The sequence below is a fragment of the Miscanthus floridulus genome, chromosome 18 (assembly GCF_019320115.1).
Source record: "Miscanthus floridulus cultivar M001 chromosome 18, ASM1932011v1, whole genome shotgun sequence".
Classification (NCBI taxonomy): Eukaryota; Viridiplantae; Streptophyta; class Magnoliopsida; order Poales; family Poaceae; genus Miscanthus; species Miscanthus floridulus.
The window spans coordinates 61077996-61150084 of NC_089597.1; the positions used below are offsets into that span (position 1 = coordinate 61077996).

The 72089-nt window shown below is 45.7% G+C and overlaps 1 protein-coding gene across 19 annotated transcripts; it reads right to left on the reverse strand.

The window, feature by feature from the left end:
* Positions 1–11410: 11410 nt before the first annotated feature.
* LOC136520728 (uncharacterized) lies at positions 11411–16961 on the reverse strand. Of its 19 annotated transcripts, none has more exons than XR_010775345.1 (9): positions 16828–16961; positions 16288–16395; positions 15593–15640; positions 15367–15490; positions 14682–15041; positions 14112–14183; positions 13660–13984; positions 12417–12838; positions 11411–11954 (listed from the first exon to the last, which is right to left on the reverse strand). XR_010775345.1 is itself a non-coding variant. In XM_066514374.1 (9 exons), exons 5-9 carry the CDS (start codon positions 14695–14697, stop codon positions 13220–13222), a joined length of 318 nt encoding a protein of 105 aa, XP_066370471.1. In that variant the 5' UTR covers positions 14698–15041; positions 15367–15490; positions 15593–15640; positions 16288–16395; positions 16828–16961; the 3' UTR covers positions 12845–13219. The 19 variants fall into 19 exon arrangements, 1 of the variants encoding a protein (XP_066370471.1); XR_010775351.1 differs by lacking the exon at positions 11411–11954 and having other exon boundaries at positions 12408–12838; positions 14682–14822; positions 14925–15041; XR_010775352.1 differs by lacking the exon at positions 11411–11954 and having other exon boundaries at positions 12408–12838; positions 14682–14839; positions 14925–15041.
* Positions 16962–72089: the final 55128 nt, after the last annotated feature.

Below are 72089 nucleotides of genomic sequence, written 5' to 3' on the forward strand. Positions count from 1 at the left end.
TGTACATTACATCAATATGCATCCGTCTTGACTAGTGGAAAAGTTTTATGAAGTTTGGAATCAAGAAGTCACATGAAATGATAAGTTATAATCTTTCTTGGATTGATTTATTAAGTAAATGGGAATATGAGATGTCGACCAAACCTTGCTACCTTGCCCAAATAACTCTAATTGAACTCTACAACAAAAGTCATGAAGGGTTTGTGTTGAGTAAAGGTCAAGAAAATGCCTCAATCGGTCAAAAACTCTAATTTAAGCCTTACCGTGATGCTACTTTGACTTGGTTTGAACTGTGGCTTAGAGTGTTAGCATGGTAGTGGAACTTAATTAAAATTTAAGTTTGAGTGGAGTATAACAAACTTTGTTTTTGGACCAAGAGCTAGATCAGCTTGTAAGCAAGTCAAACCGAGGCTCAAACTTTGAATCACCAGCTGTTTTCAGTACTTAAAATTTTGCTTAGTCTAGAATTCATCATCGTCGATATTGGCATCTCGTGTTCTTGTGATTTTGTTAAGCAACGTGATTGGGTCCCAAAATAAAAGTGGGAGTATATAATGGGGCAAAGAGCATTTAAAAAGATGGCACTCATTTGACTTCGTTTGGACCATCAATTTGGATTTTTGTTTGTCGTGGTCAATATGTTGACACTATCACTTTGGAGCTAAATTACCTACTCATCCATAGCTCTAATGGTCTTGCTCCCTTAATCAAGTTTATAGAGAATTAGAAGAGGAACAACTTTGCTTAAAGGCCCATAGCCCAGTTCAGAGCAAAGCCGGCCCAAAAACAGACTCCAAGTCGGGCATAGCGACGCACGCCACGTGCTCGATAGATTGCCTATGTGGCCGCCGTGCATGGAAGCTGTGCGCCCCTGCCGCTGTCGCATGCCCTGCCTCCCTGTTGCGCCCCTGCTCCTTCAACCGAGCGCCCGAGTTGCCCCATCCCTCACTCGCCTCTCCACTCTCCCTCCCTAGCTCTTTGGTATTGTGTGTGCACTCTGGGACGCGGCCGCCATGGATGCTGCAGCGAGCTTGAGCTTGGCCGCCATCGTTTTTCCACCTCTAAGCCTTCTCCGACCCAATCGAGTGTCGCTACGCCTCCACCGCCTCATGCCACCCCTCCTGCGCACCTTTTCCGGTCACCGTGGCCGCCGTAGTGCCGCCGCCACCGGACATGCGCCTCTACACGCCATGCATGTGCATGGTCGGGCCACTGCAGGCCACCGCGGGCCATGTTGAAGCCATGCACCAGTGCGCATGGGACCACTCCTCGTCATCATCGGGCCGCCGGCCGGCCCTCCCCGTCGTCCTCCCCTACTCTGTGTGTGTGGAAGAAAGAGGAAGGACCTCGTGCTTGATTTCAAGAAAAGAGAAGTGTCTAAGTGCGAATGCGTGACTCAGTTGAATAGTGCCAGAAAGGACATTTGTGTTCTAGGTTAATTTATGAAACCTGCAGGGTCCCTGATGCAAGATTTACAACCCTTTTTCTTTGGTTTTTGCATATTTAGATGATCAACTTTTGCAAATTCATAGTAATTAGTAGAAAAATCATAAAATAGAAAATGAGGACTTTTTGGAATCGTTGTGAAATTATCTATGTTGTAGATCTATAATATGGCATGTTTTAGTTTAAATATTTTGCTATAAAAATAGATTCATGCAGTTAGGTTTTTAATGCTAGTTGTGTCTTGTCTTTTTTATAACTGTAGTTGTTGTGCTCAAATAAATGTGAAATGTTTATGGAGTGCTACTCAGGCGATGGTTGATGTCTGGTAAAAATTTAGGATTTTAGGCTTGATAGGTTAAGATCTATAAAAATAACAAATGCCCTATGATTGCTTTGCTCCTATTCTAAATAGGCCTGCATGTTTGAACTAATTGGCTTAGTTAAGTTATGAATCATGCCTTGATGACAATATAGGAGTTGTAGTACTTTTCTTAAGCTTTCCAAAAATCTAAAGAGAATAATTTTTAGTTAAGTACATTTTTAGTTGTAGTTGCCTACATTTCTGTGCTTGTTTCTGCCCAAACCCAAATAGGGTTGCCTTGTTGGTACTATGGGCCTTTTTAATAGTAGAATTAGCTCTAGTTGTTTAGAATTTGCTAGGCTTTCTAAAAAGTCTAGAACCACATTTATTGTACATGTATAACTCTAGTTATAGCTATTTACAATGGCATGTCAGATTCTGTCCATGTTTTGGACAGAGATGCATTCATTGGATTAATTGACCTTGTTAGCTGTAGAATCATCTTAAGATGAGAATAATAAAGGTGTAGGTAACATTCATAATATTTTCAAAAAGTTATGATCCATGTTTGTTGGAGGTCTAGAACTCTAGTTATGCTTCTCTGAAAATTTCTATTAGTTTTCTGTACCACTGCTGTGTGGACTGCATGTGCAGTTTTACTTGTACAATTATTTTCGTGGTGGAAATGATGTTTCTGTGGTTGTAGTGAATACCAAAGATTGTAGAAAATTTCATAATCTAGCTTGTGTTAAATTTTCATGACCATACGCCTGATAATTTAGGAGCTATAGATTTTATAATTTCCCTGTCAGGTTTTGCATGCTCTCTGTACAGGTCTGAATGATTGTGTTGTTTGACTTAGCTATGCTTTGAATCATGTCTTGGAGATACCATAAGAAGTGTAGTGATTTTCATGAGCTTTCTAAATTGTTAAATATCACTCCTTTTGGTGGTCTAAATCTCCAGTTATAAGCTTGTGAAGTTGCATGGCAGAATCTGTCCAAGTCTGAACAGAGGTGCTCAATTGTACTTGATTGACTTTGTTAATGGTGGAATCACCTTGTAATGATAATAAACATGCTTTAGATAATTTAATAATATTTCTAGAAAGTTAAGGTTCATGCTTGTTTGATGTCCATAACTCTAGTTATGCATTGTTGAAATTATTACTACTTTTCTGTCCTAGTTCTATGCAGGTCTGAAACATTGGCATGTTTGACCTAGTTAGCTTTGGAATAAGCTTTAGGTGATAATAACAATGTTGTAGGAAATTTCATTAGTTTTCCAGAAAGTCTAGGATCACCTTCTTTGGATGTCTGGATCTCCAGTTATGCATAAAACAAGTGACTACTGTGCTGTTGTCTAGATTTCTATACATGTGCTAGGTGATTGCTTTAGCTTGCTCTTGTTTGGCTAAACATGCTGATTAATTCTTGATTGATGCATGTGGGCAATATCTGAACTTAAGTTCACTTGTGTGCCATGCCTAATATGCTTGTTATCCCTCTATAATAGGTTGTGTGATGTTTAGTTAAGTAACTCTAGGTGCCTATGTCTTGCATGATCTTATGTTTGCCTTGAATGCTATTATGTGATGAATCTCATATTACCATTATTCATATTAGTGCACTTGCATCTTGCATCTCATCTAGGTATGCTAGATGAACCACTGTGAAGGACGTGATGTTGGAACCGAACCCGAAGACGGTGTATGGTAGACCTATCCCGAAGATGGAAGGACCCCTGGAATACATGCCTGGACAGGAGATGCTCGCCAAGCGAGTGTCATCTAACAAACACTGACCTAGTGTTGGATCACTAGGCAAGCCCTAGAGTATTATAAGCCTCCTATGTTTTTACAAATATCACTTGAGTCCTTTATGATTGATGCATTAGGTTATAAGAGTTGACTGGAAATACTTGATGCATGGAACTACCTTGTCTAGATATATACACATTTAACCCTATGTAGGTCTAGGATCGAATATATGCTTAGCCATGCTTAGACCGGTAGAAGTTGAGTGATTTCCTATCACCTGCGAGATATAGGTGGATACCGAAGCACGGTTGGCTATATTTGCTATCGTGGAAAAGAACCATGGGGTAATGTAAATGGAGGCCAGGGCAGAGTCTTTGTGTATGTTGACTCATGTGATTCTGTCTATGTCGATTAAGGACTGATACCATTGTTGGACCTTTTCACAAGACTGAACGCAGTGCCTATCACTTAGCTAGGCCTGGATAACTCGTTCCAACCACGAAGCCCAGTACCTCAACTCAGGCCGGGCCCCGCTCTATAAGAGTGCGCACTCTGAATGGTAGTAAGGATATGCGGGGAGCTAGACATGAGCCCAAGCACAGGGTAGTCCTGATCGTCCTAGCAGCTGGTTGTCCCTGATTGTGCGGCGCTGGGCGAACCCACGAAATGTGTACTTGAGTTGTACCAAAGGTGACCTAAGACTATCCTTGACGCAGGTATGTCTGGGATTTGTGTTAGGAATAAATTCCCTAGCTAGTTGAAATCGATTTGAATTGCCGTCTCTCCCGGATAGTGAGAAACTTGGCTAGCTTCCAACATTGTAGTAATTGTATTATGAAATGCGATGGTTCGGATAAACATGGAATTACTACACTGGCTATGGTTACTATTGTATGCTCTTAAATGATATATGACATGTTTGGCATAAGATAGTTGCTAATCTAGAGATGACTAGCTATAATTAACTTGATGATAGGATTATGAAAATGTATAGCTGAATTAGTGGCTTTTTTATGCAAAATGTTGTCAAGCTAGCTCCACTTATAAAGCCTTGCATAATCCTTAGTGTCACTTTATTTCTGGTTTATGACGGGTAAGTCTAGCTGAGTACATTCGAGTACTCAAGGTTTATCCCACCATGTTGCAGGTGAAGTTCTTGGCCTGCTAAAGATAGTGGCTAACCACCGATGAGCTCGGTGACTCTATATTTATTTCACATCTATATGCTTTTATCAGAGGATGTCACTCATGCTAGCAATGTATTTGGAACTTATTAATGTAATCTTTTGAAGGCTATGTTGCTTTCACTAATCGGTTTTGAAACCCAAACTTATACTATTATTTATGAACCCATTTGTAATATTATTTCTGCTGCAACTCTTCGTATGTGATGTGTATTTGCTTAATCACGCGATCTTGGTTGTGATATTGATTTATCGAGGTCCTTCGTGACACTCAGCGGACTACCAGGTTTATATAAGTGAAAGTATGTGCTTGTCAACATGTTAGCGAAGACAGTCGGACTTGATCTTATATAAATTGGGTGGTTCTGTCACATTCCACCACATATTCAATCACGTGAAAGTGCGATGAGGCTGTCGGATCGAACCCCAATCGAGCCTCACCAACAAAATAGATGCTAGGTGGCAGTACCTTCAACTCCTTAGTTGCCAGATTGCAGATGACATAGCGGTATGATCCATCATCCCTAAGGCACCAGCATAAGATGAGGTCGTTGCAGCAATCTGAGACAGCTACATTGTCCGAGGTGAAAGGCAAGAAGGACATGGAGGGGCGTTCACCGGTGACGCTGGTGAAGTGTTGATTGTTGTTCTCACTATCATAGTAGAAGTCGGCCAGAGTCTGGGGCAGCACCTTTATGGATGTTGGGATCTGAGATGAGGCGTTTCCAGGAGCGATAGACACATTTGTAGCAGAACAAGGGGCAGGCAGGGGAGGCATCAGAGGATCTCGATAATGACATCCTCCGTGAGGCTGGGCAGTGCGTTCCTCTTGTTGGTAGCCTCCTCTATTTCGTCAGTGTGCAGTAGGATGAGAGCTTGCTTAGTAATGATATCACTAAAGAGGAAAACAATAAAGATTCATCAGTGAAGTCCACAACTTATACCAAAGTGCAACTTTAACAAACATTAACAATTTTCATGGTACGACCACATCTAAATTTAGAGTAGCACCACATAGATATATATAACTCAAACTAGAGTAGCATCTAATGGAGGTGTAACCAATACAATTTTTTAGCTAAATCAAGTCTAACCATCACACTTACAATCAGTACACAAGCTCGGTTTATTCCATAGGAGACGGACAAAGATTAAGAGGACGACAATTATAACAGTTTAGAAGTAGAAAGAGGGTGGAGCAGCTGTTGGTTTTTTAAGATAGAAGTCATCATCATGAGCTAAGGGTGGATTTGAGTTGGTTCTTGAGTTGAAGGCAGCAATTCCATCACACTTACAATTAGTACACAAGTAGAATGTCAATGAACAAGTGGTAGTGATCATCATTGGCATTAGTAGCAACATGTGCAGCTTAAACATTAGTGGCCTCAGTCATGTGATGATGGACACAGAGCATTGATTTGCTTTTGATGCCTTTCTCTTGTTTGGAACCAAATGGATAACTATAACTTGGTTGTCAATGAGGAGAAGACACAAAAAGCAAACATATAAGTTGCATCCTAATACATCCAACAGCCATGTAGACATCATTGGCATAGAAATGTGGCCTTAGATATGTTACAAGTTCAAAATACCATAAGGACTCACTAGTGGCACTGGAGCATATGGAATAGAAATGTAGAATCAAGTAAGCACTGGATAGAAAAAATAGTTTAACGTAGAAGCGAAGGGACTTGTTTGTTTGCCTAGATAGATTGGTATAATCAAGCAAGCACTTGACAATTAACATGCCTAGTTGCACACAGGCATTTACAGTAAGAACACTGAACATATACAGAAAACCAAGACATTAGCATAAAACCAACCAGTGCCACCTCTTAGTTCTTTTCATCATCATTGGCCTAACCAGATCTCCAAAGCTAGAATATTTCTTATATACCTCATGTTCAAGTAAGGACCAAAATAGTGAAGGAAACAAGAAAAGGCGAGAAAGAAGACCTACGGATTGGATCTGTCGCCTCTGCCGTGGCACACAATGGACACGGATGCCAATGCCGCTGCGCTCCACTGGGAAGCCCCACCGCCTAGCCTCCAAAAGGATGCCTGATCCACCACAGCACACCGGGGATCCTACGCTGCTACCACCGCCGTCACCACAAATCCAATGACAATAGATTTGTTTCCAGTTGTAGGGGATATATCCAATATATAGGGCATCCACACAGAGAATGTATACTACTATAATGACTCCAAAGACATGCCAACACAACCAAACGCCTAGCGCAATGGTAAAAACAGTCCATTCCTTGCTTAGGGTCCTGGGTTCGAGTCCCAGGTATTATGGTTTTTTTGAATTTATTAAACCTCAGCGGCACACAAGGTATAGGTGACACGCAAGTCATCGGGTCCCACAGGTCGGATGTAGATGGAGAAAGGTCCCACAGGTACACGTGATACACAAGTTGTCATAGGTACACGACATCGGGTCCCACAAGTCGGATGGAGATGGAGAAAGGTCCCACAGGTACTCGTGACACGCAAGCCATCGAATCCCACAGGTCAAATAAAAAAGGGTCTCAAAGGTACACGTTGGATGAAGAAAGGACTGAGCGGAGACTTTTTATGATGAATTGCAAGCATCACGGATGAGTAACTGTAGGTCCCACAGGTACACGTCGGATGGAGAAGGGTCCCATAGGTACATGTCGGATCGAGAAAGGACCAAGCAGAGACTTTATGACGAACTGCAAGCGTCACGGATGAGTAACTGCAGGTCCCACAGGTACATGTCGGATGGATAAAGGAGGGTGTGGTGATTTATGACGAAGTGTCATTCATTACAAATTGAAAACTATTCGTCACATATGTGTAATTAGTTCAATGATGGAGCCCTTGTCATCACAGTTCTAAAGAAGATCGTCACAGATGAGCAGAAACAGTCGCGCGAGTGATCTATGACGAAACCCGGTGTGTTCTATGACATTTTTGTGACGATATCTGACTTCATCATAGATAGGGAGGGTTAGAGGATCGTCACCAACGATCTATGACAAAACATAAATATTCGTCATAGAAAGCGATCTTCTACGACAGTTTCGGATTTGTCATTACGATTTTCGTCATAGAAGTGGATATATCTAGTAGCGTATGTTCATCCAATTTTCAAATGAGTATTTAGGATTCTAAACAAATTCAATTGAGAAAGTTGTATAACTTTTATAAATCTACAACTTTGGTTTTGGTTGTTTCTCCATTTGAGAGGTCGTTTAAAAGAATTGAATTTCAAATGTGAAAAATTCAAATATAACTTTTATTAGATAGATGATTTCAAATGAAAAGGTTATCAACTACAAAGTTGTGTAACTCTTAGAGATCTACAACTTTGGTTTTAGTCATTTCTTCATCTGAGCTCATTTAAAAAATCAAATTTTACTATTTAGCTTCTATGAATATAGCAGCCGCCTCTATGACTATATTTCTAAAGACAGTTTGGTTTGGACGCCACTATAGAGGCAGCTGTATAGATTGATCTATCTCTACACAAAACAACGACTCCTGTTGGTGAAAATCAATTATGTAGTAGCGAAATATTATGTAGCATCTGCGATATCCTCGTTTCGATTAGTTTCTAGTAGAGAGTGAATTTAGCAAGTTGCATTTTTATGTGCTATGAAAACAATTATGCTCATACTTAACTTCAAAATTTGTGAGGTCGAGTTTGGAGACCAAGGGCGCATTTTGTTTCTTCTCTTGGCACTATGCTGCCTTGCCCAGCGAGATTTCTGATCGAGCCTAGCCATTTGGTTCTCTTGCTAGCCTGTCTCGAAGTTTGTGCAAGCGAGGTGCGGGGGAATAACCCTAGGTATCCACAGCAAGGGACATGGGCCGCACCATCAGGGATGGTCCAGCCCACGACATCAAGACTTGCACCATCAGGGACGGTCCAGCCCACGACATCAAGACTTGCGGTGCACGACACTGGCCGGCGTACACTGCAAGGCTTCCAGAAGATAGAGATAGGTATGTTTGGACTCTTATAGATATTTAATCCAATAAGGAGGGGCAAGGGTCCCCTAGTCGCCATGAACATCGGGATCCAGATACAAATCCTAGGTTTAACCTAGAGTTCTCTCATCAATACAAACTAACAGAGCACAGGACGTATGATTTTACGTCATCTCGATGGCCTGAACCTATATAAATCTTATGTCTTGTGTCTCTGTTATCATCTAGTTCCTGATCACGCGCACCTCTACCAATCAATCTACCATTATGAGCATAGCCCTCGATGGACTGTCGACGATATTCTGTCGACAGTTGACGCGCCAGATAGGGGTGTGCGTGCTGATCCCATAGCGAACTAGATGGATTTCAACCTCGACACAACGTTCTTGGCGAAATCAACCTTCATCTTTGGTTTTTGCACGAGAATTTTCTTAACCCAAACGCACATCGAAGCTTGGCAGATCGCGGCGTCGTTCTTTAATCATCTACGAGCGTCGGCGCATCCCACTACGCCACTACGACGTGATCCCAGAGTAGAATCGGCAAAGAGCTAGCCAACTTCATAGCACGACACGGCTCTACATCCGTGCAGCAACCAACAGCACCGCGGCGCCCGATACCCTTCCCGACACGATCCAATCGGCCAAGGAGGAACACGCAAGAAAAAAGAGATCGACATGCACGAATGTACGGCCACGTGCACAATGCATTGGTCTCCGGTAGCGCCATGCAAGCTAAATAAAGTATAGCCTGTTTAGTTAGCTGGTTCGTATTGTTACTGGTTTGTTTATGTGAGAGAAAAGTACTGCTGGCTGGTTCATTAGAACAGTGTCCATGTGAGGGGGCTGACCAGCCCAGCCAGCCCGCCCCAGCCGAACACGGCGCTAGATCGGATCCGCTCCGTTCGGCTCGATGGGGGCTGGTTTCTTGGCCTCGACGGCTACCCCGAACGCGGGGCCGGCGCGGGAATCTTCTCCCGCAAGCTTGGCTTCGGGTGCTGCTGACTACCGACTACGACACCAGGCAACCTCGAGAAGCAGCAGTTGATGCACAGGAACAGGCACGGCCGTGTCTACACGGCGTCCTCCAGCTCCGGCTTCTCCGGCGAGAGAACCATTCCGTGTTCTCGTCGTCCCATGGTGGCAACTCACCGCGGCTCTCATCGGCCCACGTCGACAACTAGCTGCCACGGCTCTCGTCGACAATTCACCGCAGTGGCTCTCGTCATCCCGTGACGGCCCCGGCTCGATATCCACAGCGATCGCAGATCTCAGCATCCGGCACGGGGCAGTACGCATCATCACGTGGTGATACGCCACCAACCGACAATTCCAGAGTCATCCATCCAATAAACAAAAGAGCATTCAAGATCTGAAAAGGCCTACAGGCTAATTCCGGCTTGCATGCATGGATTCATGATGATCTACGTCACCATGCAATCAAGATACGCAGCTTGCAAGGACTTGCGTATGTACATCTACATGGAAGGAATCCAACTTCAGATGAGATTGACTTGCATGTATCCATCCATCGTGCATGAAGCCAAATACAACACATACGAGCGAGCCGCTAAGCAAGCCGCCCCAGCCATCAAGCGAGCCGCGAAGAACGGTGCTACGACGACCGCGACCGCTGCCGTGACGACAGGCCAGAAAGCTCGAGGGCCGGGCAATTTTATCGACGGTGACAAGATAACGTCATACGCTACCGACCAGACGTTATGACTATAGATAAGTATATCCTTCCTATATCAGCATTTAATACAATTTTCTACTCGGTCTACCTCCAATTATTTTTTCTCCATTCATTCTCCGTGCGTAATATCTTTAAGATACTAGTAATAGGGCGCACACCATTACACGCGTAGACGGGCACCGAAATGATTTCTGATATGAAGAATATACAGGCTGCAATATAAGTAAATAATGTAGGTAGGTAGATATACACGGAGGATGCCCATAGGTTTATATTGCATAGCTGCCGGGTGATAAGAACCCACAACGGAGGTAATCTCAGTGTTACTTAAATACAAAGGGACGTGCTTACATATATGGTACAAAACAAACACAGTGTCTAAGCATTCGTATTTACGTATGTTAACAACATAATCTACGAAGAGACAGTAGTGTCTAAAAGGTTTTAAACAGGCTTATATGTTTTCTTCGAGACTGGTCAAGTAGCCGTTGCTGGGTGTTTATCATCAGCACTGAGCCGTCTTCCAAGAGTGTTTTGTTTGTAGAATAAAGAACTAAGCACCTACAAGGCTGCTCATCCAGAAAATACCTAAGGTTGAACCCCCAGTGTGCTCGAGTTTATAGAAGTGTACAAAAAAATGATATGAAAAAGAGTTCTGAAAATGATACCAATGACCAACCTTCGAAAATTTGACAAGATACAAAATTCATGGTCAATGAGGATGTCAAATTTGACAAGAACATTTGACCACTTGGCCAAAGGGCCTCTAGTCCAGTTGGTCAGAGTACCCCGACGGCACTCCTCAGACCCTGGGTTCGACTCGCCATGGAAGCGAATTTCAGGCTGAAGTTAAAAAAAAATCCCCTCGTCCATCCCATATCCAAATCACTGGGGGGGAGGGGGGGGGGGGGGCACCGGCTCAATTCTCACTTGGGCGATGGAAAGTCACCATGTAAGGGTGGGGCAGAGGTTCGGAAGGTTTCTCGCCCTAGTAAGAAGATCTTCTTCTTATTTAGAATGATGTGAGGGACAGTCTTAACCCCTTCAGGGTCGAGTTTTTTTTAAAAAAAAAATTGACCAATTGTGCCACCATTCAAAGTAACAAAAAGCTAGGGATGCTACAAAAGCATTAGGTCCGCGCAAATTAACATCAGCAACCAGTAGCAAACGACAGTTACAACTCTATTGGGGCTTATCAGTTAGTTATAAGCCAATGAGGAATAATGCAAGTAATAATATAAATATACAAATGAGACTGACCTTTCCATCCACAGCAATATGTACTTACATAAGTAACAATGATGCCTAGATAGAGAAAAAATATCCAAATTTGAGCAGAAGGCAACTCCAGTGAAATATTTGGAAATTCACTTTTGGTCAGTAAACAGATTTCCCTCTTTTGAATTTTGCACAAAAAATAGAGAACCAGTCATAAAAATTCAGGTGTCCAGGATTTGTCCAAATAAAAAGTGCAGAACTTCCGCTTGTATCAGGAACCCCAGTATGAGGAACAAGAATCATATCAGCAGAGGATCTGTCAAGTTCGAGGTGTCCGTGACATGCATCTCATTGATTCTAATCCAGCGGTTGATTGCAGGCTAAGAACCTGCAACAGAATGAACTATTTTGTCATTGATGGAGGTGAGTATCTGCAGTGTAAGATTTGGGAAATAATTGAAAACCATCATGTTCTTCTCTGTTCAGGGAAGTGATTCTGATAGGTATGTATACATTATTTGGCTGCTGAGATCTGAACTAAAAAAATATCTTCAGAATTGTTTGGATCTACAGGATGGGTTCTGCCTGAGGAAACAATTCTTTTACTTGCAGGAAACTCCCATGGTTGATCATGTTTCTTGCAATCCCATATTGGCTACATCGCTATGTTAAGCTAGTATATTGTCTCTACACTAAACACGTCACAGCCAGGCGACCATGATTTGAGCTAATGGAGCTACGAATTCACTGTACCAAATTTGTAAAGCAGCAAAAATAGTTCAATGTTAACCTAAGATGGCAGTCAAAAGAAAAAGGAATTGTAGCAATGAGAAAGAAAAAATAGGGAAACCGTGAAAACTTCTTCAGATCTCATATCATCACCCGTAATAAACAAAAAGAGGCCCTCCTTTTTTAGAATGTATGTGTTGCCGACCCAGCAGACCAGTGCAAGACAATAACAGATTAGGTGTAGCATAACATTAGATGAAACATCACTTTGCTTGTCTTGTCCGGAGGATTTTGTAGTCGTATCCCACATAAGTATGTGTCCTGTTATAGCTCACAGCAACAGTTGAACCCTCTCTTCAAGCCCAACAAAGAGAGCAAAGTTCTCTTTCTTCTTCATTGTCATCGATGGTAGTATTTAGTTGATCTTTATCAGCATCCCCCTGAGCACCACTGATCTGACCCTTCATGTGTAGACCCCCATAGCCTCTGACAGAAATTGCAGCAGGATAACACGTGGCAATGATTTTTTTGTATGACATGGATCTACACAATATAACAAGAAATCAATGGCTGGGAACTGCAGTGTCCAAAAAAAATAATGAGGGAGCGAAGTCTAGCATCTTTGAAGAAAATAGAGAGGAAAAGGAAACTGAAAAATTACTGGGCTCTGTTTATTCCTCTAGCCCTTGGTGGCAGCAATACAACCCAAAATCTGTTATTTTTTGTCTGGCATGGATCGAGTCATCATAAAAATTCAGGGTGTTTTTTATTCCATCAAACAAAATCTGGATGGCATAAATGCATGAACTAAATTTTGCAAGTAGAACACCAAAAACAAAAATAAATAAAGGGTGACAACAGGAATGTTTCAGATACACAAAAGTACGGGGTCCAATGTTACGTAGAATCTATAAGACAATCCAATTACAGAAGATTCTGTAGAAGCTGTGGAGGCCTAAAGCTAATAGAAATAAAAGAATAGTGGGCAGTAGAACAACTCCATTTTTTGCCCTGGACAGAAGAAACTATTGCTACTCTCCTCAGTATGATGCAGTTCTTGTTCCTGACATTGGTACAAAAAACACACTTGTAAACCTCATTATTTTTACTGCTTGCCTGTATGGAAGTATATATTTGTAAATAGGATTCCTAATGCTTGTATATTTTTGGAAGTCCTACGTCGATTTAGCATCACATGCAAATGGCACTGCAGACCAGGCCATGCAGTAAAGTAATGATGAATCTGGCAAAATACTAAAGTAATTGCTAATCTAGTTGAAGATGGGGAACTCCAACGAAGTAGTAGTGGCAGAGAGAGAGAGAGAGAGAGAGAGAGAGAGAGAGAGGGAGGTAGGGGGTCTCACATCATCTGTTGCCTGAGAAGTAGTGGACCATTCGACCATTGATTACAAAATTTTACCATTCCTGTGTCAAGTTCAGGATGACATAACAATGAACCGATCATTTAAATTCTGAGTAATCACGTTGGCAGAAAGTTCATTGTGTTATCTCCTAGCTTGCAGAATCCAAACAAAAGCAAATAGGTGACATTAGCAGTTACGTAATCTCTACAGAAGCAAAGGAAGGTTAACTCTAGTTCAACCTAGTTGAAATCCTCGTCACCTTTTGCTGTCGTGTTGCTTGCCATCCATGTGTGCCTACAAATATTTGTTTTGAAACGCTGAGCACCTACATTGGCAAACCAGCAAGGCAATTTATGAATGGTAACAAAAATAAAGTTGCATTCCAGGAATACAAGCTGCCAACCAAGAATTCTAAGTAGGAATCAAATCAAAGTGGTTGTAATCCTCATCACCTGTTTTTTGTTGTGTTGGTTGCCAGTCATGTGTGCCTACAAATATTTGTCTTAAAACGCTAAGAACCTACACTGGTAAACGAGGTAGGCAATTTGTGAATACAAAGAACAGAAAATTTGGGTGCAATCCAGGAATGCAGGCTGCCAAGCTAGCACTCATAGTAAACAACTAACTAATAAGATCAGGGTAGACTACTAATGTGTAGAGCAGATCTTTTGGGAATTCACCAACAAACTGACTAAACTATCTGACACAAGGCAAACTGATCTTGCCAATTTCGATCTGGCAACACAGCAACCTATGGGGAACACTGAGTGCTTTGCCAAATCGAAATTGGCCAAAAGAAGGAAGAGCTGAACATATAATACCTCCATCAAGCTATGAGCTCACAAACTGATTTTATTATTGGAGTAAAAGGCAAGAGACCAAGAAGTTCTAACAAATCATTACCCGCCTAAGAGCATCTTAAATTCGTATCTACCTAAATAAAATGTAAAGTTTGCCGTCAAAAAAAATAAAATGTAAAGTCATGAAATATTCCATCAACATTAGACTAAACTAACGCTTACATGCAATTGTGGACATCAAGGAAAGTCCAAGGGCTCCAAATGAGTAGCTTGATACAATGAGCTCTGTTGCTGTCAACGGAAGAGTTGCGAAGGCGGCATCACGGCATGGCAGGCTGCTCCTAAATTCCTAAAATCCTATAGCTACAAACACTAAGACACTAAGGACAGTTGTATTACTAATATATATTTGAAAAATAGGTAAAGGCAAAGCAACAGGAGATGCAAGAAAGGAATGGTGCCAACTTTAAGGTGTTGGTTAGGAGACCATGCTGGTGTAGAGGGCAGTTCCCAGTGAGGAGCGATGGGCCGTGGCAAGCCATGTTTGCGGTCACAGTCCACTCACTGTAGACATCCGCTGAGCTGCAAAACACAAAAATATTTAGACAAGATCCAGGAAACGCTAGAATCCCTGCACCCAGCCCACAAGCCAGTGAAAGTGGGACACATTTTTACGCACCCAAATTAGAAACCACATCTAATTCATGGTAAGAACAGGAAAACTGGAACAGAACAGAATATCATAACTGAATCATAAAATCTCCAAATTGGTCACAACAACAACAACAACAAAGCCTTTAAGTCCCAAACAAGTTGGGGTAGGCTAGAGTTGAAACCCAAATTGGTCACATAAGTTTTTTAAAAGGTTGTGCTAATGCTAAGTAAGGAAACACTGCACCTGACATACCTTTCACAGTGGCAACACCTTATCCAAGATAAGGCACTGGCTGTTTGACCAATCCTAAGCACCTGAGAGACCACCTTCTAGCTGCCGAAGCCTGAAGATGTTGGGGCTGCATCATGCATCATTTCTGAAAAACAATTGTGTCAATGATTTTAACAGCAACAGGGAGCGCCTTATGAAATGGTAAAAGCCTAAGCATATCATGATGGAAAATGTACATGGAACTTACCTATGTGTCAGTAAAAGTACAAGAAACACTTGAGTGACCACCTTGTACCTGCCAAAGTCCAAAGATGTTAGGGCTACATCATGCATCATTTTTGGAAAACAGTTGTGTCAATGATTTTAGCAGCAACAGTGAGCATCTTATGAAATTTTAAAGTTGGAGCTACATACTGTAAGCCAGAAGCAAGCATGATGGATGTGGAGATAGAACAAATAGGCATTGAATTAACAGATATAGGTTCTTTGGACCAAAAAAAGTAAAAAGAATTCCATATAACTTTGTCCTGAACTGTTAGACATGATTGTATATAATTTTGAACTCAACATGTAAGTGCATTTCTCAAAGGCAATTCGTACGCATCACTCAAATTTCACAAATCAATCAACATGCAGTACCAATGCTTGCAATCAAAATCATGGTTGTGCCGGTGTAGTAGTAAATTTTGTATAAAGCTCAAGAACGTCTGAGCCAATGAAACCCATTTTTTTTCAAAAACTCAAATCAATACACTAAAGATGTGAATAACGCCCGCACTTACGATCAGCCAACCAAACCTATAAATTATGGGGAAGAGCTAGTTGCTTAGCGGGTATTTGTTCACATGAAAGTATCAATCATCAAAGAACTCGATATATTTGTTTCACAAGAACTCACCTTTTTTTTATTCTGGAACTCATCCACACCTGCAGTAAAGAAACGTGTAATTGAAAACTGCTCTCGTAGGCTTGAACCAACCAGGTATCCCCCAGGCATCGCACGTCTGAGTACCACTCCGGTCCCCTTGCGATTCCCGCCTGGGAGGAGCACTGAAATGAAGAGATGAGATGACAGGGACGGAGGAGAAGAGGGTGAGGCACTGCCAGATCCAGCCGCGGGCACTGCAGGCGAGGGAGAGGCCAGCTGCATCCGTATCGGCCGTGCTGCGCCGTCCGCGGCTCGCGACGCAGCTGGGTTCGTCGAGCAGAGGCAGCTAGGGTTTTGTAGAGCACAGGAACACACACGAATCGGCGGAAGGAGGCAGCTGCGGGGGCTCCCGCGCCGCCGGCCACCGGAGGGGGTCGTGGTCGTGGCGCGTGGCGCGTGGGGGGCGTGGAGGAGGAAAAGGACGGCCGCCGCCGTGCCGAGGGCCGGCCACCGCACCGCCGCGTGGAGGAGGAAAAGGTCGTGGCGCGTGGGGGGCGTGGAGAGATGGGGAGAGAGAGAGAGGGAGGGGAAGAGTAGAGACTGTCGGGACTCACCAGCCCAGGGAACGGAGGGGGAGGGGACTGCCGGTGCGCCGCCTGCGGGGGCGCCGTCGGACCCCGCCGCGTTAATTCACCGTGAGGCCGCAGATGTCCTTTACCTGCAAAAAACATGTATAGAGTGATTATCAACCATTTGTGTAAGTGCCGAAAACATTGATGTTCATTAGAAATATGACATGCTATGCTCAATATCAGAGATAAAGGTGTTTATCATTATAACCAAAGTGTTCATAGTCCATCATTCATACTAACATGTAACATGGGTATAAAAAAGAAAGAACAACCGTATAGTTCCATCCCAAGGGACTCTAGGCTTTACTCTGTAGAGGTGTACAACTGTATCCACACAGAAATACGGGATTAACCACCATACTCTGGACCTTGAATAAGGGTTGTCTCACGATTTCCAACATTTCTCTAATCCGGCTAGAATATCCGACGAAATATTCGAGCGGTTGCCCGGTCAATGTCCACATTCCTGACGTCACGGGCAATGTCCCGGACATTCCCGACCGACGCCAACCCCTTTTCCAGTTTCACAGATAAACCGGTTGTAATTAGTTACTTGGCTTGTCGACCCCATCCGTGACATGTGGTCTGTACGGGTGGTTACTCAGACTTACGTATCCCAATACACAGTCATTACTGCTCCACGAGCTATGTCGTCTTAGATCCCACACTCACGGTGACCTACCCCTCGCATGAGCAAGATATCCAAGTTATCACCAGGATTACCATATTAGGAACATTAATTCTTAGCCAGATTAGTTAAGTAAGTCAAGTTGTATCCTCATTGGTTTAGTGGCTAATTAACCAGGTGTAGCATTCTACACGCGCGAGTATAAGTTCTCTTCTCATGCTTGACTTCTACCATTGCCCAAGCAACTAAACAATAAGCATTAAGTGTCCCATTCCTGTTGTTTAGGTGAGAGGCTTCTATAGATGTTTAGACTACTCTAGGTGTAGTATAAGAGTGACCCTTATCCAAGACTACATGTAATGCATAACTCATAATGTGACTTGATAAGTATCCAAAGTAGGGTTCATAATAGTGGGGTGCCTGCCTGTTGGATGAGCAAGGATCCCATAGCTTGGAACATCGCTGGACGTCTCTCCGATATCACGTACCTATATATGTTCATGTATGAGATACTTATGTATGCATGACATTATATTAAACATGCAAGAGGGAGTGTTCAGGTATACATTGAAGGACTATCGATTTGTGCTATCGGATAGTCCGGCATGAATGTCGGACAGTTCGGTGATTCTGGGACTTAGTGGGAAAAGGACATACTGGGAACATCAGACCCTCTGAACTAAGATCGGACTCTCCGGTATGGAGTCTATGCTCTTGGGTAACTCTCTGTCTGTGATTTATAATTCATAGGACACTCCGGTGCGTGTGGCAGAGCCTCCGATGAATTATAAGGGCTTAGCCTCTTCCGGTGGTCAAAAATAAGATATGCCCTTTGGTGCCAAAGTTATGTCTAGCTGATAGAGGATATTCTATGGAACACAATGAAACTCGTTTCATCATTTTTGGAGGTCAAATGCACCTTCTATGAATTTTACAAGTGTAGGCTGTGCGCACATGCAGAGATTATAGGACACTCCAAACTAAGATCAAAACGTCCGATAAACACAGGCTGCCCTCGGGTTTTGGCTATAATTCAACGAACACTCCGCCAATATGATGGACCATCCGATAAACGACGAACAACAGCTTTGCAAACATGTTGGGATCGATTCTCAGGACATCCGGACTCCGAATCGAGTGCAGTTTGTTTCTATGGCTTTCTAGTGATGTAGGGAAACTTCTACAAATGATGGATGTGACATCCATGGGCTGTGGTGAGCTCGACCACATCCATGGTGGAGGTGGCCATGGACGAAGGTGAAGCTCAAGGGTATGGCCATGGGTGGTTTGGGGAGATGATTAGGGACTTAGGGGATGTGCTCACCATGTCTTGGGTGACCTCTATGTGTAGCAGCTTGGCTTGGTCTTGCTCGAGTTAGGAGATCGGCTTGAGGCTTGCTCCGTAGCTTGAGGTTGAAGAAGATGAAGCTTGGGGCTGTCTCCTCTAACTTCAGTGAGGTGGTGGCGCGGTGGAGGTGCAGCATCTCGCTAGCGACGCTCTCCAGCATCTGGTGGACGCCACCCTCCTCTCCTCCTTCTTCTCCCTTCTTCTCTTCCTCCTTCTCTCTTTCTCTTTTCTCCTCCCTTTCTCTTCTTTGCTCTTCCAGTTGGCCAGCGTGAAATGAGATGGGGAGTGAGGGAGAGGGCTGATGTGTTGGTTTTTTGAGATGGTGTGCTGACATGTGGATCCGAGTGTGTGTGTGTGTGACACCGCAACATCTACATCTTACAAATGTCCGTCGAATTTGACGAACAGTCCGCCAGAGGTGTCGAACGATCCGCTAGTGCCTGACTATGTCTGACAGACAGACTGGCTGTGCAAGGGTTTCAACGGACACTCCGCTGTGACGGCGGACACTCCGTTAGTGCACAGGTTGGTCAAGATTGTTCTAAGTCTGTGAGATGTCTTGACGAACGATCTGGTGGTAATATCGGACGATCTGCCAAAACAGGGCAGTGCTCAGTTTTGGGTTGGCCAAGGTACAAGTCAGATTCTAGTTTTAATTATAAATGCACATGATGTTCAAGAGGTCTGGAGTTAAGCATCGTTATCTTTGGAAACATGTATTTTTAGATGCACTATATGCTCATGATGCTCGTGAACAATTATAGCAATTTTTGGATCGTGACAGCCCTGGTCGTCGTCGGCTCGGAATAGACCAAGAGAGAGAGAGGACGTCGATAGATGTGGCTTCTTTTTTTTGAAGGAGAAGTGGAAGCTGAGATATATATTTGTTTCTCTGGATTCTGAGGAGAAGTGGGGGAAGCAGAGGAGAAGCGGGAGAAGCCAATGAGAAGCACGGGAAGCTGCTCCAGGTAAAATCCGATCCAACAAATTTGGGCCACACAATAGAGGATCTGATATAGGAGACAATTCTGGGCGACGTGGATGGCACTTCTGCTCGAGGAGTTGACGCAGTCTATAGTATTAATAAACTCCATTTGTTCTCCACCGACTCGTCGACCAGCCATGTTCTCATCCGTGTTATCCAGAAGTGACCATGTTCTCGATGTCGCACCAACACGTGCATGGGCGCCAGCGCTCTGCGTTATGGTGGTCGGTAGCGGCTCTTCGGCGATGCTTGTGCTCTTACGCGTAAATGGGTGCCAGTCACTATGCTTTGGGGTACGAGCTAGTCGGGGCTGGTAACGCGATGATGGACTAACTGGAAGGAAAATACACATATTTTAAATGTGATAAACTCCAAACAAACATAATGTTTATCTACTCTGGTCTGCTGCCTTTATCGTTGAGTTCATATATTTTTTACACCATGTACTAACCGTTCTACATATTTATATTTCAGGGTCCAGGTTTAGTCAACGAGCTTATTTTTTACGCTCGGGGACTGGATATGTCGGGAAGGACAAGAGGATCATCGTTCAGGTGGTCGCACCACCTGGCAGTCGGACTTTACCGCCGACCAACTGGTTAGACTGTTAAGTTCATGGACTTCATCGTCGACTAGTTGGTCGGATGGTTCGGTGCTCACTTCTGCTTGACATTCACTTCACCAGCGACCAGTTGGTTGGACTGCTCGGTGCTTGCTTCTTTGCCGACTAGCTTGTTGGATTGTTCATCGCTTGGGCTTCATCGTCAGCTACGTTGGGGCTCGCTAGCAAAGTTGGGGACTCCTCAGCATTCGGATTCTCCATGCAAGCATCGCCAGCTAAGCTGGAGACTCCTCGACGTTTGCACTCTTTGTGCAAAAGTTGCCAGCTAAGCTAGGAACTCCCTTAGTGGTTGGATTTTGCTATGTCTCGTCGGTCGGTTCACATCTGCTGGCTTTCCTCCGATCCTTGTTGTGGTTATTTAGGAGTTTGAGGTGGGGGTGATATGGGGTTTCTGGTGATGAGACTGCCCACCCAAAGCCTTATAACGGACTATCCAGATTGCCTTACTCAGATCGGATCAAGGCTGCATGACGGACACTAGCAGTTTCACCGGGCCGTGCTAAGCACACCTCGTTTCTTTTTCTCCAAAGATATTTTTACTTGAATTCTTTGACCCTGCTACAAGATAATTCTTTATCTTCTAGCAGGCTCGAGGCACTAAGTGTGTACACTTCACCTTATGGTGAGTGTACTTAATTTTTCTTGTTAATGGTTTTCAGGCTAAGCTAGGGACTGGCTTGTGCGACCAGCTAGCATCTAGAGTCTTCTATTTCTTGACCCTGGCACTACATGAATTAATCACCTACCACTAGGCTCGGGGACTAAGTGGCTACACTTCACCTAGGCGGTGAATGTAGTGCTTTTTCCTGATTTACCCTCCTTATTTACTAAGTCATTGATGATAATCATCTGACCTCACAAATGGAGTCTAAGTGGCTACACTTCATCTGAGGTGAAGAATTTTTAAATTAATCTTGAGCCCCTTACATCCTTCTAGCAAGCCTTACTTGAGCAAGTTTGAGGTCTTCTGACCAGTTAAACTGGTCGGACTATCTATTTTCTCATGGTGGACTACCAGTTAAACTGGTCAGGCTAGTCTATTTTCTCCAGTGGACTACCTAGTTAAACTGGTTGGATTACTAGTTAAACTGATCGGATTCAAGCTAGACTACTCGAACGTGATCAAGACGACGTTGCTCAACGAATACAAGGTGCTCGAGGACTAGCTAGTGGGTTTATAGTATCCACAACAAGGGACAAGGGTGACACCATCAAGGACTGGTCCAGCCCATGACATCAAGACTTGCGGCACATGGCACTGGTCGGTGTACACCGCAAGGCTTTCAAAAGATATCTTGAATATAGAGATAGATCTGTTTGGACTCTTGTAGATATTATAATCCAAATAGAATACCTATCACATAGCCAACTAGGAAACTTTCCTTGTAATCCTACCCCTCCTAGAGTATATAAGGAGGGTACAGGGGTCCCCTAGTCGCCATGGATATTAGGATCCAGATACAAATCCTAGGCTTAATAACCTAGGGTTCTCTCATCAATACAAACCAACAGAGCATATGAGGTAGGGTTTAATGTCATCTTGACGGCCTGAACCTGTATAAATCTTGTGTCTTGTGTCTCTGTTACTATCTAGTTCCTAATCACGTGCACCTTTGCCAATCAATCTACCATTGTGGGCATACCCCTCGATGGACTACCGATGGTATTCTATCGACACGAGGTTTTTCTTGCTTTTGTGGGAGAGCAAAAATGGTTCGTCGACCTTGGGCAATAGTGGCGGAGGGAAGGGGGGATGAGGGTGGCCTAGGCACCCCCAACCTTCCCACTATAAGGGAATGTGATGCCTAAGAGGGGGGTGAATTAGGCAACTTAAAATTCTACTTCTAGCTAGGCTTCCAATTTCCACCTTAGCAAAACCTATGCAAGAAAGTAATCTATCTAAATCTGCAACTACTGGTTTTACTATGTGTGTTGCTATCTCTACCGCAAAAGTGTTATGCAACCTAGGTTTCAATCCTATCAACTAGCCTATCAAACTAAGCTAGGAAAGTAAGCACTCAACCAAGGTACATAATGTAAATGCGGAAGGTAAAGGGCGATAGCGATGCAAACTCCCGTCGATGACTCCGGTATTGTTACCGAGGTATCAAGAAGCTCTCAAGCTTCCCCCTAGTCCTCATTGGAGCCCCTTACAAGGAATCCCTCACAAGGGCCAAGCTCCCGGTCGGGGTAACTCTGTGGATAGCTCTAGGCCTTCCCCATGCGCAAGTGGGTCTCCGGTGTGCCTTCTGGCAAAACTCTCCTAGATCGCTCCCCGCCGTCTTCACTATCAAGCTTCTAGTCAAAATGTCCGCAGACCTTTTTCCCTTTGGTACACGATGGTAGCCACACCACAAATGCAGTTGTGTGATCTCACAAGACTACAAGCCCCTTAGATGTACAACAATGGTGCGCGCAAGCACCGAGTGATAAGAGATGTGCAAACCTCACTAAACACTAGGCCTAAACCTAGAGCAAGCACATAAGCGGTGGTCTAATGAACCTAAGCACTTCGCAAAGCACCTACGTTAATCACCTAATATTTTGCTAAGCACTATACAAGTGGAGATCACTAAAATGGTGTATCAACACCCTTGGTATATTTTCTCAACTCTCCACCCCTCAAATGGCCGGTTGGGGGGTTATTTATAGCCCCACACATGAGAACTAGCTGTTGGACCCGAGACATAACTTTCTGCTAGCGATCAGATGCTAATCTCGTCCTGATCGGAGACGTCCAGTCCTGCCAATCGTTGGAGCGCGCGTGTTGATCGGACTCAGGGCTGAGTCCGGTCTCAACCGACTAGACGCATCCGGTCACGCTGGCGCCGCTCTAGAACCTTTCTAGATATGATTGGACCCTGCTCTCAAGTGCGTCAGGTCATCCACTTGCCACATCTGGTCATCCACCTGCCACGTCTGGTCACACTGAGAGAGTTGGCGTGATAGTGAACAGTTCCATCATCACGTCCGATCAGTTCAGTTCTTCAGCGTCCGGTCATCGTGTTTGATGCCACTGTTATGGGGCAACTAAATGGACACGTCTGGTCCTCATAAGGGCCGCATCTAGTCACCTCTATCGAGCTCCTTCGCTTGTATCTTCATGATCTCAACGTCCGGCTTGGTTCCAATCTCCGTGCCTTGGACTTGCTTGACTCCTTGAGCTTTCCATTGTGCTTCTAATACCTTGCTTGAGATGTTGATCATTGAATCACCTTGTTGCCTTCGTCCAAGTCACGTTTGCACCCTATTGAACTACAACACAAATCACTCGCAAGCACATTAGTCCTAATTTGGTCTTGTTGATCATCAAACACCAAAATCCAAAGTAAATGGGCCAAGAGTCCATTTTCCTTACAATCTCCCCCTTTTTAGTGATTGATGACAACATGACCAAAGCAAGCAAATAATAATAGATGCATAAATTTAAAAACTATCTACTTACTAGGATGCAATGCAAAGGCAAGTTTATGTGACGCAAAAAGATACCACATGTGAATACACGGAATGCTTATCTTGCCCTTGAAAATGTCCCCCAAGTGGCATTACAGACTTAAGCCTCCCCCTAACTCCATAATCCACTAATTCTCCCTTTCTCGAACCATTCCCAATTAGGGTCACTCCTTTGATCTATTTGTTTGGGCTTGCTTTTGGTCCTACAAATTCTCCCCCTTTAGAATCAAACACCGAGAAGGAAGACATTAGTAGAACAAGGGTGTAAGGGACCGTGATGCCTAAGAGGGGAGGGGGTGAATTAGGCAACTTAAAATTCTACTCCTAACTATGGCCTCGAATTTCCATCTTAGCAAAACCTATGCAAGAAAGTAATCTATCTAAATATGCAACTACGGTTTTGCTATGTGTGTTGTTATCTCTACCGCAAAAGAGTTACACAACCTAGGTTCCAATCCTATCAACTAACCTATAAAACTAAGATAGGAAAGTAAGCACTCAATGAAGGTACATAATGTAAATGCGGAAGGTAAAGGGCGATAGAGATGCAAACTCCCATCAATGACTCTGGTGTTTTTACCGAGGTATCGGGAAGCTCTCAAGCTTCCCCCCAGTCCTCGTTTGAGCCCCTCGTAAGGAATCCCTCACAAAGGCCAAGCTCTTGGTCGGGTAACTCTATGGATAGCTTCGGGCCTTCCCCATGCGCAAGTGGGTTTCCTAGTGTGACTTCTGGCAAGCCTCTCCTGGACCGCTCCCTACCGACTTCACTATCAAGCTTCCGGCAGAAATGCCGCAGGCCTTGTTCCCTCTAGTACACGGTGGTGGCCACACCACAAATGCGGTTGGTGTGATCTCGCAAGACTACAAGCTCCTTTGATGTACAACAATGATGTGCACAAGCACCGAGTGATAAGAGGTGTGCAAACGTCATTAAATACTAGGCCTAAACCTAGAGCAAGCGCATAAGCAGTGGTCTAATCAACCTAAGCAATTCACAAAGCACCTACACTAATCACCTAATATTTCGCTAAGCACTATGCATGTGGAGATCACTAAAATGGTGTATCAACATCCTTGGAATGTTTCCTCAACTCTCCAGCCCTCAAATGGCCGATTGGGGGGGGGGGGTTATTTATAGCCCCACACATGAGAACTAGCCATTGGACCAGAGATCCAACTTTCTGCTAGCGATAGGACACTGATCTTGTCCCAATCGGATGCGTCAGGTCCTGCTGACCGTTTGTGGGGGTGCCTGACCCCAAGTACCCATGGCGATGCACATGTGCCACACCAATAGGGATGGTCCAACCCATAAGATAAAGTCTTGTGGCACACAACAATTGCTCAGCGCACGTCACAAGGCTCCTCGGCGGCATCTTGGGGATCACATAGAATCTGTTTGGATATGCCGAATGTATGTTTCCATGTAAAGAATGTCTGTTATCCGATTAGACTCAGATCTGATTAGCATGTAACCCTACCCCCCCAGGCTATATAAGATGGGTAGGGACCCTCCTCAAAACACACGCAATCATATACGATAGCCAATACAAACCTGACGGGACATAGGATTAGGGTATTACGTAAAGCTGATAGCCTAAACCTGTATCAATCTTGTGTCTTGTCACCATCTTGCTCCTAATCTAGCTCACCTCTTCGATCAATCTACCATCGTGGGTAGCCCCCTTGCTGGACTGCCGGGCATCTTTTGTCGACAGTTGGTGCGCTAGGTGGGGGTGTGTGCTTGATCCCATGGCAAGCTAGATGGTACGTCTCCGAGTTCTTCCGTTCGCTCCCTAGGCCCAGCCAACACTACAAGAAATGTGCCATCTTTTGACATTTGATATATGTCACAATACCTATAAAATATGTCGTAGGTCACCATTTATGACACCAAGTTGATGAAAAATCAAATGTCAAAAGATGATTGTCTTTAATGACAACTTGTGACATTTAAGTGTTAATGTCATATCATTATGACATTGATTTTGAATGTCATAACCTTTATGACCTTTGCTTTTATGTCACAAGTTCTTTGATCTTGCCAAGGTGGCGAATTCCATACAGCCCAATATTTATTTGGACATCATTCAAGGCACATAGCTAACACAAACAATCCAAAATAACATCTGTGCCCAACAATATATTCCATTCATGACCAAATCCATAGGTTCACAAGTCATACATCAATATCTTTATTACATTCATCATGAACACCAAACTAATTGTTCAACAAGTGACCTTAGTCACAAAGGTTCTTAGATAAAATAAACAGATGGATATTTCACATCCGTGTCTCACAAATAACCTTTGTCACCAAACTAATAGTCCAACATATGGTGCTACCAGCTAGCTATTCTTAGGTGTTAGGAGCAAATCCTTAGGTTGCTAGAATCTGTCCATGTCCTGCAGACGCACACACACATTAGAAGCAGCCATCACTTGTTGAAACAAATAAAATAGTCAAAAAAGAACGTTACATATGTACTGCTGGAAGAAATCAAGCAACGACAATCTTTTCCACACTAACATATGAAAGGGACCGATGACCCTAAGAGGGGGGGTGAATTAGGCAACTTAAAACTCTAACTTAAAACTATGGCCTCTTTTTCTATCCTTAGCAAAACCTATGCAAAAAAAATAAACTATCTATATTTGCAACTATGGTTTTGCTAGTGTGTTGCTATCTCTACCGCAAAAAGAGTTATGTAAACAATGTAAATGCAGAAGCTAAGGAGTAAGGTAGAGATATGCAAACTCCAATCAACGACCCTGGTATTTTTACCGAGGTATCGAGAAGTGCACAAGCTTCGCCCTAGTCCTCATTGGAGCCCCTCGCAAGGGCCAAGCTCCCGATCAGATAACTCCGTGGATAGCCCCAGGCCTTCCCCACACGTAAGTGGGTCTCTAGTGTGCCTTCCGGCAAGCCTCTCTCAGACCGCTCCCCACCGTCTTCACTATCAAGCTTCTGGCCGAAACACTGCGGGCCTTGTTCCCTCCGGTACACAGTGGTGGCCACACCACAAACGTGATTGGTATGATCTCACAAGACTACAAGCCCCTCCGATGTACAACAATGGTGCGCGTAAGCACCGAGTGGTAAGAGGTATGCAAACCTCACTAAACACTAGGCCTAAACCTACAACAAGCGCATAAGCGGTGGTCTAATCAACCTAAGCACTTCGCAAAGCACCTACGCTAATCACCTAATGAATCACTAAGCACTATGCAAGTGGAGATAACTAAAATGGTGTATCAACACCCTTGGTTTGTTTCCTCAGCTCTCCACATCTCAAATAGTCAGTTTGGGGGGGGTCTATTTATAGCCCCATAAGTGAGAACTAGCCGTTGGACCCAAGACCCAACGTTCTGCTAGTGACCGGATGCTGATCATGTTCCGATCGGACACGTCCGGTCCTACCAACCATTGGAGCATGCACGTTGATTGGACTCTAGGCTGAGTCTAGTCTGACTCAATCGAACGCGTTCGGTCACGCTGGCGCTGCTTTGGAACCTTTCTAGACATGATTGGACGCTATTTCTTGGTGCGTCCGGTCATCCTGCTGTCATGTCCGGTCACGCTGAGAGCGTTGTCGTTGATGATGAACAGTGAAGTCCGTGTGTCCTGTCACTGCCTCGCTCAATGTTCGGTCACTGCTGCTGACGCCTATTGTTGTCGAGCAACTGATCAGATGCATCCGATCCTCATAGGGCCACGTCCGGTCACCTCTACCGAGCTCATTTCTTCGCAATCTTGCGTCCGGCTTGGTTCCCATATTCATGCTTGGACTTTGCTTGATATCTTGGGTCTTCTCTTGTGCTTCTAGGGTCTTGCTTATGGTGTTGATCATGGGATCATCATGTCGCCTTTGTCCAAGTCATGTCTTGCACCCTATTGAACTACAAAACAATTACTTGCAAATTCATTAGTCTAATTTGGTTGTGTTGGTCATCAAACACCAAAATCTAAAGTAAATGGGCCTAGGGTCCATTTTCCTTACAATCTCCCCCTTTTTGGTGATTGATTACAACACGACCAAAGTAAGGAAATAATAAATTTTTTGAAATTTAAAAACTATTTACTTGCTAGGATGCAATGCAAAAGGAAAGGTTATATGATGCTAAAAAATACCACATGTAAACATCTTTGGAAACTTATCTTGCCCTTGCAAATGTCCCCATGTGGCATTATGGATTTAAGTCTCCTCCTAACTCCATAATCTACTATCCTCCCTTCCTCGGACCATTACCATTTGTAAATTATTATGATCGGGCTTGCTTTTGATCCTACAAATTCTCCCCCTTTGGAATCAAACACCAAAAAGGAAGACATTAGTAGCACAAGGGAGGGTCAAACTTTGTGATCCTTTGTGTGTGGAGTGGAATAGGTCGCAAAATTTGACTCTCACATTACATAGACTAAGCTCTCCCTAAATATAGAGAATGTAGTTTATGCATATTTGGCAAATTAATGCTCAAGGGAGTTTAATCTATATAATGCATGGAGAAAGCATATAAATACCAAAGTGAAATCAACATGATGATATTGGTTTAGAAATACCACATGTGGAAACCAATTTGATTTATACCACTCACAATAGGTGGTGGATATTTGAAGTATGATGCTTAACTCTGGGGACTCCATTTTCCTTGCAATGAGACTACTACACACATGATAAGCTTAAAAAGGTGTTAGTCTCAAAGCATCCAACTTGTAAGAGTAACCTCCCCCTAAATTTGTACACACAAGTATGGAATACTTGTAGGAGACATGCACATTGATTTTAGAATAAAAAATACCACTTGAAAGATGACATCACATGAATGTGAGAATCATTTTTGAAAGTGATATTCAGGAGAAATTATCTACAATTTGGACTTTGGCACATATTAGATGAACAATTGTAAAACAAGCTATGTGCCATGCTCCTAAACAATTTAAACCATGTAGGTTTGCTCCAAGGGTTAAGAGTGAAACCAAGCAAGCCTACCATAAGATATACCTAGTGTATGCAAGACAAAAGATTAAACATGCAAATGCAAACCTATGCATGAACATGAACTAGATGCTAATTGAAATTGTAAGAAATTAAATCTAGTTACATAACATGGGAAGGGGAATTTGGGTCCATAGTATTCACTAACCCACTTGACAATTACCTTGTCCATAATGATGCACCCCATGAAATACACCCATACTTTGCCAAGTCTCCAAATTCCCCGAAGTCCATTGGACTTCTCACTTCCCTTTTGGGATCCAAACCTTCTTGGTGCTCTTCATGTTGGAAATGATCTCCTTTTGTACCCAAATGCGTTTGGCCCCATTGTTGGCTTGCTTGTTCACCTTGATGGCCACCACCTTGCCATTTTTCTTCTTCTTCAAGAGATAAGGTGTGGAGGCCTTTTTGTCCACCTTGTTGGTGTAGGTGTTGGAGAGCTTGCTTGTTTTCTTTTTGTTTTTCTCTTTCTTCTTAGCTCCTCCCCCATTCTTCACCTTGCACTCGTAGGACTTGTGGCCTTCCTTGTGGCACATGTAGCAAACCACGATTTGTCCTTCTCAAGCTTCTTCACTCCCTTAACGGTGTTATCTTGATGATTTGGGCTTGCTCCATTTTGCCTTTTACTTGAGTCAAGTCCTTGGTAAGGCGAGCCACTTTTTGCTTGAGTTGGTCATTCTCCATTGTGACCTCTTGTGTGCATGTATCTACAACAACTTTCTCAACACAAACTTGGTTGCACAAGGGTGAGTCTAAACATAAATCATTGCAAGAAGTAGAAGCATCCTTTTTAGGAATGGCAAAGATTAGAACTTTTCTTGTTAGGTGCCTTGGTGAGGGTTGTACCGATGGCTTCAAGATTAGCAACTTTATTAGTTAGCTCATCACAATGTTTGCACATGGTTTCTATTTTAGCAAGCAAACTTTTATAAGTAACTTGTGAGCTAGCTAACTTTTCTTTTAATTTTTTATTTTTCTTTACAAGTTGCTCATCATTGATTGCTGCATGCATTTGTTGTTGCACTAGCCTCAAGTTGCTCAATTTTAGTAGACAGTTCAATATTGAGATTAGCAAATGTCTCATATTGTTGAAGCAAGGTTTTATATGCTTCTTGTGAACTATCTAGCTTTTCTTGCAACATTTTTAGCTTTTTTTGTTGGCTAGTGTAAGCCTTAGCATATTTAAGATTTTCTTGCACAAGTTCATTAAGAGAAGGCATTTCATCATCACTATCACTCTCACTAGAGGATGAGCTTTCGTTACCTCGTGCCATAAGGCACACACGAGAAGAGCTTGATGATGAGTGCTTGTGGCCTTGCCTCTTGTGATGGTCTTCTTCTTCACTTGAAGAATCATCCCATGACCTTATTGATGTGAGGGTTTTGTCCTTGCACGCCTTCTTCTTTGTCTTAGATGTGGGCTTGTTTGGACAAACTTCCACAAAGTGCCCCAACTCGCCGCATCCATAGCATCCTTTCTTTCTTTGCTCATTTCTTTGATTGGTGAAGATGAAATCTTGAATTTGGATGGGCACACCCTTGACATTGAGCCTTTGGATCATCTTCTCCACCTTGTTGATAAGTTTGAATGATTCTTAATCAAGGTCAGAGGTAGAGGAGGAAGATTGATCATCATCACTTGAATCTATATCATCATCATCATCCTCATCTTCTTCTTCATCTTCACTTGAAGAGCTTAAGCTTGAGCTTGTCTCAACTTGCTTGCCCTTCATCTTCTTTTTCTCACTACATGCAAGAGCTTTGCCTTTGCTTGATGACGTGGCTTCTTCTTGACCCATCTTCCATGACATTTCAAATGCCACTATCTTGCCAATGACTATGGCCGGGGTCATGGTGCTCAAGTCCTCCATGTTGTGAAGGATGGTGATGATGCTTGCATATTTCTTTTGTGGTAGCACGGAAATGATCTTCCTCACGATGTCCGTATCATCTAGCTTTGTTAATCCTATTGAATGGAGCTCATTGATAATTAGATTCAAACAAGAATACATATTACGAACAAGCTCATCATCATTTATTTTAAAGGAATCATAATTTTATTTAGCTAGACAATATTTTTGCTCACGGACATTAGTTGTGTCGTCATGGAGCTCTTGGAGTTTTAACCAAATTTCATGTGCTGTATTTAAAGCAAACACTTGGTTAAACACGTCCATGCTAAAAGATTCAAACAAGCAATTTTTAGCTCTAGCATTGAAATGAATTTCTTTTTCTTCACTCTTTGTGGGTTTATTGGGATTCTTAATGGGTTTCATCCCGCCACGAGTGACTCTCAAAACACCCAAATCTACTATCTCAAGATGACAAGCCATTCTAGCTTTTATAGTAGGGAAAGTTAGTGCCATCAAAGTGCGGAGGCCTAGAGGTATCAATCCCAACCACTCTAAATAGCGTCGGCTTTGCGACGGTGAAGCCAAAAGTCCAAATTGAGCCAACCTGGTCCGATACCAATTGAAAGGGACCGTGACGCCTAAGAGGGGGGGGTTAATTAAGCAACTTAAAACTCTAACTCAAAACTATGGCCTCTTTTTCTATCCTTAACAAAACCTATGCAAAAAGATAAACTATCTAAATGTGCAACTATGATTTTACTAGTGTGTTGCAATCTCTACCGCAAAAGGAGTTATGCAAACAATGTAAATGCGGAAGCTAAGGAGTAAGGTAGAGATATGCAAACTCCCATCAATGACTCCGGTATTTTTACCGAAGTATAGAGAAGCACGCAAGCTTCCCCCTAGTCCTCGTTGGAGCCCCTCGCAAGGAATCCCTCACAAGGGCCAAACTCCCGGTCGGGTAACTCCATGGATAGCCTCGGGCCTTCCCCATGCGCAAGTGGGTCTCCAGTGTGCCTTCTGGCAAGCCTCTCCTAGACCGCTCCCCGCTGTCTTCACTATCAAGCTTTCGGCCGAAACGCCGCGGGCCTTGTTCCCTCCGGTACACGGTGGTGGCCACACCACAAACACAGTTGGTGTGATCTCACAAGACTGCAAGCCCCTCTGATGTATAACAATGGTGCACGCAAGCACCAAGTAGTAAGAGGTATGCAAACCTCACTAAACTCTAGACCTAAACCTAGAGCAAGTGCATAAGCGGTGGTCTAGTCAACCTAAGCACTTTGCAAAAGCACCTACGCTAATCACCTAATGAATCACTAAGCACTATGCAAGTAAAGATCACTAAAATGGTGTATCAACACCCTTGGTATGTTTCATTGGATCTCCACATCTCAAATAGCCGGTTTGGGGGTCTATTTATAGCCCCACAAGTGAGAACTAGTCATTGGACACAAGACCCAACTTCTTGCTAGTGATCGGACGCTGATCACGTCCCGATCGAACACATCCGATCCTGCCGATCGTTGGAGCGCGCGCGTTGATCGGACTCTGGGCCGAGTCTGGTCTCACTCGATCGGACGCGTCCGGTCACATTGGCGCTGCTCTAGAACCTTTCTAGACATGATTGGATGCTTACTTCTTGGTGCGTCCGGTTATCCTGTTGTCGCGTCCGGTCACACTGAGAGCGTTGCCGTTGATGATGAACAGTGAAGTCCGTGCGTCCGGTCACTACCTCACTCAGCGTCCGGTCGCTGCTGCTGATGCCTGCTGTTGCCGAGCAACTAATCGGACGCGTCTAGTCCTCATATGGCCGTGTCCGGTCACCTCTGCAGAGCTTGTTTCTTCGCGATCTTGCGTCCGACTTGGTTCTCATATTTGTGTTTGGACTTGATATCTTGGGTCTTCTCTTGTGCTTCTAGGGTCTTGCTTACGGTGTTGATCATGGGATCATCATGTCGCCTTCGTCCAAGTCACGTCTTGCACCCTATTGAACTACAAAACAATTACTTGCAAATTTATTAGTCTAATTTGGTTGTGTTGGTCATCAAACACCAAAATCCAAAGTAAATGGTCCTAGGGTCTATTTTCCTTACAACATATATTTAAACATACCTAGGAGATACACTAATTCACACTAAACATTCTCACACCGAGAATAAAGTTCAAATATTTGCTCTAGTCAATACTGAAAACTTAGTACATATTGACACAGTCACAACTACATATGCAAATACTGCAATTGCTAAGAAGTGTAAAGCAGAGCATAGGTGATCGAGCTGAGCTGTTGCCAACTGCATCAATGTGACTGAACTTGCTTCTAGAAACTACAGGTTGCAATGGCGTGCTCATTTAAGATGCATCTGTGACTAAATTATCTAAACTCTAAATTAGCATGCTAACTGACATGCTGCAGTAAAGTATTTTCTAGGCTGCTCACTTCATATTCTTGTTGACAGCTTTAGTTGGTGTCGACGAAATATGGTCGGCAGTCTACCTAGGGGTATGCCCAAGGTAGTAGATTGTCGGCAGACAGATGCGCAAGCCACAAACAAGACGGTGACGCAAGACAGACACGAGGTTTTATCCAGGTTCGGCCTCCAAGAAGGCGTAATACCTACGTCCTACGTCTGATTGTATTGCTGTATGTCAATGAGAGATGTTTCTTAGAGGGGTCCCCTGCCCGCCTTATATAGTCTAGGGGCAGGGTTATAGATCTGGAAACTAATCCTAGCCAGTTACAATTGCCATAGGTGGCCGGATAAGGATTCCTATTCTAACCGACCAGGGTCTTGCTTGATTGCCAAATCTATCTTGACTCCTTGCGCAGGACTCCGAACAGGTTAGCCAGGCCACGCGTCATCTTTTGGTGGACCGGACCCTCTGATCCGGGCCGGCCCAAGCCTAGCCGTAAGGGTATAGGGGTTAATACCCCCACAGCTAGTCCCCGAGCACCATGTATTATGCTGCGACACGCCGTTTGATCTCCTTCGACTAATGCAATCCGTCTTCATGTCATTTGCAACTGATTGAAACATTGACCAATCAAATGCGCCAGCATTCTAATCAGTACAGAGAGCAGTAGACCACGATTATAGCCAAAAATCCCGATTGTCCGAAGAATGCATGGTGCTCTTAAAGAAAAAAGAAAAATATTTCTTTCCTGATCAAGTGTGCCCACTTGTATTTCTGAAAAGAAATGTAAGTGACCCTTGTACAGTAGTTGTTATGGCCAATAGTCAGAGCGTAGGGGTCGATTAAATAAACACATTCACCGTAAGGTGAAGTGTGCCCACTTAGTCCCCGAGCCTGGTAGTAGGTGACGCAGGCATGTGGTGCCAGGGTCTAAAAAGAATTCCCATTCAAGTTGAAAATCCAATCATAATACAAGCGATACGAGATGCATCGACAGGTGCATCGTACCGATGTAGTCCCCGAGCTTGCTGGAAGGCAAAGTATAAGCCTTGTAGCAAGGTCTAAATAAATGTCTCTCAACTGTATGCGAGCACAAATCACATGTAGCCGAAGAGAGCGGTCTCCGAGCAGTGGTCAGGACAGTTCCCGAGCACGATAGTAATCCTGACAATCAGTCAAAGTGTAGGGGTCGATTAAATAAACACATTCACCGCAAGGTGAAGTGTACCCACTTAGTCCCCGAGCCTGGTAGTAGGTGACACAGGCACGTGGTGCTAGGGTCTAAATAAATTTCTCTCAACTGTATGTGAGTACAAATCACATGTAGCCGAGGAGAGCAATCGCCGAGCATTCTTCGGAATAGTCCCCGAGCATGGTAGTGGTCGGGGCAGTCCCCGAGCATGGTAGTGGTCTGGGCAGTCCCCGAGCACGGTAGTGGTCGGAGCAGTCCCCGAGCATGACAGTGGTCGGAACAGTCCCCGAGCACGACAGTGGTCGGAGCAGTCCCCGAGCACGTTAGTGGTCTGGACCATCCCTGAGCACGAGACATGCAGCGAAGAAACGAATACCGCTTGTACTATTATTTGGTGTATTTATTTATCTTCTTTCTCTGTCAAGTCCAATCTGACACGTTTGGTCAAAAAAGCAGATGGGTATAGCACATCATACTACCTTCTTGTCCTTTCAAGCAAACAGTCGCTTGGCACCTGCAAGGAGGTGCGTTAGTGTGGGCCCTCTCACACTAGGAATGAAGAGGCGCGTACACTGGTAACGAAGGGGCACATATATTGGCATAGATCTTGAGGTTGTGAAAACAACCGTCTGCGGCGCGTGCGCACGTCTCCCAAGAATCTCGGGCAGACGAAACGGCGGAACTCTTGGTTATTTATAATATAGAACTGGTAAGTTACTTTTTACCGATCCCCATTACCATTCGCCGCCACAGCCTTCTTCTTCCTCTTGCCAAACCCTATACCTCCGAGATCATCACCAATCACCCCTCCACCGTATCCACCCCCTTAGCAAGGGCGGATTCATGGTGAAGAGAGACGCCCAGAAGAAAGCCGGAGTCATGGCGAAGGAGTGGTGGAAGTCAAGGAGCAATGAGCAGACCATCGAAGACCTCGTCATCATGGGAGTACTCCACAACAAGGCACTCGCAGGATGGCGCGCGCCGAAAGGAGAAGGCTACCCCGATCCACAACCAGGTGAGATTGTGGTTTTCGAGGATTTCTTCAAGCGGGGTTTTGGGGTTCTAGTGCATCCTTTCCTTCAGGGGCTCTATTTGTATTACGAGATTGGGATTTTTAATCTGCATCCCAACTCAATTCTTCTTGTCTCCACCTTCATCCATCTTTGCGAAGCATATGGTGGCCTCCAGCCCCATTTCGACCTCTTTCGCCATCTTTTCTGTCTGCGGAAGAAAGGAAGCGGTGGCTCGAAGATAGCCAGAGGTGTGTACCTCAATCTACGTGACAGGATGAAGGCCCAGTACTTGCACTTCCCTTGGAACACATCGCTGGACGACTGGTACAAGAAGTGGTTCTACATCCGCGAGGAGCCGAACACGATCACATTGTGTGATGTGGGGTTCATTCCGGATAAGAAGAACAGCTGGTCAAAGAAGCCCGAGCACTTGGAATAGATCTCAGAACTTCTTGGGATGATCCCATGGAAGAAACTGGACGGTCCGAGCGTGGTCGGGAACTTCATCAGCCGAAGGATCCAGCCTTGCCAGAGGAGGGTACATCCCGGCTACGAGTACCAAGGCAGCACAGACCCAACGAGGACCAGGCAAGAGGCGCTTGACAAGATAGAAGTCAAAGCCAGGATTGGAGAGCTATTCAACTTAGCCGATCCAAATTATGTCAGGTTGAGCGACATCGAGCACGCTTTCAAGCTGGCCCGACCTCCCCCAAAGGTAAATTATGCTGCCTTGTACCCATAGTGTTATGTTGTAACAGAAACTTACTGTGTTATCGCCTTTATGTTTCCTAGATTAATGGTCGTGATAGAGCAGCAGTGTTCGTGTCTCCACCCCCTGGTGCGGATTGGCCGCAAGTTGCCAGCCCAACCGCCCAGACCAGCACTAGGATCGAAGACGTCGACTGGGCCGTACTCGGAGTTGGGGAGGAGGCAACGGCCAGGGCTGCTAGTAAGCGGCCGGCGGCCAGCAAGCATCGTCAGGCCATCTTTACATTGTTAGATGATGAAACAGAGGATGCAGACATCTTCCGACTCATCCCTAGAAAGAGAAGGAGACAACTGGAGTTGACGGAGCAGGGTGGCTCCTCCGTGCAGTGGGACTCGCATCATCGACCACTGCAATGCAGAGGACAAGCGGCAAAGGGGTCGAGCATCAAGCCCTAGCGCCGGTACTGGTCGTGGAAAGAGACCCGGTGGCACCCGCAGAGCTTGTGGAGCAACCACGGATGAAGAGACGTGCCTTCGCCACATCATTCCGTGCTTCCAAGCTGTAAGTATTTGTAACCTTGATGTAAGCTTACAATTTATATTGAATACTATTGTCTTCTGAACTTATCTCTGATATATTAGGTCGGCGTCCACCGAAAATCCTGACCAGCTGGCCGGGTGCGGCATGGCTCCGCCAGCCATCCCAGAGAAAACTGCCCAGCAGCCGGCTATGGAGGAACCTATAGTAGAAAGTCCGCCAGAGCCTCAGCAGATGAGCGGCCAGACAACAGTCCCCGAGCAGGTGGTCGAGGGGAGAGCCAAGCCAAGTACAGGTGCTCCAAGCACTAACCCTGCTAAGGGGGACACGTCAGCGCCAAGGGTAACAGACCAAATTGTGGAGCAGTAGCCGGAGGTGGCACAGAGCACGTTTGCCGATGCTACGGCCCGTGGGAAAGCCATAGTGATCGCAGAGACTGCAAACTCCAGACCAACACCGCTACCTAAACAAGTGGCCAAAGAGGACAAAGTAGAGGAGGTCCTCGGCCGTCCCCAGGACAAACGACAACATGTATATGTGTTGCGCTGGCGGAACGACCAATGGGTTGTTCATGAAGAAATCCCAGAGGTCGAAGAGACCATGAAAGTTGAACGAGCGGCAAAACGTCTGGTGACGGAAGTCCAGGTATGTTTTGCATGACCACTTGATCCTACTATCCAGTCAAACTTGTCTGACTTAGCTTTTGTACATGCAAGACTTAATGAAGACCGCAAGGTACCGAAAGAAGTGCTTCGACCAGATTGAGGGGATCACAGCAAGCAATAAAGAACTGGCGACCGAGGTGGAACGCTTGCGCCACCAACTTGAGGCTGCCAACCAGGAGAGGACAGAGCAAGAGGCATAGAACTAGAACCTGGTCGTCCAGCTTAGTAACAAAGAGCAGGAAAAAACAAGTAAGTTGTCACTTTATCACAACAAGTGCATGACACGTGTTGTTGCATTGTTGGTAGTAACAGCTGTAGTGTAGGCTTAGAAGCCGAAGTAGTCTGTCTCCAAGAGGAGAATAGCCGTGTGGCCATAGAGTGTGGTCGCCTGATGGAGGACAACAATAAACTGGCGCACGACCAGTCGCAACTCTAGGACCGCACAAACAAGATGAAGGAGGAACTAAAAAGTAAGTGTTCTAGACCACCTTGCTCATTCTGTTGCCCATGTTATCTTGTCGTGGCATGACATTTTAATGTCTTGTATGGTTTGCAGTTTTGAAAGTCAATGCCAAGAAGCATCTAGAAACCATGATGAAAGATCATGATGGCTGGAAGGCGCGATGTCTAGAGATCACCGAGGATCGGGACACATGGAAGAACCGATGCCAGGAAGTGGCAACTGGCATTTTGCCCGTCCTCAACCTTATCGACCCAGCGCTTACAGAGGAAGTACCGAGGACGCCGCAGCTCGGACTGGTCGAGAGATGCCGAAAGGCATGGGAATGGTTCCAAGAGTTCGTGAAGGAGGCGGGTGAGTACACAGGTGCACATGTGCTAAGCATGGTGCGTGCCCACTACCCCCTGATCAATCTCAAGCGCCTAGAGGCTGGGTACCCAAAGGAGGTAGATCCAGACAAGGCTGAGGAGCTTCGGATGACCCAGCTAGACCTGTCTTCAAAGATAATTAGCGACATTAACCTGTGTGGAGGTGGGACAACACCTGTACAGGGTACGCCATCAACAAGCCAGCTGGACACGCCATAGGTTGTGAGCCAACCGGCGAAGCCTACGGTCTCGACCAGCCAGGCATTGGCGGGGCCATCCTCTTCAGCTCGACCAGTACAAGAGTCCCCGAGACTCGAGCGGGATGTCGGAAGTAGCGAGCAGCAGGTGCCGCGTGCCCCAACCAGCCAACAGGATAGGCTAGAGCTATAGAAGAAGGATGTAGTTGTGTTATTGTAAACTTGTACCTCTTCAGGCAAGCTTGTAATAACGTAACTGTATGTCATTATAAGCTTATTTGTTTTGTATGAAACGTATTTAAGCTTGAAACTCGTGTTGGTGTAACTAAGTGAGAACATGTTAGCGTTCTATTTAGTTGTACCAGTTTACTCTACACGTCATCCTAAAAAGTTTGTATGGCCCTGATTTGGCGTGTGGTCGGAGTGTGAGGTGCGTGACCTATGCACACGTAGACGCGAACAAGTCAAACCAGGGGGGACCTGCCGATCACCCGTAGCGTAGAGAGCGAATCCCATGCACGCATTGGGAGGAACTGGAGACAGGGCCTGCTCCAAAAACTCAGGAAGGAATGGTGGTCGGCTTTGACTGGCTAAGTTAGAATAACCCTAAAATTCGAAGTGACACAATCATAGTGGTCGGAGAAATCATAATAGCTTTATTGAATTAAATCAAAAGTACAAGAGGAGTACATATCTCAGCAGTTAAGCATAGAAACACCTAAGCTTATCGATGTGCCATGAATTTGGTATGTCCATACCGTCCAGGTGAGCTAACCTATAAGACGTTGGTCGTGTGACTTCCTTGACCATGAAGGGCCCTTTCCATAGAGTTGCGAGTTTATGGACACCAGCCTGATTCGTCTTCCACTTCAGGACCAAGTCCCCGACTATGAAGAACCGCTCTTTAACGTTCTTGTTGTAGTACCTACACAAAACAGCAAGGTATTTGGCTGTATGTACGCAAGAATTGAGCAGCTTCTCTTCTGCACTATTCACTTCTAGCTCCCTCATTTCATTGACCTTGCCTTCGTCGAAGTTTTCAACCCATGCTGATCTGAAAGCTATATCTGCTGGGAGAACTGCCTCAGCACCGTAAACCATAAAGTATGGTGAGACGCCGGTGTTACGATTGGGCTAGGTTCTGAGGCCCTAGACCACGGCTGGTAACTCTTTGAGCCATCTTCCGGGAGCTTTGTCATTTTCTCTGTACATCCTCTTCTTCAATGTGTCCAAAATCATACCGTTTGCCCGCTTGACCTGTCCATTAGCTCTAGGGTGTGCCACCGAGACGTATTTTACTACTATGCTCCTTTTATCGTAGAAGTCCCAAAAAGCGTTCTCGGTGAACTAAGTACCCAGATCAGTGATGATGCTGTTGGGTATGCCGAAGCGGTGGATGACCTGGTTGAGGAACATGACAGCCTTTTCTAAGGATGCCTGTACCAGAGGCATGTACTCTATCCACTTAGAAAATTTGTCGATCAGCACAAAGACACATATAAATTTCCCAGGAGCCGGTTTGAAGGGCCCGATCATATCCAATCCCTAGCATGCGAAGGGCCAAAAGGCTAGTATTGTCTGGATCTCATGTGCTGGTACGTGGATTCTTTTGGCGAAGAACTGACAACCCTCACAGTGCCAGACTAGCTTCTCTGCATCAGCTACTCCTGATGGCCAATAGAACCCTGCTTGGAAAGCCTTGCTGACCAGCGTTCTTGAGGCCGCGTGGTTGCCGTAGGAGCCAGAGTGGATTTGGTCCAGGAGATGTTCGCCATCCTCCTAGGTTATACACTTCATCAAGATTTCCTCCTTTACGTTCTTGCGCCATAACTTGCCATCGACGAGCAGATACTGCTTACTGCGACGCATCAGGCGCTCATTTTCTATCTGATCAGTGTAACCGCTGCCATCTGTTAGGTACTTGATGAAAGGTACTCTCCAGTCGGGCTCATGAGTGGTCGGAGGTGGCTCAGTGGTGCTCGACGCCGGAACCGTAGCCACCAATTGCTTGTCTAGAGGCTTGTCGACCATGGGATCTTCCTCCTCGATGGAAGGCGTGAGCAGGTCTTGGATGAATATGCCATGTGGGACTTTGGCTCGGGATGATCCTAACTTTGACAGCGCATCTGCTGCCTTCTTTTTGTCCCATACCACATGTATGTACTCGATGCCATAAAACCTTCCTTCCAGCTTTTTGATCGATTTGCAGTATGCATCCATCCTTTCGCTGGTCGTGTCCCAGTCCTTGTTGAGTTGGTTGATGACCAGAGCTGAGTCTCCATAGACATAGAGATGTTTAACACCAAGCTCGACCGCAATGCGCAATCCATGCAGGCATGCTTCGTATTCGGTGGCATTATTAGATGCTAGGAAATAAATCCTGAGGACGTACTAGAGTTGCTCCTTGGATGGTGACATGAAAAGGACTCCTGCTCCTACGCCATCGATGTTGAGAGAACCGTCGAAGTACATCTTCCAATACTCGTCGGGCCCCTGAGAGGCAGGCGTGCTTAAGTCTGTCCACTCGATGATGAAATCTACGAGTGCCTGAGACTTGATTGTAGTACGGCTTGCGAATTCCAAGGAGAAGGGGCATAGCTCCATTGCCCATTTGACGATGCGCTCATTTGCATCGTTGTTGCTAATGATGTCTCGCAGAGGGTACTCAGTCATGACCACCACACAATATCCGTCGAAGTAATGTTTCAACTTTCGGGATGTTATCAGTATGGCGTAGATCAATTTCTGAATCTATGGGTACCTGGTCTTGGATTTATTGAGCACCTCACTGATAAAATAGATTGGTCGCTGTACCTTGTAGACATGGCCGGGCTCGTCGCGCTCGACCACCATGGCAGTAGAGACCACTCGATTAGTCGCCACAATGTAAAGCAGGAGTGTTTCGTCTTCTCTAGGAGCAGTGAGGACCGGAGGTGACGTAAGGTATTGTTTCAGCTGTGTGAAGGCAGCGTCTGCTTCCTCCGACCACTCAAACTTCTCAAATGCTTTGAGTAGTTTAAAGAACGGCAGTCCCTTTTCGCCTAATCTTGATATGAAACGGCTGAGAGCGGCCATGCATTCGGTAAGCTTCTGAACATCCTTCACCTTTTTGGGCGGCTTCATATCCAAGATAGCTTTGACTTTCTCTGGGTTAGGGTGTATGCCATCATGACTAACGATGTTGCCAAGTAGTATGCCAGAAGGAACACCAAAGATGCACTTCTTTGGGTTTAATTTCCATTGGAATGTGTTAAGGGCTGCAAAGGTGCGTTCCAGGTTGTCAACAAGGGTATGTGCTTCCTTGGTTTTGACAACTACATCATCAACATAAGCCTCGACGAGGTCGTCTTTTATCTCGTCTTTGAGGCAGGCCTGCATAGCGTGTTGGTAGGTAGCCCCAGCATTCTTGAGCCCGAACGACATGGTCATGTAGCAGTAGGCGCCGAAAGGCGTGATAAAAGATGTCTTGATCTGGTCGTCCTTTTTTAGAGCGATCTGGTGATAACCAGAGTAGCAATCGAGAAAGGAAAACAGCTCGCAACCGGCGGTTGAATCTACGACCTCGTCTATGCGAGGTAAGCCGAAGGGGTCCTTAGGGCAGTGTTTGTTGAGATCAGTGTAATCAACGCACATTCTCCATTCATTATTCTTTTTGCGTACAAGAACCAGATTAGCTAACCACTTCGGATGATACACTTCTTTGATAAATCTGGCTGTCAAAAGCCGTGTAACTTCTACCCTAATAGCCTCCTTTTTGTCGCGAGCGAACCATCGTAGCTTCTGCTTGATAGGTTTGGCCTTGCCGTTGACATTCAAGGAGTGCTCGATCAAGTTCCGAGGTACGCCGGGCATGTCAGCAGGTTTCCATGCAAACACATCCACATTGCTCCTTAAGAACCTGACGAGCACGTCTTCCTATTTAGGATTCAGGTTGGCCCCGATAAGGGCCGTTTTGTTGGGATCACCGTCGACCAGCTGGATCACCTTGTGCTCCTTGGACTTGATGTTCTTGTGTGGAGCCTCAAGCTCTGGGATCTCTAGGTGGTCGGCCGAGGTCTTCTTGGCGTCGAGCATGGTCTCAGCCATGCGAATAGAGAGGTCGTGAGCCTCTGCTATTTTAAAGCTATCGTCTTCGCAGGTATAAGTTGTGTATACATTACCACTGAGGGTTAGAACTCCTTTCTCGGTAGGCATCTTGAGCACCAGATACCTATAAATGAGGTATGGCCATGAACTTGGTGAGCGATGGTCGACCAAGGATAGCATGGTAGGTGCCATCGAAGTCAGCGACCACGAAGTTGATGTAGTCGGTGCGGAAGTGGTCTGGGGTCCCAAACTGCATAGGCAGTGTGATCTGCCTGAGAGGTGTAGAGCTCTGTCCGGGGAGAACACCCCAGAACTATGCCTTGTATGGCTTGAGATCCGCCTGGGTTATCTTCAGGGCCGGCAGACTGTTCTTGAACAGTATATCGATGGAGCTGCCACCGTCAATCAGCACTCTGTCGAATTGAACTTTGTTGATACAAGGATCGAGGACCAGGGGAAAACGTCCTGGTTCAGGTATTGTGGCCCATTGGTCTTTTCTGCTGAAAGATATCTCGTGGTGAGACCAAGGAGGGAGCCGTGGATCGGCGATGAGGTTGTCGGTGTTGGCCACGTTCAAGCAAGCGCGGGCAAGCAGCTTGCGTTCTCATTTGGTCTCGATGGACACTTTGCCTCCAATGATGGTGTGCACGCGATCGGTTGGCTTAACGTACTTGTGACGGGGATCTACGTCTTCATCGTCATTATCCTCGTTGCGCTGTTCCCCTGCGTCGTTAGGCTTGTCGGATGTATCTAGAGCCTGTTGACGTGTGTAGACAGACTTGAGAACGTGGCAATTCTCCATGGTGTGGTTTCACTTGGGATGGAGCTGGCAGGGCCCTTTCAATGCTTTGGCGTAGTCTTCTTCGTAGTTACGACGCCCACCACCTTTTTTAACGGTGTTGACCTCGCCATCGTCTTCCTGAGCACGCTTGCCCCTGTAATCGTCACGGCGGTTACGCCGCTGATTACGCTGGTCACGGTGATCGCGAGAGTTGTTGCGCTGGTTGCAGCGGTCAAAATTGTCGTACCGACCACGGTTACCGCGGTAGTCATCGCAGTGTGGGTGGTGGTCGGAGCGTGGAACCCTTGCTGCTTCTTCGATAATTATCTTTTTAGCGTCATCGATGTCTGCATATTTCTTAGCAGTGGCCAGGAGCGCTGTAACTGATTCAGGTCTCTTGTGGAGGAGCTTATTCCTTAGGGCGTCGTGGAAGCATAGGCCAGTGATGAGAGCCTCGATTGCCTCGTTGTCGGAGATTGACGCGACCTTGATGTGCATCTCTAAGAAATGCCGGACGTACTCTCGTAGTGGCTCATCCTTCCGATCTCGGATCCGCTGCAGATCATATTTGTTGCCGGGTTGCTCGCAAGTAGCAATGAAGTTATCGATGAAGGCTTGCTTGAGCTCTTGCCAAGAATCAAAGTAGTTCGCCGGCAAGCTGACCAGCCATTGGTGACCTGCATGGCCAACAACGACTGGGAAGTAGTTAGACATGACGTGCTCGTCAGCCATGGCTGATCTGCACGCAGTTTCGTAGAGCATGACCCATAATTCGGGGTTCTCCTTGCCGTCGTACTTCTGAAGTTTTTTGAGCTTGAAGTTCTTGGGCCATATGACTTGGCGAAGGTGCGGAGTAAACTGCTTCAAACCCAGCGGGCCGTGGGCGGTATCATATTCCATACGGTGATAGCTTTCGTGGGATGCACGATTGTTGGCTCTCTGGTTGATGCGATCGCGCAGATCACGTCCTCCGAGGTAATGGCGGAGATCGTTATTACCATCGTGGCGATCTCGGTTGCCATCTAGATTAGCCCTGCGACCGTGGTTATCACAGCGATTATCGCGGTTGTCTTGTCGGTTGTCGTCCTGGACATCGCGGCGGTTGTCCTCCCGATGGCGGTTGTCATCCCGACCACCGTCATGGCCACTGTTTCCGCCTCGATGGTTTTCTGATGGGTCGTTGTTGCGCGAGCCACGTTGGTTGGGTGTCTATGAGTGACTTGAGTACTGGTGGCTGTGGCTTGACTCGACTGAGACAGATGGAGCCCGGGCTTGATTTATAATCTCTACGGTCTGGGCCATAGCAGCCGTCAGATACGCTTGTATTTCATCGCGAACTGCCTAGGTTTCTGGGGTATTGGGTAGCCGTTGCATTGTCACCATAGCAACGGCCATGTTGGTGCTTGGAGTCCTAAAGACCTATTTGTCCCCCACCCTGTCGAAGGCATTGTTGAGGTCACGTGGCTGGACCCTTATGTGTCGTGCCTCCTCTTCTACTTCGGCTTCGATTTGTCCACGATTAAACCGGTCAATATTGCGTGCCTCGCATGCAATCCTTTCTTGTTCTGTTTCACCGACTACTGGTGGTTCGTCATTACTGACAACATTGATCAAATCCCCTCGCCTTGGTGGGAAAGACGGAAATTGTGGGAACCCTGGGGCGTGGTCTGGGATATCCAGATTGTATTCGATGCCTTCATCACTGTGATGCTGGAGCTCAGTGTGGATGGAGGCATTAGATACGATGCCCGACGAGGAGCTGGAGTCACCCTCTTGGATTGTATGGACAGATCCTTCTTGATAATCCTCAATCCAGATCATGTTGACGAAGTTGCGTGGCTTCGACCGAGGTCGATGTATAAAACACAGATCCGAGCGACGTTGTATATTATATGTGTAGTTGGAGGCAGCGTTTCGCAGGCTGTAGGGCTGGGCCTGGTAGTTCTCCGTTGAGGCTTTGTACTTGGAGAGCCGGAGACCCGTCACGGAGGCTGACCGGCGACGAGCGGAGCACCCTTCAGGAGTAGATATGACCACGAGATCTGTACCGAGTCGTGCAGGACGACTGGCCCGAGCTGGTCGGGTAGATCTGTTGTGGGGAGCGGTTACCTGCTCATTAGGTTGACTTTGAATTGAACTTACTAGAGCTAGGGTTTCAGCGAGTTTGGTGCTGACCTGATCGATGGAGTCGAGCAGGTCGGTGTTGTCGATTTGCTTCCCTTTGTAGTGGGGAAGCGGGTGACTAGTTGTCGGCGTGGCTGAAGATGACGCGGGCATGGTTAGAGCCAGATGTACCGTGGTCGGAGTTAGATCCACCGTGGTTGGAGCCATATCCACCATGGTCGGAGCCGTATCCACTGTGGTTGGAGCCGTATCCACCGTGGTCAGAGCCGTAGCCGATGCAGGTGAAGCAGGGAGGGCACCACCTTGCCCGTAACCTTGCTAATGATTTTCACCAAGTCGACGGGCATGAAGTTTAGCCAACGCCGAGTGCCAATCTCGCCGTGGCCATGAATGAGCTAGGCAGGCTCTAGCAAAGTCCCAAGCTCACCAATGCCACTGCCAAGCTGAAAGCAGCGGTAGTTTTGGTTCTCAAAATTCATGAGAATCAAGCTCCGTCTCACTCCACCAAGTCAAACCGATATGTCGGGCCATGGCGGTTCAGATCTCAGCGACCTAGCGGGAGTCGATTTAGGACTAGCGGCCCCTATCTTCAGAGGGAGTCAAGGGGCAACTATGTCGTCAACCCCGATCAGCAGCCGTGCTACGCCAACCCTAATGTCATCCAGCCCCATGGTGGAGATGTTCGGAGCCACCTAAACCAGCTCCCTGACGTTCACCGTCGCATTGATAGGAACCGCAACTCGCACCACGAGGGCGCAATACTTCACTAGCAGTAGTATGACCAAGAATGAGGCTATCCCAAGGCCGCTCTTCAGCAGCTTGAGCCAGCTAACTCTGGCAACACCGCCAGACCTATCGTCGGCAACGCTCCTCAGCCTGTCATCCGACCTGCTGCTGGAGCCACCCCTCCACAAGCTATTATTGATGACGCCATTATCACTGATGGCCTACGGGCTTTCACGACAAGGCTTTGTACTGTGTAGTGGCCTGCCAACTTCAAGATCTACGGGGTGTAGCCATATGATGGCCACACCAATCCCGAGTAGTGACTAACGAGTTACGCCATCGTCGTCTGATCCGACGATGGTGACACCGACATGATGGCAAATTACTTGCCAGTTATGCTCTAACCAGCCGCTATGAATTGGCTCATGAGCCTCTAGCTAGATATCATTGACTCTTGGGATGACCTCAAGAGAATGTTCATCGAGAACTACAAGGTGACTTGCGAGCGATTGGCAACAAAGCACGACCTAGCAAGGGTCTACCAGAGGATAGGGGAGATCCTTCGAAGCTACATCTAGGGTTTCTCAGAAGTAAGGAACAGGATTCCTAACATCCTAGAGGCCAAGGTGATCACCTGTTTTGTCCGTGGGCTCTACAATCGTATGAGCTCTGGAGGAAGTTCAACAGGAAGCTGCCGGCATCGATCGGCGAGATGTTCCAAATAGCCAACTAGTATGCTGATGCTAAAGAGGCCAAACACCATAAATAAGAAGTCGACCGAGCCCCCTAGACCGATCACCCAGCACATCACGATGATGATCACCGTGACGACCGGTGCCCTGACGACCACGACTGCCATCACAATGATCATGACTGTCGTGATAGACCGAAGAGCTCCAAACTGGGGCAATTACGATGTCGCCGACCTGATAGCTTCATTGGCTCCGTCGAGCAGCCTTGTGCCAAGCACAACTATGGCACATAGTTTGACAAGCTCCTTGATGGCCCATGTCTAGTCCACAAGGGCACGAAGCATACCACGAGGGAGTGCATGGGCCTTGCCAAAGCCCTACTTGAAGATAGAACAAGAAGCGCGATGACCGCGATGATGACGTGGGCAAGGATCGCAAGCCCCATAGGGATGCAGGCATCACCTTCCAAGACCCCAGCAAGACCATCCATACGATCTTCGAGGGCCGAGCAGCCTCCGAGAACAGGCATGACCAGAAGCTCACCTCTCGGTGGGCTTTAGCCGTTAAGGCTACCGAGACCACCACCGACCCTAGGTACCTCCCCTGGTCAGATCAGCCCATCACCTTTAGTAGGGCCAACCAGTGGGTGTAGATCCCTTACTCTGGACGTTTCCCACTTGTTCTAGACGACATCATCCAAAAGGTGCACTTCATGAAGGTCTTTGTCGATGGAGGGAGCGCCCTCAACATCCTCTTTGCTAGTGCCCTAAAGGAGTTGGGCCTTTCCATGCAGGACCTCACCTCTGCTGATTCTCCATTCTGGGGGATCATCGCAGGCAGGGTGTCTTAGCTCCTCAGCGAGATCATGCTACCTATATAGTTCGGCACCATCAAGATGTTCTGTGTCGAGTGCATCACTTTCTTGGTGGCCGACTTTGACACTACCTACCATGCCATTCTTGGCCGACTAGCTCTGACCAAGTTCATGGCTGTACCACACTACTCCTATCTAGTGCTAAAGATGCCAGCGCCTGGATGAGTCCTTTCCCTACAGGCCAACCTCGCTGTGCTTATGATTGCGAGAAGGAGAGCCTCACCCTCATTGAAGCCTTTGACCTCTCCGCACGCATGGAAGCCTATCTCGCCAAATCCAAGAAGGTGCCCAAAGAAGACTAGGAGATCCTAATAATGGAGGCACCTCGGAAGGCCACCAAGGCCAAGGAAACCAAAGAAGTGAGCCTCAGCCTCGCTAATCCGGCCAAGACCATGAAGATCGGGGCCCACCTAGACCCCAAATAGGAAGACGTGCTCGTCAGCTTCCTATGTACCAATGCAGACATGTTTGCATGGAAACCTACTGACATGCCTGGGGTACCAAGGGAGTTGATCGAGCACTCCTTACATGTCTCGCCGACCGCCAAGCCGATCAAGCAGAAGCTCCAATGATTCACGCAGGACAAGAAGGAGTCTATTAGGGTAGAATTAAACTGGCTTCTAGCAGTTGGATTTATCAAAGAGGTGTATCATCCCGAGTGACTGGCTAACCCAGTGCTCATTCAAAAGAAGAATAAAGATTGGAGAATGCGCATTGATTACACCGATCTCAACAAACACTGCCCTAAAGACCCTTTGGTCTTCCTCGCATCAACGAGGCTGTAGATTCCACTGCTGGCTATGAATTACTTTCTTTTCAAGATTGCTATTCTGGTTATCACTAGATCTCCTTAAAGGAGGAGGACCAGATCAAAACGTCCTTCATTACGCCGTTCGACGCCTACTTTTACACCACCATGTCCTTTGAACTTAAAATGTTGGTGTGACTTATCTGAGGGTCATCCAATGTTGCCTTAAAGATCAAATAGACCACAATGTTGAGGCCTACAACGATGATGTAGTTGTTAAGTCCAAGATCGCCGATAACCTCATCGCTGACCTTGAGCAAACATTCAAAGCCCTTAAAGAATACCGATGGAAACTGAATCCCACCAAGTGTATATTCGGTGTCCCATCCGATATCCTCCTAGGCTACATCATTAGCGCTCAGGGGATCAAGGCAAACCCCAAGAAAGTCTCGGCCATCACTAGGATGAAATGCCCAACCTACGTAAAAGATGTCCAGAAGCTTACGGGATGAATGGTGGCCTTGAGCCACTTCATATCGCGATTAGGTGAGAAAGGTCTCCCCTTCTTCAAGCTGCTAAAGGCTCATGAGCATTTCGAGTGGACAGAGGAGGCCGACAAGGCCTTTGCCGAGCTCAAACAATTCCTGACTTTGCCTCCAATTATGACTGCACCTCAATTTGGTGAGACTTTACTGATCTACAACGCCGCAACCTCCCGGGTTGTTAGCACGGCTATCGTCGTGGAGCGCGAGGAGGCTAGGCATGTGTACAAGGTCCAGTGACCTATTTACTTTATCAGTGAGATCCTGAATGAGTCCAAGGCTTGGTATCCCCATGTCTAGAAGCTATTGTATGCAGTCCTAATCACATCCCGCAAGCTCTGCCATTACTTTGAGTATTACAAGATCATCGTTGTCCCCATATTCCCCCTTGAAGATATCCTCCGCAATAAAGAAGCTAGCAGCCATATCATCAAATGGGCGGTTGAGCTCGACACCTACTCCATTGAGTTTAGGAGCTGACCTACTTTTAAGTCGCAAGTTCTGGTAGATTTTATAGCTGAATGGACCAGAGTCCAAGAGCCTATTCTGACCGATCCCCCTAAGCATTGGAAGATGTACTTCGATGGTGCGCTCAATATTGATGGTGCTGGCACTAGCGCTGGTGTGCTGTTTATTACCCCATCCGGGGACGAGCTCTGCTATGTTCTCTAGATCCATTTCTCAGCCTCCAATAACGCCACCGAGTAAGAGGTAGCTCTCCATGGCCTTCGTATCGCCGCTGAACTTGGCATAAAATGCCTCATTATGTTTGGCGATTCTGCCCTGGTCATCAACCAGGTCAATAAGGACTAGTCCTACACCAATGAGAAGATGGATGCTTACTATGACGAGATTAGAAAATTGGAAGGGAAATTCTACTGCATCGAGTATCACCATGTCGTTTAGGACGCTAATCAAGGGGTCGACCACCTATCTAAACTGGGGTCTTCTATAGCTAAAGTCCTAGCAGGTGTGTTTGTTCAAGACCTCATGACTCCATCCATCAAGGAAGAGCAGCTAGTCGACGAAACACCCCCCGCCAAGTAGTTAGTCCTGGCGGTGCCTATTCCTAGCCCCGACTAGAGAGAGTAGTTCATCAAATTTCTCACCACAACTGAGGTCCCGAGCGATAAAACAGAGATGGAATGACTCATTCATCATAGCAAGCACTATGTGCTCATTGATGGCAAGCTAATGTGGAAGAGCGCCAGGGAAGAGTTGTTGTAGAAGTGCATCTCCCAAAAGGAGGGTGAAAAATTACTGCTTGAGATTCATGCCGATTCATGTGGCAACCATGCAACCTCCAGAAATCTAGTCGGCAAAGCTTTCCGAGCTAGTTTTTATTGGGCATCCATCATGGCAGACACTGAGGCACTTGTTTAGCGTTGTGAGGGTTGTTGCCAAACAGATACATGTGCTAGCTCAAGCCCTTCAGACCATCTCCGCATCTTGGCCCTTTGCATGCTGGGGACTGGACATGATCAGGCCCTTCAAGCTAGCTCTAGGAGGTTTCAAATATGTGTATGTCGCTACTAATAAGTTCTCCAAATGGAACGAGTACAAACCCCTTATCACCGCAACTACAAAGAAGGTAGTAGAACTATTTGAGGACATCATGCACCATTTTGGCCTACCAAATAGCATTATAACCAATCTGGGTTCTATATTCACCCGTAATGACTTCTGGGATTTTTGTGAAGACTGGTGCGTCTCCGTCAAGTACATCTTGATTGCCCACCCTAGAGCCAATGGCTAGGTTGAATGGGCAAACAACATGATCTTAGATGCCCTAAAAAAGAAACTGTACAAGAAAGATGAGAAGCATCCGGGAAGGTGGCTCAAAGAATTGCCAGCGGTTGTTAGGGGACTCCGAACCTAGACTAGTTGTAACACTGATGTCTCTCCATACTACTTGGTGTATGACTCAAAGGCCATCCTCCTAGCTGATATCGCCTTCTGAGCACCAAGGGTTGAGAATTTTGATGAAGAGGGGTCGGCTATCGCCCGACAGGGAGATATTGATCATCTGGAAGAAGAGCACCTAGTGACATGTGTTCATATGACCAAGTATCTAGAGGGCCTATGGAGATTTTACAACCGCAATGTCCATGAGGGATCCTTTGCGGTTGGTGACCTCATTCTCCCTCGGAAGCAGAAGATCGAGGGCTTACACAAGCTCTCATCACACTGGGAAGAGCCATACTTCATCAAGGAAGTTACCCGACTAGGGTCTTAACGGCTATGCGACTTCGAGGGGATAGACATCCCCAACTCCTGGCACATCGATCTCCTTAGGTGTTTCTATCCTTCAAGCATTTTACTAAAGATATGTATCTCTCCATATTTGATGATACAAAAAAGTTTGCACCGATTTCTCCAATTGTGTTCTCCGTATTTTACCGCATGTTTTCTCAAGTTTTGTCGCCATAATTTAACTCTCTGATTACTATCCATAACTAAAACGTCTCTATAACATGTTATTCACCAATTCTCCATACGTGTCACCGCTAACATACTCACCACTCCGCTCATTGACCTGCCACGTTTTTACCCATGCCATCAGAAGTAGCCCTGGTCTTGACTTCTTCCTATGCATGCATGAGCCACGCTCTATGCTTTGGACAGTCAGCAGTGGCTCCATGGCAACTCTTTCTTCTCTTACACATACATGGGTGCCAGCCACTCCATGCTATAGAGCTTGGGGGCTATCTAGGGCTAGTGCCATGGTATAAAACTAACTGGAAAGCAACTAAATCATATCTAACATATGAACTAAACAAGCTCCATAATAAACATCATGTTTATAGTTACAGTTCTGATCAACATAAGTTTAAAGTTTTCTGTTACAACTTTTCCTAATTACCCTAGTTTTGCTGCTCCTTGTCGCCAAATATGTCTAGGTCCTCAACAAGCTTGAACGATGACTCCTTGGCCTCCTCTGTTAGCCGCTCGACCTCATCATCTTCTGTTCCCTTAGCGAACCTACCATCAATGACCTCCAGACTCACCACTAGGTATAGGGATCAGACAACCACCAAAGCATGCCCAGCAACGATGCATGCCGCGCTATGGACGTATGTCCTAAAGTTGGCCAAGGCCGCCATGCACCTCTCCACAAAAGGGTCTGGCAGATGAGGATTGATGTCAAGATCTCCCATCAAGGGCGGCGCTAGGTTCCCATCATTGAAGTTGAGCACCAGGGTAATTCTAGCAATGATGGCCCTCATTTTGTCGCGGGTGGCCTTTAGCCGCAGCTCATAGTCTTCATATTATGCCCTGGAGTTGGTGCACACCACTACAAGCACCAAGTCAGTGCGATTAACTCATTTACACCTAAAGGATGGAAGACCAAACAACTATGTCAACTTACATTGCAGCTCATTGTTGGCCTTCTGCTGCGCCTCTTTCTCCTTCAGCGCGGTGTCCACCGCTTTTTGGGTGAGGAACAACTGAGTCGCCGATTCTGCACTTACAAAAATAACACTGTTACAACACATAGCATAGATAGGTTGGCATGCTAGAAGACTTAAGGTCTTACCATTCCTTTCTTCAGATACCAGGGCGAGATAGGTACTGACGCTGGCCAGCTGATCGGAGACATCTGCAACCTTTGCCTCAGTCGTTTTAGCACGTTTGGCTAGTTATGCCATAAGCATTCGCATCCTCCCCTGGTCATCCCTAAGCTCGGCCAGCTCTTCCTCAAGCGCCTTCACCGATGCCAATTACCTTTTGTTCTCATTTAGGGTGCGCTCGACCCGCTCCAGCTGTCGCCGTCGGTGTTCGGTAATGCTCAGCACCTCCTGCGACATTACAATTCACAACTCTACTGAAATGATATGAAAACAAATGGATCAAGATGAACTCACCTAAATTTCACTGTTCACAAGTGCAACGTGTCCCTTCAGCGTCTTCACAAGAGGGTCAACATCTTTTTCTTCCACCACATCGACACGGTCGCCTTGCTTTAGGAAGGTATGTGTCACATGTGCAGGGGCATCCCATGGATGGGGAGGCACCCATGTGACCTCCTCTATCCCCTCGGCAGCTTCACACGAGGGCCTCAGCACTTCATCATGGCAGCGATGGGTTGGTGCCCCCAAACTCATCACGTGAGGGGTTCTAGGAACGTTGGACGCCTTTTCCACCCAAGGACCCAACCCCATCGCCAGTGGGGACACCGGAGTGCTTGACACCTGTCCTTTTTTTTTGTCTCCCACTGGTCGCAAGGGGTCGGTCAATGGTTTGTTGCTCCACGACAATCGCTTGTCAAAAACTCCGATGCACACGTCAAATTGCAAAGGATCACGGAACCGAATACTTACTTGCTAGATCACCTAATGGTTCATTTAATCTTACGCGGACCATAGGGGCCGCCCGTCTCAGTGGTCGACGTAGTTGTTCTCCCAAAACCTAGGGGCACAGGGCTTGCCCCTAGGGTTGTCGCGCCGACTGGAGCGTCTCCTCCGGCCTGAGCCTCGCGCTTAGACTCGGTGACTTCAACTCTGGCCTAACCGGTAAGGTCCTTGGCTCACTGGTTGGGACTCCCTATCTGCTCAGCATGCCTCGTCGTACTGGTGTCCTCTCCCCCTAGAGGATGGGGGATGTAGTACCCTAGCGAGGCATCCTTGTTGCCAGCATCACCCTATCCTCTGGGTCATCATCCTCACTCTCTGACCCACCGACGTACCACCGACGCTAGTGGGGTGGAGAGTCCCTGATGTTAACCCTATCATCTCAGCATGGTTGTGTCGCTGCCCTCCTTTTCTACTTGGCCATCGGTGCCTCATGGAGCGGCTGCTTGCTACTCCACAAGTCATGATGACTAGGGCTGGGGATGGCCTCCTGCTCATCCATTGACTCACTCGGCATGCCTCGGTTCATCACCACCGCGATGTCAGCAATGCTCCGCGACCCCTTAAACATATTTTCAGCTGCTGGCTAGGTTCCATTCGGAACATTGGAGACATATACCTTCTGGTCCTGTTTGGCAAATAAACAATCAATTAGTATGCATACAACACTAAATGATGAATTGAACAACACCACCCAAAGACAATTACCTCCTATCGGGTTCATAAACTGGGGGTCCCTCGTGGACTAGCTTCCCAACAAAGGCTCAGCCTAAGCAGACAACGTGTAACTCATGGGCTGGCCTAGGTATCTGAACAACAGGCTAGAAGGGCGATCCAATCACCGACTGGAAGGTTTGGCCGAGGAGGAGCGATGCCCGTTTTCTGACTCCAGCCCACCTCTCTGACCAAAGGGCTCACTTCGGTCTCCAGCCCGCCTTCGGATGGCCTCTCTGACCAGAAGGCCTGACCAAAGCACTACTTCTGACATCGACCCCATGTTTCTGACCGGGGTATGCAAAAAACCCTGCTCACAGCTCTTCTTCGACTAGCACGATTAGAGCCGATTGGGACCAACCAACCGGGGATGCCCGCTCAAAAAGGACCAGAGAACGAACGGAGAAAGCAAGGCAAAGCGCACAAGTCAAACCACAGTACCAGGGATCATACCATGTACACCTGCAGAATCAGTACTCTGCAACCTCCTTGACACAAATAGTGTTGTAGGCGCCAACATTTTAGCATGGTAATTCTAGGAATGTAAAAGACAAGAATTGAATTGCTCAAAGTAAATGCTTAAAGTAAAGAGAGAAGGAGGAACGCAGTGATGTTTTGTAGAGGTATCGGAGAGTAACCACTCCCCACTAGTCCTCATTGGAGCACCCACACAAGGGTGTAGCTCCCCCTTGATCCGCACAAGGATCAAGTGCTCTCTACAGGTTGATTCTTCGACACTCTGTCACGGTGAATCACCCACAACCGCTCACAACTTGAGTTGGGTCATCCACAAGCTCCGCCAGATGATCAGCAAGCTCTCCAATCACCACCAAGCTATCTAGGTGATGGCGATCACCAAGAGTAACAAGCACAAACTCTCACTTGACCACGACAAGCCTAATGAGAAGGGTGGATGCACACTTTGCTACTCTTGATCTCACTAATGAGGGCTCTCTTTGGGATTCTCAAATCTCAATCACCTCACTAGGACATTGCTCTTCTTGGCACTCTCAAAGGTGTTTCTTAGCTGTTGGAATGAGCAAAAGTACCCCCACATGAGTGGTGGAAGTATTTATAACATGGGCTGAAAACGAACCGTTATGTGCCTCTGCAGGGTGACCGGACACTCCGGTCATGTTGACCGGATGCGCCAGTCAGTTCACCCCGAACTCTAGTGTTTACAGTGTGACTAAACGCTGGCCAGCGTTCGGTCAGCACTGACCGGACGTGTCCGGTTGTGATTTTCCTTCTTTGGAACCTTACTGGAGTCGACCGAACGCTGGTCCTCAGTGTCCGGTCACTTGACCTCTCAGCGTCCGGTCGCACCAGACAAAAACACCTTGGTCAAATGAACTAACCGGACCTTGAGCCAGCGTTCGGTCACACCGGAGCCAGCGTCCGGTTAGTATTTGACCCTCCATTCACTTCTAACTTTCGAACGTACGTGAATGAAGTTTGCTCCAATGGATCTAAGGGCTTTTTAGGAGCTACCTAGTGCTAGGATTAGCAAGTGTGCACCACACCTAACCCACTAGACTCACCTAGGTCAAGCTACCCATCCATACCCCTTAATATTACGGCCAAAGGAAAAACAAAGTCCTAAACTACTCTAAGTGTCTCTTCAACTCCAATCAACACTTAGAACTAGTCCATCCTTTTGAAAACCAAAACGATTTCCATCATAGGGGCATGACCACCATGATAGTCCAATCGATCTCCATTACCATGACCTAACTTAATTGCCTCTGCAAAACACACGTTAGTCATAGTAATCATGTATTGTCATTAATCACCGAAACCCAACTAGGGGCCTAGATGCTTTCAATCTCCCCCTTTTTGGTGATTGATGACAATACTACCTCGAGTATGTGAAAGAGTTGAGGTTTTTGACATGCTTGGTTCATACAAGCTTTTGGCAATAAGAACAAAAGTGTTAGGCAAGCTTATATGACCCAAGCCAACATGATGTACTCAAAAGATATGAAATAAATATGAGTACAAGTAATGAAGCTCATTTGCATCCGAGTAAAACACGGAAGCAAAGCAAATGAGCATAGCACAAGTGATATGACATATAACTAATTCAAAGTAGAGAGCACACATGTCATATATCACGATCACGTAGATATCACTATCACATAAATAGTTTAATGCATAAAAGTAAACACACGACGAATGCATAATAGTGTTTCACACATAAAAACCAAATATAATAGATAGTCTAAGTAAACTAAGCTCCCCCTAAGTCACTCCCCCTAAGTCTAGCATACTCAATCCCTCTCCCCCTTTGGTGTCAAACACCAAAACCTAAGGGTCGGTTGGTGGGGCTGCAGCGGACGAGTCGGGCGCTGAGGTACGAGGAGCAAGCTAGAACTGAGTGCCATCATCATCTGAGCCAGAACTTGGAGCTGTCTGACCCTCTATAGCTAGAAGCGATGCTGAAGCGGTCTGGGTTGGATCAACAACTAGAGCTGCTATAGACTGTGTAGGTATGACTGGAGCAGCCGGCTCTGATGATGCCACTAAGGAAGGGAGCATCTCTGTAGTCTCGGTAATAGGTGCAACTATAAAAGGACCTGGGACATGCAAATATGGTGGAGTAGGCTGCCCTGTTAACTCACTGAAGGATGCACCAAGGCTCCTGGACACTATAGTCTCTGGCACTAGCAGTGAGGAAGTCTGAGCCAGTGTGAAGCCCGTCTAGAGAGGTGTGAACTATGGGGCTAACAAGGGCGAAGCAAACCACTGGGACACCTGCTCTATAGGTGAAGCAAACTGTGCTAGTGGCTGTCCCTAACTCTGAAGCCCACTAGGCTGTAACGCTAGAGTCATAGAAGTGGTGGCAGGCTGACCAAGCTGGGGTGAAGAACTGTGGCGGTGGAACCCTAATAGCTATCACTACATGCTGCATAAAACCAAGAAGCTGCTACTGCATGAGGAGCTACTGCTGATGCATGGCCTGCTGCTGCCGCTGGAACTCATCCTATCAAGCCTGGAACTATGCAAAGGTAGCGGCGGTCTCCTGAGCCTGGCGAGCCTAATCCTGTCTCATCAGCTCAAGTATGGCAAGTAGAGTAGGGTCAGTCTGTGGTGCAGGTGGAGCTAAACTTGAGCTACCAGCCTCATGATCATGTCATCGAGGAGGCATCTGAGGGATATCCTGGTAGTACTCATCTGAGCTATCACTGGGGTCGCTCTCGACCATCCCCTCCTATTGAGCATCTAACTGCTCCTCCTCAATAGCTGCTATGCCCCTGATAGTATCATCCTACTAGGCTGCAGTCTCTGGCACCTCTAGATGATGGCGCGGCTAGCTAGGTGCAGTCGGTGTACTATAGCGGATCATCTGAGTCAAGTTATATGCAGGGAACTCTGTCGTAGCACCACTATACTTAGCTAGCATCTTAGGCGGCCTCACTATAACTACCCTGTGAATAAGAAACATGATCCAGTGGGCATAGGGCAACTGTTAGTGACCTTTGAACCCCTCAGCAATAGTGTCCTCCATCTCTAATAGAAGGAGATCCCAAATATCAAACACTGTCTACTGCATCAGACAGTTCAGTAGCCACAACTATATGCGAGTCAAGCCCTCACAATACCCCATCCTCAAAAGCAGTGTCCTCCTAATAATGGCATCAAGCACTCTAGCAGTGGGAGTAAGATCACTGGGTGTCCTGCTAGACCCCTCGCCGAATGGCTTTATGAAGCAGTGGCGGACTAGATCTGTAGGGGGCACCATCCTGCCATGAGGACATCTGGGGGCGCTGTCTGTCCATACCAAACCTCATGTAGCTAGATGGGCTACTCCTGAAGCTTGAGTATCTCTCTGAACCTAGTGCTCGTCATCCTGTGATCTCTGCCACTGAATGCAAAGTGTATGAATCTGTGCTACAGGTCAATCTAGAGAGAAACATAGAACTAACAGACCCAAGATGGAACATACAATCCTATCCATCCAAGTAACTCTGATAGCCCGGGCAGGTAAGAAAGGTAGGGGCGAATGTGCTCTCCAGCTGCTGCAATAATAGACTCTATGTTGCGCACCCTCTGAGATCTGAAAATAGCTCCACTATTAAGATATGCAATGTAGAAATCCTCCTGTAGTGGTGTGTAGAAGCCCTCTGATGCACTCTCATCTCGCCTCGGTGGAAACCACTGCTCAAACTCCACCAAATTGAGCTGCTGCACCTGCTTGGTCGTGGCGGCCCTTAGATCTAGATGAGTCACTAGAGGCGGACCCTATGTCTAGGCAGTGGACAAGAACCCCTCCGCTGTGTATCTGCCCTCGGTGTGACTAGAGCATGGGTACGACCAGAGCGGCAAAGCTATGGCTGAGGTGCCTGCTCTGTCTCCTAGGCCTGCTGTCCCTCCTGAGTCTACACTACTACCTATGGCTCCTGCTATGACTCCCCCTATGACTGACTCTCATCCAAGACAACTCACCGTCCCATAACCATGATGGTCCCAGCTAGACCACCATGACAGCGCTCAACCTACTCTAGTGCGGCCCTCGTAGATGGAGAGAGCTGATCTGCAATAACTACACCACTACGAGCACCTCCTCTCTCGGCATGCTCTGTGGCCTCTGCAACTGCGGCTGCTCTAGCTGTATCTGCATCTGAATACTTCCGCTTCTTTGTTGCAAGTTTCTTTGTCGCCTTGCCTTTTGGATCTGTAGGCAAGCGAGGCGGGTGTCTTGGATCCTCATCACTGGGACCACCTCCAACATTCTTGACGCAAACCATCGGTTGGATCTGAAAAGAGCAACTGCTACTGACAAGAAACAACTACCAACTATCACTTTCGAGGCTTGGCCTCGATCCATACTCACGAGCTTGGCCCTGAGTTGACTGACAACTGCAAATAGGACCTCAACGGCACTGACTTGCTGCACGATAGAATAGAGGATATACAGATAATCTTAATTATTCATCTAGAGATATGAAACCTAAGAAAGCAAGCAATTAGGTATGAAATTGAATCGAGGGCTTGCTACCTGACGAACCGGCGATCTGAAGAGACGAGATACGATACACGGGGAACCACTGAATCGGCTAGGGTTAGGGTTTGCGACGTGCTGGATCAGTAGTGGAGATGTAATGGTAGTGCTAGAGCAAGCTAGGGCACGACATGGGTGCTGGCGCTAGAGTGGGGCTTGAACATGGTGGCGGCGCTGGCGCGGGTACGACGGCGCAGATAGGGCGTGGCGGTGTGCGGAACAGTACATGCATGCGGCGGTGCAGGCAGTGGAGGCGCGGCACGGCTGTGCGGGCGCAGAAAGTGGTGGGCGGCGGCGACACGTAGAGGTGCAGCGCATGTAACACCCCAGGTGTTTAGCTTCCACATTTGCACTGCATTTCATGAACATGAGCATCATGCATCCCTTCGTGAACTTATATCACATGAAACATGATTTTGAAACATTGCAACATGTTGTATATTTCATGTGTGTTGTTTCTTTTATGAAATGTAAAGTGTGCAACACTTAAGTGTAACATGTGCCACTCACTTTAGTGAGGCAAAGTTAGTTAATACTATGCAACAAGATCATGAAACGTGTGAAACATGACTATGAAACAAGTGTAACAATTCCTGTGTTTTTCATTTGTTTCAGTACATACCATGCTTGATTCTTGTGTGACCAATGTGGGGTGTGGTTAATTATTCTCCTAAGAACCTTAGTTATACTTAGGATGTCATTTGGAACATTGTTCATGTTGATCATTTTTCCTAATTAGGTTTCCAAGTCATGGTTTGACCAATTTGGACCCCTAGAGCTCCTGTGTTTGACTGTTTAAAAAGTGTAGCTTAGGATGTTTGCATGTCTGAGCAACCTAAAACAAAGTTGTAGCAAATTATATAAGGAACAAAAGTTGTTTTATGGCCATCTCATGAAAATGTGCACAACATGTTCAAAAAGGCCCACAAGTCAGAATTGAAAGTTGATGCAACACTTGAAAATTTTGCTAAGTCCTAAATGCAATTTCAGTTTGAATGGGCCGACTTTGGCTTGATATAACTCTTGATCCATGGAGAACTGGCTGTTGATTTCTAAACCAAAGTTGTAGCCCTACTATAACTCTACAACTTTCATGTACATTGTTTCCACTGATTCGCCACGAATTGAGAAATCAAACGCAATCAATCTGCGCTGTCAGGCTCGATAAGGTTAACTGAATCAACGTTTCAGTCAAGCTACAGTGATCTCCATTTCAAAAAACGCCCACCGCGTGGGGGGACGCGCGTCGCCGGTCGCCTGACCGCGCAGGCCACGCGCTGTGGCTGGCCTGACGCCGCTGCCGGTGTCCTCCACTTGAAGCCGCGCGCCTGCCTGACCTGCTCGCCATCCCATTTTCATTTCTCCGCTCACCACAGCAAGCGCAGCCCGTAAGCAGCCGCTCCACCATTGCCGCTCCTGCTTCGCCGTCGCCGAGCTCGCGCGCTGCTGCGAAAACGCGCGCTACGTCTTCACCGTAGCTCCGCTGTGTTCCTCGCGACCTTCTCCACCACTTAGCCGGGCCATTGGAGCTTGGGTAAGGTCGCTGTGACCACTCCGCGCACCGCCGCGCCATGGCCGCGCCGGTGACCTCACCGTGGCCAGCACGGCACCGTTCCCCTCCTCCTTTCTTAGCTCGCGTTTAGTCTTCTTCGTCACGTGTAGATGCTTGGATGTAAAGGCTACCGCCAATGCCGGTCCAGCCGCGTCGGGACACGGCCGAGCGCCGCCATGCGCCATGGCCGAGCCGCCGAGCTCCGTGGCCGGAGCACTTAAGGACCGCTAGAGCTTCAGATTTGTAGGTCAATCAACGCGTGGGAACTTGGGGAGCACGCCGGTGCTGTCCAATTCGCCGGAGGAGTCGCCGTCGGCGAGTTCCACTGTCGCCGCACCGTCGAAGCCGCCTCCTCTGTTTTTGTCTCGCTGACGGGTGGGGTCGGCTGACACCCGGGACCCACACGGCAGTGGCTGTGCATTCATAGGGCTAGTTCAAAAATGCAGTTTTGAATGCTGATTTGAGATTTTTGTATCCTTCAAATGTGTAGATCCAAATACTGTGATTCCAATTTTGTTAGACTCATAGTGAAGTGTAGTATTTAAGAAAAATATGCCTTGAGCACTTTATGTAGAAATTCTGGATGAATTAAATAGGAACTTGAAAAGTGTTTTTGAATGCATGCAAAATTGTTTAAATCATATCTTGAGTTTCTGTGATCCAAAAATTGTGAAATTTTGTGAGTAAGCTAGTATTGCTTAGTAGAAGCTCTGGTTAAAATTTGAGAGACATTGCATGTGTAGTTTTTGAGTTATAGATTTTCCTTTTATCATTGGTAGATACTTGTGTGAATTTTTGTAAATTATCTATGTACCCTATGCCCTGAAACTTGGTAGGTAGTATCTTAGTACCTTATGGATGCTAGGAAAAATATGAAACCTGTTGCTTGACACTTTTCACTAAGGTTTCTTGATTATGCCATTTTGAGCCATTCTGCCTTACCATTTTTGTGTAGGTTGTTATACTTACTCAAATGGTGTGAAATTTTTATGGTAGTCTACTTAGGGTGTGTAGTGTCTACTGTAATTTTTGTAGATTTAATGGGGTAGTTTTCATATATGTTTACTATTTCCTTTAATTAATTAAATAAATTAAGAAAGGTATTAAAAGAAATGTTTTGGGGATGGACACCCTACTTTCTGGTGTTCTTGTGATATGTGTGATATGAGAGTAAAGTTAGTTTTGTCCAAGTAAGTGTTTAAATCATAAGTTAATAATTATTTGTTTGCATTATGTCCCTCCGGACAGATCTGGGGACTTTGGAAAGTTCCCCATGATATTTTGGTTTTCTGTGATTGTAATGAATACAAGAGTTGTAGATAATTTATGTATCTAGCTCTTGTCAAAATTTCAGGGCATTTGACCTAGTAGTTTAGAAACTACAGCTATCTAAAGTTAGGTTCCAGTTTTGCTTACTCTCTGCCTTGTAAGGATAGAGTTCTGTTGATTTATGAATTCGACTTGGTAAAGTGTTGAATCATGCTTTGAGATCTGAAAATGAATTGTAGACAATTTCATAGGCTTTCTAGATTGTCTTGTTTCATGTCATTTGGAATTATAAATCTCCAGTTATGGTTAGTTTACTGCACCGCTACATAGTATTCATTTTGCTGAAATACAAATGCTTGAGTGTATGTTGTTGCAAGGTTCTCGCTGATTGTTTAGGGGTTAGCCTAACTTGAGAATATGCTTAGGTGCAGGTGCTAGGTCATTAACTGAAGATGAGCAATTATACATTAGGTTGTATAAACTTGGTAAGTAAAGTGATTTGAATAGGGCTTAAATTGGAATATGCAAACTACAGCGAATATGCGCATTCCCCTGAGCATCCCTGACATTCGTTCATGTGCATCCATGATATTTATCTTGCGCATTCATGCAATAGGTGTGCTGGAGGGAGTGACATTGCTAGAGTTCGAGGGAGCCAACCAGGAGGAGGAACCCAAGGTGCAGGAAGCCGACGAAGCAGTCGCCGCGGAAGAATTACTCGAGTGCCCTGACCACCAGCCTTCCTCGTTCCTGAAAGGCAAGCCCTGGAGCATATTAAGTCTCCCATGTTTTCACAAATACGTTGAGTATCTTTTATTCGTTGATGATGCATTAATTATAGGAATTGGTTGGAACCAATTGCTGCATTATATATCCTTCCTTGCCCAGATATCGCACTGGAATCCTATTTAAGTTCAGGACGGGTTAAATGCTTAGCCATGCTTAGTGCGGTAGAAGTCAGGTGATTTCCTGTCACCTACGAGCTTTAGGATGAGGTGGATCACGGTTGGCTATATTTGCTATCGTGGAAAAGAACCATGTGAATAATGAATTAAGACCGGGCGGGGTCTTGTGTAGGTTTGAACATAGTGACTCCGTCTGAGTCGTTTAATGACCGATACGCTGTACGTCCTCATGTTATGTTGAACACAGCCTAACACTTAGCTGGCCGGATAAGTCAGTTCTGACCATGAAGCCTAGTAGCTCGACTCAGGCCGGGGATGCGAGCAGTGGACGTGCATTCTGGAGGTAGTAAGGATGTGCGGAGAGCCATTGGCATAAGTCCAAGGCGGGTTAGAGTCCCGAACAACCTTGGCAGAGTGGTTCTCTGAGAATGTCGATCTGTTCGGACTCGTGACTCCTGAATCGTACCAAAGGTGACTTGTTTGCGACCCTGACGGGGGAAGCAGGGTTTGTGTTTAGGAATACCCCTCCAGCTGGATAGGAATCTGATTCGAATCGCCGTCTCTCCCGGATAGTGAGAACTTGACTGAAGCAGCGGCAACGTAGATTCAATTAATTTAACGATATGGTTAAATGGATGATGATGATAAGGTTGCCACAATGAATACCTGATATGGTTATTAATGTTTGCACCCTAATAAAATGATTGCTTAGTATAGGTGCTAATGTAGTTGACAGGTTAATGGCTAAAAAGTCACTGCTAGTCAGGATAAGAGTTGATCATACTCCTTATGCTTTTCTACAAAAAGAAAGTGTCAGCCAGCTCCACTACATTAAGCTATGCATAATCCTTGGTGTCATTTATTTGGTTTCCGATGGGTAAGTCTAGCTGAGTACATTCCCGTACTCAGGGTTTATTTCCCTCTTGTTGCAGATGACCTTCTATATCAGGGATTCTGTAAGTATTGTCTCCACCCGGCGGGTGATGAAGACTAGATCATGGGCATGATCTCTGTTCTCTTATCTGAATGCTTTTGCGGGCCATGATCAGCAAACCAGTATGTGTATTTGAACTCGGTGTGTGAGTTAAACTATTTGCTTCCACATGTTTACAAGACTTGTTTTGTAATAACGATGACTCTGTGATGATGTAATCTATTTGCGAACGTCTGCGAAATGTTGTAACGTACGATATGTTATGTTGAATTACTGTGATCTTGGTTGTATGCAAGTTGGTTTGAAATCCTTCGAGATTTCGGTTGACTACCGGGTTTATATGGGCTCAAGTTCGAGAATTTGATCGTTTCGGCGATTGTTTTTGTACTTGTGCTCTTATAAATTGGACGGTTCTGTGACAGCGCAGTGGCGAGCGTGAGCGGCTAGGGTGCAATGGAGGCTCTACGGCGATGTCGGTGTATGAGACTAGGTCAAAAACACCAGCGCGGCAATTTATGGTGGCCCCCCAATGCGACGGGAAAGGAAACAAAGAAAAGAGATTGAATCCCGCACGTTTTCTATTGACTGGACGCTCCGGTGGCAGCGACCGGACGCTAGCGCCCAGCGTCCGGTTGATTCCAAAGAGGTCCAAATCCCCTGGAATCATGACCGGACGTGTCCGGTGGACACCAACCAGATGCAGCTAGAGTTCGGTGCAAGCTGTCTCCTTCGTCTTTGATTGACCGGACGTTGAACCAGCATCTGACCGGACGCTGGGAGAACACTATTTCAGCGTCCGGTCCCTCCTTCGCAGCAGCAGTTCACCACCTATGAACTGACCGGACACTGGACATCAGAGTCTGGTGTTGCGTCCGATCACTCCTTTTCTAGTGAATCTTCAAAGTCCTTCGTGCTGCCTGTTCTCAATCAAGTCCCAACTCCAATAAGGTCCAAATAAACATCAATTGGGGCTGATGTGAGTGACCTCTCTCAAACCCTCAATTTTTTCGAAAATATTTTGCCTTAGGCTATAATTCTTTTTAAGAAAATAGGCAATAAGAGGATAATTGAAGATAAACGACAAAGCAACATTCATGCATATGCGATGCAATACTTGAAAGTAAATCTAGTTGCTTGTCAAGTTTGATCCAAGGTTAAGCTTCTTCACACGCTTTACGACGGTTATCTTAACCATGTTAGACAAGCCCTATATGCATTATCAAAAATTAAACATGTTGTATATTACAATGCAATGCAAGGGACAACACAAGCTCATCTTTTAGTAAAGTTGCTAAAATCAAGAACATTGAGCTCATTCCGTAATCTACAAAATGTTGCCTCATCTAGCGGTTTAGTGAAGATATCCGCCAATTGATCTTCGGTCCTTACACCTTCTAATGATATATCATTTTTAGCAACATGATCTCTAAGAAAGTGGTGGCAGATATCTATGTGCTTGGTGCGAGAGTGTTGAACCGGATTATTTGCAAGTTTTACCGCACTTTCATTGTCGCACAAAAGAGGTACTTTATCTAGAACTATACCATAGTCTAGGAAAGTTTGTTTCATGTAAAGTATTTGTGCACAACAAGCACCCACGACAATGTATTCCGCTTCGGCGATGGACAAAGCCACACTATTTTGCTTCTTGGAGGACCAAGACACAAGTGATCTACCAAGCAAATGGCACCCTCCAGATGTGCTTTTTCTATCAACTTTGCAACCGGCATAATCCGAATCGGAATAGCCAACTAACTCAAATATAGCTCCTTTGGGATACCAAAGGCCAATGCTTGTGTGTGCTTAAGATACCTAAGGATTCTTTTTACAGCAATTAAATGAGTTTTCTTAGCATTAGCTTGAAATCTAGCACACATACACACACTAAACATGATGTTGGGCCTAGATGCGGTTAAATATAACAAGCTACCAATCATAGAGCAGTAGATAGTTTGATCAACCATGTTACCTCCCTCATCTAGGTCGAGATGTCCATTAGTTGGCATTGGTGTCTTGATTGGCTTACATTCATCCATCTTGAATCTCTTGAGAATATCATTTGTATATTTCTCTTGAGAGATGAAAATCCCTTCTCTCATTTGTTTAATTTGAAAACCAAGAAAGAATGTAAGCTCTCCAATCATTGACATCTCAAACTCTTTTGACATCAATTCACCAAACTCTTTGCAAGAATCTTCATTTGATGATCCAAAGATGATATCATCAACATACACTTGATAAATAAAGATGTGCCCATCAAGCTTTTTGGTGAATAGTATGGTGTCGACCTTCCCGATGGTGAAGCCCTTCTCAATGAGGAAGTCCCAAAGGCGCTCATACCAAGCTCTTGGGGCTTGCTTAAGCCCATATAATGCCTTGGACAACCTATAAACATGATTAGGATATCTAGGGTCTTCAAACCTAGGAGGTTGATCAACATAGATTAGTTCATTAATAAAGCCATTTAAAAATGCACTTTTCACATCCATTTGATATAGTTTCATTTCATGATGTGATGCATATGCAAGGAGGATACGAGTGGCTTCTAGTCTTGCAACCGGTGCAAAGGTCTCTCCAAAATCTAATCCTTCAACTTGAGAGAACCCCTTTGCAACTAGTCTTGCCTTGTTCCTCACAACTACGCCTTGATCATCTTGCTTGTTGTGGAACACCCACTTTGTTCCAATGACTCTTGCACCTTTTGGCCGCTCTTCAAGAGTCCAAACTTCATTGCGGGTGAAGTTGTTCAACTCTTCATGCATGGCATTTATCCAATCTGGATCTTGAAGAGCTTCTTCCACCTTGGTAAGTTCATAGCAAGAGACAAAAGAGTGATGAGCAATAAATGAAGCAAGTTTTTGTGAGCGAGTCATTACACCCTTTGATGGACTCCCTGTGATGAGATCTTATGGATGATCTTGTAGTAGAGATGTATTTCTTCTATTGACCACTTGAGGAGGAGGTTGTGGAGCATCAACATTTTGTGCTTGTACCACCATTTGATCATGGGAGATATGGGTGTCTTCATTTTCTACTCTCCCATCTTTATCATCATCTTGTGGCACACTTGATGAAGAAGGTGGATCAATCACTTGTACATCATCTTCATCATCTTTAGGCTTGATGTCTCCAACTGGAATGTTCTTCATAGCCTCCCTCAATGGTTTATCACCTACATCATCAAGATTCTCATGTGCTCCTTGGGAGCCGTTAGATTCATCAAATTCCACATCATATGTTTCTTCAACCAAGCCAGTGGCATGATTAAATACTCTATATGCTTTGGACTTTGATGAGTAATCAACAAGAAAACCAATATCACAACGTCTTTGGAACTTCCCTAGGTGTTGCCGCTTCTTGTAGATATAGCATTTGCAGCCAAACACCCTAAAGAAGGAGACGCCCGGCTTCTTCCCATTGAGCAACTCATATGGTGTCTTGCCAAGGAACTTTTGAAGGAATAGGCAGTTGGATGCATAGCATGCGGTGTTGATAGCTTCCGTCCATAGAGCTTCGGGGGTGTTGTACTCATCTAGCATTGTTCTTGTAAGAGTGATCAATGTCCGGTTCTTTCTCTCAACTATACCATTTTGTTGAGGAGTATATGTTGCGGAGACCTCATGCTTGATCCCAACTTCATCACAATATGCTTCTATGTTTGTGTTGTCAAATTCCTTCCCATTGTCACTTCTTATCTTCTTGAGCTTCACTTTAAACTCATTTTGCGCTCTCTTGGCAAACTTCTTAAAGCAAGATGCAACTTTGGATTTGTCATGAAGGAAGGATACCCATGTATATCTTGAATAGTCATCAACAATCATAAGACAATAAAGATTTCCTCCCAAACTCTTGTATGTTGTTGGCCCAAATAAGTCCATGTGAAGAAGTTCTAGCACTCTTGTGGTTAACATGAAAGCTTTGGTTAGATGAGTATTTGCAACTTGCTTGCCGGCTTGACATGCACTACAAAGCTTGTCCTTCTCAAACTTCACATCCTTCAACCCTCTCACCAAATCATTCTTCATTAGCTTCTTGAGTGAGCTCATCCCAACATGAGCAAGTCTTCTATGCCATAGCCACCCAAGTGTTGTTTTGGTGAATAGACAAGTCTTCAAATTTGCATCTTCGGAGGTGAAATCCACTAGATATAGGTTGTTGTATCTAAATCCTTTGAATATCACTTGATCATCATCCTTCTTAGATACAACAACTTCCTTCTTGGTGAACAAGCATTGGAAGCCAAGATCACACAATTGTCCAACGGATAGCAAGTTGAAACTCAATGAAGCAACATATAGCACATTTGAGATAGAAAGATCATTTGATATTGCCACTTTGCCCAATCCTTTAACCTTGCCCTTTGAATTATCTCAAAATGTGATTCTTTCTTGTCCATCTACTTCTTCATCAAGTGAGGTGAACATACAAGGATCACCGGTCATATGTTGTGTGCAACCACTATCAATAACCCAATGACTTCCACTGGTCTTGTAGTTCACCTACACACAAGAGATCAAGCTTTAGGAACCCAAACTTATTGAGGGCCCTTCACCTTCTCAACAAGTGACTTAGCAACCCAAATTTTCTTAGGCCTATTCTTGTTGGGAGGTCCTAAGAACATGACTTTCATCTTTCCACTAGAATCCTTTCTAAGCATGTAGTGAGCATTGAAGGCAAAAGGTCTAGCATGCTTGGGCAAGGGTTGTGGTGGTGGAGTTTGGCACTCATGAGCAAAGTGGCCTTCTTGTCCACACTCAAAACACTTCTTTGGCTTTGGCTTTTGTTGTTGTTGAGCTTGAGCCTTCTTCTCTTTGTTTGCCATGTACCCAATGCCACTTCTATCCATCTTCATGATGGTGTTCATTAGTAGCTCACTTTGAAGATACTTGCCTCTAGTGAACTTGCTCAATCCAATCTTGAGATGCTCTTTCTCCAACTTGAGCTTCTTGTTTTCTTCCTTAAGAGCATCATTGTTTTTCTCTTCCTTGAGCTTCTTGTTTTCTTCTTTGAGCTTCTCATTCTCAAGCATCAACTCACCATCATGATCAAGAGTTTCTAGCACAACGGACTTGGTGGTTTTGAGTTCTTCAAGATCTTTCTTGAGCTTTTCATTGTCATTCTTGAGCTTGACAAACTCATCATAATCATCGGCCTCAACCACTTGCTTGCCCTTGCTACTAGAACTTTGCTCAATGCTCTCAATGATCAAATCATCACATGATGTAGCTATATCAATCTTAACAACATTGTTAGTAGCATCATGTGGCTCATTGAATAAATATTCTTGAGCAATAACTAGATTATCATGATTAATCTTAAGAGTAGTATATTAATCTTTTAGCATATTATGGCTAGTGATGGGCTTTTTATGCATCCTCTCAAGTTTATCATGTTTATCTTTAAACTCTTTCTTAGAAGATTTGAGCTCTTTGAGTTTGGAAGACATAGCTTCATTTGCTTCTCTAAGCTCAACACTAGCCTTTTTGGCTATATCACATTTAGCTAAAAGAGAATCATTTTTAGCTTCTAGCTTGTCATTCTTAGCTCTAGTCTTTATAATGATCTTGGAGTATTTATTTAGCAATTTAACAAGATCATCATAAGAAGGTGATTCATATTCATCATCATCACTATCGCTATCATCATTACTAGCATGTTCATCACCACTACTCTCATCATCATTTGATACCTTGCGTTCACCCTTGGCCATAAGGCATAGGTGTGTAGAGGATGATGGCAATAGTGGCGGTGAAGATGATGAACAGTCAATAACAATGGCGGCCACCTTCTCGTTGTCACTATCATCATCGGATGAGCCACTAGATGAATCAATGTCCGTGAGCCAATCACCAACGATGTATGCCTTTCCACTCTTCTTCTTGTGGAAGTCCTTCTTCTTGCCATCTGTCTTTTGTATGGCTTGTCTTTCTTTTTCTCATCTTCATCACTTGAGTCATATTTCTTGCCCTTGTTCTTGTTCTTGAACTTGTCTTTCTTGGGCTTTGTGCATTGGTGACCTAGATGACCAAGTTCTCCACAATTGCAGCAATCCATCTCGGAGATTGGCTTCCTTCTAGAGCTAGAGAAGAACTTCTTCTTCTTGCCATCAAACTTGATGCCACTCTTGTTGAGCTTCTTTAGCATCTTGGCGGTTTTTCTCACCATGAGAGCAAGGCTTGCATCATCAACTTCATCATCACTTGAGCTCTCATACTCAAGCCTTGCTTTGCCCTTTTCTTGACTAGCTTTGAATGCTAAGTCCTTTTCTTTCTTCTTGTTAGAGGATGAGCCATCTTGAGGTGTGATGTGCATGTACATCTCATGAGCATTGATCTTTCCCAAGATTTGTGTCGGTGTAGTGGTGGAAAGATCACCTTGATGAAGCACGGTCACAATATGCCCATATTTGTTGATGGGGAGGACACTCAAGATCTTTCTTACAACATCGGATGGTTGCATTTGAGTTAGTCCAAGCCCATTGACTTCCTCTATAAGAACATTCAAACGTGAATACATTTCATTAGCACATTCTTTAGGAAGCATTTCAAAAGAGTTAAACTTTTTCATGACAAGATGATAGCGTTCCTCACGCTCACTCTTTGTTCCCTCATGGAGCCCACAAACGTCCGACCATAGTGCATGGGCATCTTTGTGGTTCCTCACCCGGTTGAACACATCTTTACAAAGGCTTCTAAATATGGTGTTTCTAGCCTTTGCATTCCATTTTTCATAATTCAACTCATCGCCTTGTAGGTTAGTAGCATCCCGAGGTTTTGGGAAGCCTTGTGAGGCGGCTCTAAGTATTCCAACATCTAGAGCTTCTAAGTATGCCTCCATGTGAATTTTCCAATATGGAAAATCATCCCCCTCAAAGATAGGAGGAGGTCCATCCCCGTGAGACATCTTTCTCTAGGTGGTTAGGCCTAAATATGTGAGCATAAGGCTCTGATACCAATTGAAAGGATCAAGATGCCTAAGAAGGGGGGGGGTGAATTGGGCTAATTCTAAATTTTTTTGCAATAATTAAACTCTACGGTTACCCCAATTAACCCCTTGTGCCTAGAACGCATTTCTATTGATCTAACGCACAAAAGTTTAGCACCCAAAGTTCCATTCCTACTCTAGCATGGCAATTCTTGGAATGTAAAAGACAAGAATTGAATTGCTCAAAGTAAATGCTTAAAGTAAAGAGAGAAGGAGGAACGCGGCGATGTTTTACCGAGGTATCGGAGAGTCGCCACTCCCCACTAGTCCTCATTGGAGCACCCCTGCAAGGGTGTAGCTCCCCCTTGATCCGTGCAAGGATCAAGTGCTCTCTACAGGTTGATTCTTCGACACTCTGTCACGGTGAATCACCCACAACCGCTCACAACTTGAGTTGGGTCATCCACAAGCTCCGCCAGATGATCAGCAAGCTCTCCAATCACCACCAAGCTGTCTAGGTGATGGCGATCACCAAGAGTAACAATCACAAACTCTCACTTGACCACGACAAGCCTAATGAGAAGGGTGGATGCACACTTTGCTACTCTTGATCTCACTAAAGAGGGCTCTCTTCGGGATTCTCAAATCTCAATCACCTCACTAGGACCTTGCTCTTCTTGGCACTCTCAAAGGTGTTTCTCAGCTGTTGGAATGAGCAAAAGTACTCCCACACATGAGTAGAGGAAGTATTTATAACATGGGCTAAAAAACGAACCGTTATGTGCCTCTGCGGGGTGACCGAACGCTCTGGTCATGTTGACCGGACGTGCCGGTTAGTTCACCCCAAACTCCAGTGTTTACAGTGTGATCGGACGTTGGCTAGCGTTCGGTCAGCACTAACTGGACGCGTCCAGTCATGATTTTCCTTCTCTGGAACCTTACTGGAATCGACCAGACACTGGCCCTCAGCGTCCGGTCACTTGACCTCTCAGTGTCCGGTCGCACCAGACGAAAACACCTTGGTCAAATGAACTGACCGGACCCTGAGCCAGCGTCTGGTCACACCAGAGCTAGCGTTCGGTTAGTATTTGACCCTCCATTCACTACCAACTTTCAAACGTACGTGAATGAAGTTTGCTCCAATGGATCTAAGGGCTTTTTAGGAGCTACCTAGTGCTAGGATTAGCAAGTGTGCACCACACCTAACCCACTAGACTCACCTAGGTCAAGCTACCCATCCATAACCCCCCTTAATAGTATGGCCAAAGGAAAAACAAAGTCCTAAACTACTCTAAGTGTCTCTTCAACTCCAATCGACACTTAGAACTAGTCCATCCTTAACCTTGTCGTTCATCCTTTTGAAAACTAAAACGATTTCCATCATAGGGGCATGACCACCATGATAGCCCAATCGATCTCCATTACCATGACCTAACATAATTGCCTCTACAAAACACACGTTAGTCATAGTAACCACGTATTGTCATTAATCACCGAAACCCAACTAGGGGCCTAGATGCTTTTAGGCACCATTAACTCTCATACGGTAAAGCTCCCCTACATGCCTCTAGGCATCG

Excerpts from the sequence above, each read along its gene's own strand:
- LOC136520728 (XM_066514374.1), bottom strand. Across the intron at positions 13,985-14,111 it reads ACCAACACAACAAAAAACAG|GTGCTCAGCGTTTCAAAACA; the intron begins GTGATGAGGATT and ends TTGCCAATGTAG. Across the intron at positions 13,721-13,918 it reads AAGCAACACGACAGCAAAAG|GAATGGTAAAATTTTGTAAT; the intron begins GTGACGAGGATT and ends AACTTGACACAG.